We start from the raw sequence: 53,278 nt of genomic DNA on the forward strand, positions 1-53,278 counted from the left end.
CATGTAACATCTTTTGGAACTTCTTTAATTCCTCCCCCTAACGCTGGAAATTCATCTTCATTAAAATGGCAATCGGCAAAACGTGCCGTAAACATATCACCAGTTTGCGGTTCAAGATACCTAATTATACTCGGTGACGTATAACCGATATATATTCCCAATCTTCTTTGCGGCCCCATTTTTAATCTTTGTGGCGGGGCTATCGGAACATAAACCGCACACCCGAACACACGCAGGTGGGATACATTTGGCTCCTGGCTAGATGCTAATTGTATTGGGGAATATTTATTATAAGAACTCGGTCTTATTTGAAGCAATGCCGCTGCATGCAAGATAGCATGACCCCATACTGAAATTGGGAGCTTTGTTCTCAATATTAACGGTCTAGCAATGAGTTGTAACCGTTTAATCAATGACTCAGCCATGCCGTTTTGTGTGTGAACATGTGCAACAGGATGTTCAACATCAATTCCCAATGACAGGCATTAATCATTAAAAGCTTGGGAAGTGAATTCACCAGCGTTATCAAGCCTCACTTTCTTTATCATATAATCAGGGAACTGTGCTCTCAACCTGATTATTTGGGCAATGAATTTTGCGAAAGCCGTATTACGTGTTGTCAATAAACACACATGTGACCATCTACTGGATGCGTCAATTAATACCATAAAATATCGAAATGGCCCGCATTGTGGGTGAATAGGCCCACATATATCACCATGTATTCTCTCTAGGAATACTGGAGATTCATTCCCGATTTTAGCTGGTGATGGCCGAGTTATTAGTTTTCCTTGAGAACAAGCATTACACATAAATTCTCCCGGTTGAAAAATCTTCTGGTTTTTCAACGGATGGCCATTAGAATTTTCCACAATTCTCCGCATCATGACTGAACCAGGATGCCCTAATCGTTCATGCCAGATTTTAAATGTACTTGTAAACTTTGGGTTTACAGTAACATATGATTCAGTCATATTTATCTTTGTGGAATATATTCCGGAGGATAATGCTGGTAATATTTCCAGTACAACTTTTCTCTCCGAAATAACTGAAGTAATGCAAAGATATTCAATGCCGTTCTTATTCATAGTTTCTATGTGATATCCATTTCTGCGGATATCTTTGAAACTTAACAAATTTCTGTAAGATCCAGGGGAATATAACGCATCATTTATTTCAAACTTTGTTCCCCTTGGCATTGAAAAACTGACTCTTCCGGAGCCCATAATAATTTTTGCATTACCAGATATTGTATTCACGCTTCCAGCGGAATCTTTCATATTAAGAGAGGAGAAATACTTTTTATCTTTTAATATTGTGTGCGTTGTCGCACTGTCTGCCAGACATATATCTCCATCCTCGATCTTAATCTTTGACATTTTCTGAATTCAAGATATTCATAAAAGATAAATTAATATAGCAAAACAAAAGAGTTTATATTATAATAAAAACTTTTTTACAACAAAAGATACATTTTTAAACATTATATTTTATATTTTTATTTTTCACACTATGTATACATCATGTCACATCTTTTTCTTCGAGAAGATTTTACTCGTTTTGTTTTTCGTTGATATCTTCGGGATCAACGATGAAATCAGATATATCGAGATTTGTATCATCGTTTATACCATCAAAAGAAAAACTAGATTCACCATGAATGAAGTTGGTTTCACTTTCTTTTCCTTTCGCCTTTTGCGATTTTTGGTACAGATCGGCTAAATGTTTTGGCGTACGACAGGTACGAACCCAATGTCCTTTAATGCCGCATCTGTAGCAAGCACTCTCATGTTGCTTGCGACCAACTTCATTACCCTTGAACTTTTTGTTATTTCTTCCATCGTTTAAATCAGCAGGACGGAATCTTCTTCCTCGTCCACGACCTCGACCACGTCCAAAACCTCATCCACGACCACGATCATTTCCGCGACCGCGTCCACGTCCACTTTGCCAATTTTCATGGCTTGACGATGCAACATTCACTTCTGGGAATGAAGCTGATCCAGTTGGACGAGATTGATGGTTTAAAATCACGAGTTCATTATTTTGTTCTGCCACCAAGAGAACTTGCATTAACTCCGAATACTTCTTGTATCCGTTTGCCCGGTATTGTTGTTGCAGGACTACGTTTCCAGGATGAAATGTTGAGAGAGTTTTCTCAATCATATCATGATCACTTATATTTTCTCCACATAACATTATCCTGGAAGTGATTCCAAATAGAGCGGAGTTATACTCACTAACGCTCTTATAGTCCTGGAACCGGAGGTTCAACCACTCATGTCTAGCCTTTGGTAAGATCACATATATCTGGTGATCAAACCTATCTTGGAGTGATTGCCAAAGATCTGCAGGATCTTCTTTCGTGATATATTCATCTTTTAAACCATCATGGATATGGTGGAATAAAAAGATCATGGCTTTCGCCTTTTTCTCTTCAGGAGTTGTTTTTGTTTTATCGATGGTATCAAGGAGCTCATTTCCTTTTAAATGCATCCTTGCAGCTACTGCCCATCTCATATAATTTCTTCCAGAAATATCAAGGGCAGTAATCTCGAGTTTTGTCAAATTCGACATGATAACTGTTATCAATACAACAATTTATAAATTTGGTCATAATTCAGTTTCAAAAATTCTGATTTTAATAAAACATGATAAAATTTTAGAATTCATAAACGTAATAAAAACTGAATTTAAAATACTGAATTTAAAGTAATAATAAATAGAAATTAAATAACAGTAATTAACAAAATTTAAAGAACAATAATTAAAATAAATATTCGTCTTCTGGACGAAATTAATTATGCAGTTCTTCAGGAACGCTTTTATATATCTTCTGGATATATATATTTTTTATATAGTTCTTCTGGAACTATTCTTTTTCATATGTCTTCTGGACATATTTTTCTTTCAAGTATGTCTTCTGGACATATAGTATGTTATTCTTAGTTCTTTAGGAACTTTTCTTAAATGTCTTTTGGACATTTATTATATGGAGGTAATGATCTGAGGAGTCAACTACCATATGATCATAAACCAACCATATATTTGATCTGAGGAGACATAGTCTACCATATGATCATGATCGTAAAGGCATAGCCTCCATAACGATCGGTTCGGAGAAGGCAGCGCCTATCATCCCGACCATAGAATATAAACATAAAAGTAGACGGATTAAACATAAATTAAACCTCACCTTTTCGGTATAGGAACGGTATAAGAACGGCTCGTGCTGATAACGTTTTATGTATTATATGATATTATATAGGTGAGTATATATATGTGTATTGTTTTGTGTGGTGGGGGTAAGAAGAAGATGATGAGCGAAGGAGTAGAGAGAGAAGAGAAGAGATGTTCTTCTTATTTCACTCGTGTAACTTCTAGTTTACAAGGGGAGGTAACAACATATTTATAGCAAACATTATGAATATAATAAGAGAAGTTACCGACATGGTAAGTCGGTCAATGGCGGTGATATTTGATGAGGATAATTATCCTCTCTTCTTTAACATATATATACTTATATAGTGTTAGTTCTGACTTTAACGCCTTGTTTCTATGGTTTGATATATTTGCATTAGTAGCTTTGCATTGATTAATTTGATACATGTGATTGCACTCTATTGCTTTTTTATTGTTATAACATTTACTCATATTTTTTCTAATTGCAGATTAATTACCGTGGTGGATAAGCCCCAAGCTCGCAAGCAAGTGGAATGTCGAATCTGTTTTGGTATCTTAAGAAATTTTGTTCTCAGCTATGTGTTGCATATAAGATTTAATTCATTTCAAAAAAAAAGATTTAATTCATTCATGTGGTATCTTATTTGAAGGCATACATATCTAAATAAGTTTTTTTTTAATGTTAAAACGGTTTATTTTTTTTTGTTAAAAGGACCTATTTTTGTAATATAAAATTATGTTCAACAAAAAACTTTTTTAAAATACTTGTAACTTTTTAGAGAATTAGAAAACAGAGAGGTTTAAAATCACCTAATTACTTAGTATTCTAAAAAAATATTCATTTAGCTGATATCAAGCGACAAATATTTTGTTACCAGTCATTAAATATTTGTGGAAATTGTTTAATTTTTTTCTAAACGTCGTGGAAATTGTTTAATTTATCTCTGTATAAGGAGTCAAGCAACACAAAACCTAGTTCATGTAATCCTGTACATATGTTACTTGTGGAGCATTTGTGTCAGCCAAAATTAGTTGTATCACCTCTTGTTCCTCTTAATTATAGCTTTCAATATAATCATTCATATATGTTTGGTGATTTATAGTCTTGTAAGTGATGACCTTTTGAGGCCATTCTATCAATAAAGGAACTTTTTACAATGAATTGTGTTTATGCCAAACTTTGTGCTTTTCCAGATATCATTCGCAAGACTACTGTTACACAATGCGGGCACGGTTTCTGCAAAGAGTGCATTGAAAATAACTTGCGTCTTGGGTATATATCTCTTAAAAACTTCCATGCTAATTTTTCTTAGTTTGCGTTATAAGTTTCAGAACCTTTTGTTGCTCAAAATATTGACTCTCTCTTCTAATTTTGAAGAAACCATAAATGTCCTTCTTGTCCTGTCCATTTTCTTCGTCGTCCCTCATTCAAAGCTAATGAATATTTTGATGAAATCATTTCAAAGTTGTATGCGGACAATAACCAGTACGAAAATGAGATAAACTTCATATATATATATATATATATTATGTAATTGATGATAATGCTATTTTAGTGTTTTTTTCCATCATTCATCAAATCTCTTTTTTTTTAATGTTGTGGCAGGAGTTAGAGCTTAATGAAACAGAACAGATTCCTAACGAACAAGTTAGTTATGGCCCATTTCAAATTATTAACTTTGTTTCTAGTTTCTAAACTTTCTTGTTGAAGATGGTTTTGTATGGTACTTCCTATATTGGTTAAGACATGAATTTATAAACAGGTTAAAGCCGCCTCAATATCCCAAAAACGAAAGCGACGAACTAATCAAAGTAGACGCAAACGGTCAACCCCTGTTGAAACGCCAAGAGTGGATAAAACCGTCGTTCGACGCATTTCTATGTCTAAGGATGATGAAAGAAAAAATATTGTTTTTTCTAGTCATCATAAGCAACTCAGAGGACCTCAATCTTGTGACTCTAACAAGATTAAAGGAAAAGATTGTGTGGAAAACATCCCTAAAAAGAGAGCCAAGAAACCCATAAGAAGAAGAAAGAATATTAGAAAAGTTAAGTTACCTGAGCTTCCCGATACTCAGATTAGCTTCCAAGCTAAATTTTTGAGTCTACAAAACGGGGTTTGTGGGTGCAAACCTAACTTAATAATGTCTATGTGTCATGTGTTTTTATTTTTACCTAATCAATTTCCAAAAACCAATGCAACCTTATCAATGACTATAGATTCACTTTAAATAAACAAGGAATATATAACTTCAACAATTGCTATGGTGAGATCATTTTCATTGAAAATTATTGTTTTTGCTTCAGCTTCTATAGAAAGACTGAGGAAATCAAGCTTAGTGATGGAGGTGGAGATGTCAAAAAATTTAAAAAGAAGAAAACATCAAGACTTTAATAGAAGTAATATTTTTATCTGACTGGGGAATGAAATTATTTGTGTTTTATCAAGACCATGTTTTATTAGTAGAAATTTTTCTTTTATGATAATTGCCAGGACAATATGTATATTTTTTTTCAACAAACTCTTCGAACAAGTGTTTTTGGATAATTAACTATTTATATTTATAAAATTTGATAATTATTTTAGCTGCTGATAAAATTTCTAGGGAATTTTTAATGAAAAATCTTATATATATATATATATATATATATATATATTGTCCAAGAGATTGGCAATTATCATAAAAAGAGAAAATTATACTAGTAAAATATGGTCCAAATGATTTCATTCCCTACTCAGATAAAAATATTACCTTTATTAGGAACATGAATAAAGTTTTCTATATTTGGTTTTGTTGTTGTCACTGTAGGAACATGAATTTTGAGGTTTTGTTCATTCCAAAGACAACCTTAAAACCTCAAATTTTGAGGTTTTGAAGGTTTCACTGTTCAAAACCTCAAATTTGAGATTGCAGCTTTTTATTTGCATTTTAGTCCTTACAATTATATACTACATAAATAATTACTTTATTTTTTATGTTTATAATTTTAATCCAAACAATTTTATATCTCATGAATAATTCACATTTATCTTTATAAATTTTATATTTTTATATAAAATAAAATTAAAAATTGTAACCAAAAACTAAAAATTGATCATATTTGAGAGCATTATGAAAATAGTTTTGTTGAATAATTTGGTGAAATATAATCATTTATAATTTAATTGTGTGTTTTAATTATTATGTTTCTGTAATTTTATCTTATAATGTAATGTTTCTGTAATTTGTGATATTTTTTATATATGTTTTTGGTAATTTATAAGTTATATGATTTTTATTAATAATGATTAAAAATAAAGACTATAGTGTAATATTTTAAAATTTATAACATTAGATTTGAGGTTTTGCCCTTGGAGACAAACACCATCAAACTTCAAATTTGAGGTTTGGCCAACCTCAAATTTGAAGTTGCCTTTGGAGTTGCCTTTATAGCCTCAACGTTTTCTTCTTTGTAAATTGTTTGACATCTCCACCTCCATCACTAAGCTTAACAACATTCTTGTTAATATGCACTCTCTCTCTCTGCTCGATCGGATCAATCACTTCCAACTGTCACCAATTCTTTTGCCAGATACACCTTGATTTCTTCTGTTTAATTTATTTTGAAGATTAAGACTTTGTTTTGTTTTTGATTTAATTAAATAACATATCCTTAATTCCTTACTTTTAGGTAAGTACTGACGTATCCATTGGTGCATGCACTCGGTGATTTACTTAATTATATTGTGTGAATTAATTACAGAGTAAATTAAGTAATATTCAATGGTAAAGAAAATTTTTAGAAAAAAGAAAAAATTTTCAACTCTTTCCATTATTATCATTATTACGTTCAATATGAAAAAAGCATTGCCCCCACTTTTTTAATATCTTTTTCTTACTTCTTTGCTTTATTTTTTTCAACATTCTCCAAAATTATAAGATTGCATTTTGTTGTCTTTTTCCACTTCCACTACTTGAAACATGCATACAGATCTCTTATGTAATTTTCATATTATTTTACTTTATTAATTACTATTTTATTGCTTCTTCTATAATGTATCTCTAATCTCTTAAAAAATAGAATATGAGTTGTATTTTATAAAAAATATATATGAAATTTTCCATTATTTAATATTCATGAAAAAGCTAAACACTATAGATTTGATAGTAAGATTAATATATATATATATAAGAATATTTTATATTAATCTCTAATATATTATTTATGCCTCAATTGAAAAATATTTCTGAATCCGCCTCTAGTTTTGTATATTTCGAGAGAAATTATCTAAAAAAGATTTTATTTTTGTTCAAAAAAATAAAAAGAATTTTATTTTCTTTACTCTTGAATTCAAAGATTTTTTGCCTTTTTAATATATTTGTATTGTATCAGCTCCAATTCAGTTAGAAACGGACAATACAAAAATTAGAACAATATGTAGGTTAATACATGAATCAAAAAAATCAAAGTGAATAAATTATTATTTTAATCTAAAAAGGATTTTTTTTCCTTTTATATATATTTGTGTTGTGCCAATTTAGTTAGAAACAGACAATACAGAAAATAGAACAATACATTGTCAATGCATCAATAAAAACAAAAAATTCAAAGTGAATAAATTATTATCTTCTTTGAATTTCATTTGAATTGTGGAATTAAAATAAAAGACAGCGCAGTAAAAAAAATTGGAGTTAGAAAGAATTTAATTTTTTAATTCATTCGGTCAAAATTATATAAGTAAAATATTAAATAATATATGAATATATTATTATAATTTCTAGTATTAGTATTAATATTTTGAACAAAATAATTCTATTAAATATCATTTTATAGTATTGATTAAAATCATCATATTAAAAACATAAAATTATTGATTCTGAATGCTAAGAGGGAAGCTAGTGGTGTGAATATGTGTAATCTTAGTCTTAATCTTATAATATTAGAAATTAAAAATTTTAAAATTAGACAACAAGAAAAAACAATGGTATGTATAATATTATAATTTAATATTACATAGTATTTGATATTTTAATTATATATTTTTACTATACAAAACAACGAAAACTATTATCAAACATAATTTGTAAAATTTAGGAGTAGGAGATTTTCAAATAAGTATGATATTTTTACCTGTTAAAAAAATTTGAATGTGTAACCATCAAATTTTATAATTTAGTAAATAATTAAAGTTTAGGTATTCATTTGGAATTCATGTGTTAACATATTTCAAATATTTTTCCAAAGTTTGGAGGCCTTGGGAAGAGTTAGATTCAATTATAATTAAAAATTCCCTGACGTTTAGATATTCAGAGTATGATATTTTCTATTTCTTAGATATTCATCAATTGACCATAGTTTGACTATATATTTCCTCTATTTTTTAGATATAAACTTATATGGCTTGACTACATATTATGTTTAATACATTTTTAATTTAAAACTAATAAACAGTAAATAGAATGACCTATATCTCTTATATTTTCTATTATAATTTACATCAAATTTTTTAAGTGGATAACATATGTTGCTTTCTACCATTAGCATTTTTGATAAAGTTCATTCTTTCACTGAGAGAAAAAATCCACATGTTTGAGATTTTTTATCTCAAGATTTTGTTCCATGACCAAATGATTTCACTTGCATTGCATAAATATGATTCACTTGAAACCACTAATAAATCAAAAGGTTGTTAAATGTTTGTGTAGGTAGAGACCTAAGGCCAAACCCAAATCGGATTATGAAAATTATCGACATGAGTTGATGGATTTCATGGTGAATTTCCTAAGAATATTACTATCCCAGCAACAACACACTTCATTTGGCAACTGATGGATGATCGTGGCGTTTGTACGTACTGAGTTTGCTTTGGTTTGGTTTGAATAAAGCATGGTTTTTTGATTTTCTGTTTGCCTTGCTAATTCTTAATTCTTAATCCTTGTAGCTATTACTTTCTTTCTTTCTTCCCAACTTAACTGTTGTATTTCCTAGTACCCATCTTTGTCAGAAATTCCTCTGTTGTTTATTATTATACTAGTAGATTTTCATGATGCTGAAAACCAAACTAATTAATAATAACCAAGAGAAATCCATGAAAATTGCAAGGGAAATACTAATACTACTCTACAATCTACATAACACAGTCACAATCGGTCTTATTTTATAGTCCACAATTTACAATGATTCTTCCATTTCTCAAGTACAACAATGTCAACACAAAATGATTAGTTTGTTAAGTGCTTATTTGACACCAATGTCAACATAAATAATCATTTTATGTTGACTAGTTTTTTTTGGATCGATTTTGTTTATTCTTAGATTTTAAAAGTGTAATGTATTTATATTAAAAAATGATAAAAGATTTTCTAAGAAAAGCACAAAAAGAAATCAGAACCCACTGTTTAAGTCCAAAGGTTTGACATTATCTCTTAAACCCTAAGGCTATCACTGTGAGTGGAAACAACACTTCGAATGCGCCTATTTGTCTTACCTCTCAGACAAATCTTCTCTTTTCGTCAATTCCAAACCAATTCGATCCGTCGTCAATCCATCGCTCCGATCCAGATTCCGATGGACGCCACCGAACAATCTCTCCGTCACTCCCTTTCGGAGAAATCCTCCTCCGTCGAAGCCCAGGGTAACGCCGTTCGCGCCCTCAAAGCCGCCCGTGCAGCGAAGCCGGAGATCGACGCCGCAATCGAGCTTCTCAACAAACTAAAGCTCGAGAAATCCGCCGTCGAGAAACAGCTCCAATCCACTATCACCAGCTCCGGGAACGGTTCGCTTAACCGTGAGGCATTCCGGCAAGCCGTCGTCAACACTCTCGAGCGGCGTTTGTTCTACATGCCTTCTTTCAAGATCTATCGTGGCGTAGCTGGGCTCTTCGATTACGGTCCTCCTGGCTGCGCTGTCAAATCCAATGTTCTTAGCTTCTGGCGTCAAGTAAGGATCATCAATTTCACATTTATAGAAAGTAGAAATTGTTGTTCGTTCTGATAATGGTGATTGATTCCTCTCTGTTTTCCAGCATTTCATTCGTGAGGAGAGCATGCTAGAAGTTGATTGTCCATGTGTGACACCAGAGGTTGTGCTCAAGGCATCTGGTCATGTTGATAAGTTCACTGATCTTATGGTCAAGGATGAGAAAACTGGAACATGCTTCCGTGCGGATCACTTGCTCAAGGATTATTGCACCGAGAAGCTTGAGAAAGATCTTACCATTTCTGCTGAGAAAGCTGCTGAATTGAAAGATGTTCTTGCTGTGATGGAAGATTATTCTCCTGAAGAGCTTGGTGGCAAGATAAATGAGTATGGGATCACTGCTCCAGACACGAAGAATCCACTCTCTGATCCTTACCCGTTTAACTTGATGTTTCAAACATCCATTGGCCCATCTGGTCTGACTCCAGGGTGAGTATTCTTCATGTTGTAATTGTGTTCCAGAGCTAGTTTTTTTCCTGAGTTCAATTTTCTTTTTGTGTGCCAGTTACATGCGTCCTGAAACTGCGCAAGGCATATTTGTGAATTTTAAGGACCTGTATTATTACAATGGGAGAAAACTTCCTTTTGCTGCAGCGCAAATTGGTCAAGCCTTTAGAAATGAGGTTATTATTCTTCAACTCTTCAAGTTGCTACTACTTTGTTTAGTAGATTGGATGTTTTTTTTTTTCTCTCAATCTTCCTGCAAGGGATTCTTTTTTCTATCATGTCGGGGTCTCAATAAGTAGCTTATTACTCGCAGATATCTCCTCGTCAAGGGCTTCTTAGAGTTCGTGAATTCACGCTGGCAGAGATTGAGCACTTTGTTGATCCTGAAAATAAGTCACATCCTAAATTCTCTGAGGTAGCAAATTTGGAATTCCTAATGTTTCCAAGAGAGGAACAAATGTCTGGCCAATCTGCAAAAAAACTTTGCCTTGGCGAAGCTGTTTCTAAGGTCAGTATTTGTAATCAAACTCGCAATTAATTTTATTATGCACTCGCACATTGTGTTTAGTTTTGTATTGATGCATGCAACTGAAAATGTATTCGATAGGGGACCGTGAACAATGAAACTCTTGGATATTTCATTGGGAGAGTGTATCTTTTCCTTACCCGCCTTGGCATTGACAAGGAACGGCTGCGTTTCCGCCAGCATCTAGCAAACGAAATGGCCCACTATGCAGCAGATTGCTGGGATGCTGAAATCGAGAGCTCATATGGGTGGATCGAATGTGTTGGGATTGCAGATAGGTCTGCATACGACTTACGCGCTCACTCAGTAATAAACTTACCTTTTACTTTCTCTTTTTTTCATTTTTCTTTTGGCAGCTTTCAAACTTACTAGAGTTGATTGTGGATACATTGTTGTATCGCAGGAAAAAAGTGGTGTTGCACTTGTGGCCGAAGAGAAATATGCAGAACCTAAAGAAGTAGAGGTATAATCCGAGTCAACATTTTCATCTCAGTCTTTATAACTTTTTGTTGTTGATATGTTTCTTTTCTCTTTCAGAAACTTGTTATTACTCCTGTGAAGAAAGAACTGGGTCTTGCATTCAAAGGAAGTCAAAAGAATGTGGTTGAAGCTTTGGAGGTAGACTGACTGAAGTCTATTGTTTAATTGAAAAGCTTCTTTTTCGTTTCATAGTGATGGTTTATAATAAAGAAGATGCTTTGTGTAATGTTTTGGTAGGCGATGAATGAGCAAGAAGCTATGGAGATGAAAGCAACCCTGGAATCCAAAGGGGAGGTGGAATTTGAAGTTTGCACGCTTGGGAAAAACGTGATTATCAAGAAGAATATGGTTTCAATATCAAAGGAGAAGAAGAAAGAGCACCAGCGGGTTTTCACTCCGTCAGTGATTGAGCCATCGTTTGGGATTGGTCGGATCATATACTGTCTGTACGAGCATTGTTTCAGCACAAGGCCTAGCAAAGCAGGGGACGAACAGCTAAACGTGTTCCGATTCCCTCCTCTTGTAGCTCCCATCAAATGCACGGTTTTCCCGCTTGTTCAGAACCAGCAATTCGAGGAAGCAACCAAAGTCATATCTAAGGAACTCACTTCTGCTGGCATCTCTCATAAGATTGACATCACTGGTACGTGAAAACGATTTGGAAACTTTAAGCTCTTTTAGAATTTTGTGAAATGGTGCAAGCAGAGTGAAGATTTGTGTTTGTGTGTGAATAGGTACATCGATAGGGAAAAGATATGCGAGAACCGATGAGCTAGGAGTGCCATTTGCAATAACAGTGGACTCGGACACATCTGTGACAATCAGAGAAAGGGACAGTAAAGATCAGGTCCGAGTCACCTTGAAGGAGGCAGCCTCTGTGGTGAGCTCAGTCGCCGAGGGGAAGAAGACGTGGCAAGACGTGTGGGCAAACTTCCCTCATCACTCTTCTTCTGCTGCAGACGAAGATGAGTAGATATTGCTCCCTCAATATTCATGCAAAAATTAAGAAAAACCTGAACCACTGTGTCTTAGTACTTTTCTTTTTTTTTTTGTTTAGTGAAAATCGTTTGTTGGATCTTCCTATTTTGATGTTTTATACTGTCTAAGAAAATCTCGATACCAGATTTGTAAAACAGAACTGGTTATACTTCGGGTATAAATGTTTCTTTCCACTATTGCGTTCCAAACAATCAATAACACAAGTATAATAATATAGGGGTGGTATAACATAGACGTGTATATGTATTTTCTTATATACGGGGTTCTAAAGTCATTAAGCCGAAAGGGTCTTTTTGTTGTTAAACCAACTTTTGTAATCAAGTTTCAGGAAATTGCAATCTCCATATTAATAAACTGAATGCAGGTTCAATCGTGGGAATATTCAAGAGTTGAAAAGGGTTATTACTCACTCAGTGATTGGACCATCGTTTAAGATTGGTAGGATCATATATTGTCTGTACGATCATATTATTTCAGCATAGCTGGAGACGAACAGTTGAACGTGTTTCGTTTAGTAAACGTTAGAAAAAAAAAGTCAACAATGTCCGCTTTTCTATGCGACCAACAAAAAAAAGGCTGAGACTTTCTGTAAAGACACAAATTAAGACATAAGTTAGAGACTTTGTTGACCAATAAAAACCAAAATATTTGATGCAAGTCATTCCGTAGACTCAGCTTTCCATTTGTTTGTTTATTTGCTTACAAACATCATTATCGCATAATAAACCTAATCATATATACAATTTATCCTGATTCAAAGAGGAAAAACAAAAAAACCATAGTGATCTTCACAAAGCATAACTCTTTTAATAGCAGTAGGTTGTCTTTGAATACATGTATAATAAAAATATATACTTCTATATAAAGGTATTCATAAATGTAATATATATAAACGAAAGATTCGGATCTCTTGTACTCTCTCTCTCAAGGTTCGTGCTTCAAGAACATTGAAGGAACAATGTCCTGAAGAAGACCATAGTCAACAACTTGTTGATCATGAGTACTACTATTATAACTAGAGTTACAATGACTGTACTGTTCGTACGATATAGATCCCACCGACGACTGATAATTGACCGGAGGATGATGATTCATCATGAGAAACTCTTGATGGTGACTTGGGAAGCTATGGAGGAGACCGCTTCCACCGTGACCTAATAGGTGTTCGGCCGCGACATGACCTCTCAACGTCGATGGGATCGGATGGTTGTGTTTTCCTTCGTAAGTTGTAATTACAAACGACGGATCTTGAAACGATCTCTCTACACGTTTCTTTACGTTACATTTCTGCGTTGTGCACTTATAGTAGCCCCTGAAAACGCATACATAACTCTTACATACATATAATTATGAGAAATATACTTGAACATAATGGACATGTAAAATATAAAAATATCGGAGTATAGTGAGGAAGTGAACCTTGGATAAGGGCTGTTCTTGACGGCTTTTTGTCCATATTTTCTCCATCTATAACCATCTTCAAGATGATCAACCTCGCTTTTGGTCATAAATGCAACCTTAGCTTCTCTTTCTTTCTTCTCTCCTTTACTTTTACCTTTTTTTGTCCTAACCATATATTCATCAACAATGCACGTTATTCTCTAGGGTTTCAAGTTTAAACATCTAAGATTTTTAGACATTTAGTGATTCTTGATTTCCTGTCGTTTGAGCTTTGGTTCGGGATATCTAGTTACCCAAATAGAAAATTAATAATTTTTAAAAAGTGCTTTATAAACACTTACCAAAAAAATCAAGTAAATCTGAAAGAAAATTTGGGAGCCATAATCCAACCGTCACATTTTGATAAAGTAAACTGAAAAAAGAAAAGACTCACAATTGCTTGGAGCATTCACCAACACCATGTTGGTCACCTTCGTTATTCTCCATTTGGCCACTCTTATCGTCGAGTTTCTCTTTAGGGTCGGCTTCATTGGAGGAAGAAGAGACTAGTGGAGAATTCGGATTGATATTTAAGTAAGGGTAATTCACTATTTGGCCCATATTGGATGGTGAAGTCGGTTGGAAAGGGGAGCTATAAGGTGAGAATTTGAAGGCATTCTCGAGTGAGCTATAATCCATTACTAAAGAGCTTTCTAAGCAATCGGTTAAGCTCGTGAAGGATACTTTCTCTAAAGAAGTGTTCGCGAGGTCAACATGATCATCCATTGTTGAAAAAGAGGACAAAGAGAAGAAGAGGAAGAAAGTTTTATGTTATATGTGGACTTTGGGTGATCTAGTCTTATAAATACAAGTCCATTCACCTTTACTTCCTTCCTTGCTTCGGTGGTCTTTAATTTTGAATATTCAATTAAGATCTTAGTATTTAAATTTTTTTGGAGCAATAGCTTTTTGGAGAATAAATTTATTCTTCAATAATGTTGGCCCGTAAGACTTAATGAATTTTCATAGATATAAAAAAACCAATCGCTTAAGATATACTAAAATAAACCTATGTAAAACATACTAATTTAATTTAATATAGTATTACAAATGTTAATATTAATTAAGTAAGCGAATCTGACTCACTACATCATTTAGAAACAGGACATATAATTTTTCACATACGATTTCTACCCACAGTACAAGAATCTATGATAGACAATTTAGTTAAACTTAACTAACTAATTTATTTCCATTTTTAAATTTAACTTTTGAAATAATTTTTTTGACTGACCATAGTATATTATGGAAAAGTTTTGAAAAACAAATATTTTAAGAAACCTACATATATTTAGTACTATATTGTAGATCCAAAATATATTTTGGTATTAAATGGTAGAATGAATTGAAAATCCAAATTTTATGCATGGCATGAGAAAGTTTACTTAAAGACGGTATCAACAACCTAGGTATGATCGATTTACTATCCGCAACAATCATTTTTAAAGAAGAAAAAGATTTCTCAATTACCAAAATATCAAATATGGTATGTAATTTGAAATAGTTTATGAAATGTGAATTATAAATTAATTTGAAAAAAATATCCAAAGGGAGAAAATAGAACTTTGAAAGGGTCATGATCTTTGAAGACTTTTAATGGTTAAGTTATATTATATTGTTACCAATTTCTTCATATATGTGAAAAAAGAAAGGTTTGACAACTTCAACTTCAAATTAATTGGCTAGAGCTATTGAACAAAAAGCAGTTTCTATGGAGGAAACATTAAACTATTTTTTTTCTCCATTCTCTCCTATCTACCACAATATGGTATACCCGAAAAAAGCCAATTAATTTCTAACTTGATGATTCAATAAAATGAATTGATTTACGATATATTTTTTAATAAAATGGATAGAGCAATTCAATATTTTAAAAATGAAATTAAGATATAAGATCAACCACACACATCGTCCACGCAAGGGTAAAATAATAATAATAATAATAATAATAATAATAATAATAATAATAATAATAATAATAATAATAATAATAATAATAATGCTTAGCTAAATTTGCTTGTAACTTCAAAATATACATTTTGACGATCATTGCATTTTTCTTAAATATATTACACAATTCACATGATGATTGGTGCTATGAATATGGTCTTGACTTTAAACATATAAATAAAATAAAAATCTCGGTTGAAAAGCAAACGCATACGTACATCTTATTTATCATTTATGCCATATATAGTAAACATGATCATCAGTACCATATTATGTTATCAAATAAATGGTTTAAGACCATATACAATTTCTGATAGATGTTAATCTTCATTAAGATGACGATCGATTAGAAAAAATCAGAAATTGAGGTCTTTGTAAATTCAATATGATTAGGTATTTCAAAAGTTTATTTTTGTAAATCCTGCTAAGTAATATTATAAATAACACGATTAAATAGAGGTCAAACGTATATATAAAGCAATGTAGACATTGTACTTACGTCCAACATTTTTGCACTCGTGAAAATAGGTCTTTCTGGGCGAATTATAGATTAATACAAATGAAGTAAAATTAACTACATGCAGTCTCTGTCTTGCCTTTCTCTAGAACCCTTTTCCTTATTACCTTTTGGTTTATTAATACAATAAAGTAATTAATTTTATTTTTTTATTTTTTTGTTTAAATAATGGTTTAGGATATATACTCCTTACTTTCGAGCTACATTATTGGGTGTTGATTCAAAGTCAACGATCGAAGACCACTTGTTTTGTGAACAGTCAATAGCTTCACTTTAAGACTAATATTTACTTGAGTATAAGATAAGTGTTTAGGCTTATCCTGAGACGTAGAATAAGAATCTTACCATCATATCATATTTGAATGAACAAATATACCAAAAACGTTAGAGAAAAAAATATACAGAAAAGATAACAATAAAATGATATTAGAGAAAACTTATTGCAATCAGTGTTCTAGTATACAGTAGAACAAATGGCTAGATGTAATAATTTTTACTATTCTGACTGAAATAAGTACTAAATTTTTTTTCTTTTTTTGATCAAAAAATGAAATTCATTTTATCTCTTTGATAAAATCAAATTCATTTTATTTATTTATTATTATTATTATGTTGAAAATTCATTTTCATCTTTTAATGATATGTAAAAGAAGATAATTAGAATAGAGAAAACATATTACTAACTATTATTTGAAACTTCGGAAACATAACTATTAGGGACGAAAAAAGTTTGGAGGAATAATTTGTGATGCATCTAAATTAACCGTATGGTTGCATTTTTGTTTTTTGAAGCTTGTTTCCCATTTTTAATGTTTGCTAATAGCAAACATAAAAAAGTGATAAAAAAGAGACGTGTAGGACAATGGCACTGTCTTTGACTGTTTGGGTCAGCAAAGTCGTGCATCTTACGTGCTCTTCCTTTGTCTTTGATGACCCCAGCCCTATGTCAATCTCAAAAATATCGGGTTTTTTTTTTTCACTAAATATCAGAAGTTTACAAAAAAAAATTAAAGAACTAACTAATGAGAATTTGAAATCAATAATTACATTTTACGTATATATATCTAAAGTTCTTCATATAATTTGGTCTTTTGTCTTCATAATAATTAATCTCCACTAAACTAATTTTTATTAAGATCTAAAAATATTTGTTAATGCTTCGAATTCGAATTGACTATAACTGATATTCTCTTTTTATTACTTCATTAGGAGCAACTAAGATAATACGACTTTCTATAATATTCTATTGATAATAACAAAATCATTGAAATCACCAAGCAGTTGATTGATTAACAATCTGCATTTTATTACACTTTTCAGAGTAATTATAGGTTGCGATGGAAAACTTAGAAATATCAAATGAATAACCATTAATGATTGAGGTCGAAAATAATCTTTGTCACCATCCACATCTAAATTTGACAATCAACTCTTCGCAACAGCTCAACTGAACCAGAGTTTTTATCTTCCTAAATCTATTAAAAAATAATCACAAATGGGATAAACAAATTATGTGTCAAATTTGAAATGAATAACCTACCAAGTAGCAAAAAAAACCAACCATGCCAATATCAAGATTATAAAAGCTTTCAGTCATCGGCCTAAATCCACATAAAATCTCTTCTTTTTTTTCTTTGGCAATTGATGGTTAGGGTTTTTTTTGGTTAAATAATTATTTTAATAATATTCATTTTGGGTGTTTTGGCCCATGGTGTCTTCAAATCTATAACTACCACTTGATGACACAATTGTAGCCTTTTTAAAAAAAAAAAAAACATGCCAACGTTTTACATCTTAATATTTTCTTAAATAAAATATCTATATGTAAAATCAGACATAATTAGTTTGACAATTTCTTAAATTTTTATTTTTATAAATATTGATATTAGCTACTTGTAGAAACAACTATCCGCCTGGATTTAAATTTATGATAGAATTCGGTTTTTATTACAGTAGTTTTTTTACAAAACTGAAACCTAAATTACCTAATGCAGTCTAATCCATTTGTTTTAATACGTACATTAAAAGGTTCATATTTTAATATATAAGATTAGAAATTAATTAAATTAACTTTTAATAGGGTTTATCTTTGGTAATTAATCTGGTAATTTTATTGACTTTTTCTGTTTGGTTTTAGTCTTCAGCTAAAAAAATTCAACCAAAATAAATAAATCATCTTGATTTGAGTATTTTAGTTTGGTTTAGTTCAATTTAATCATGTATTTAAATACATTTGAGATTAGGTTAAGAATACAAATATTTGTTTTTTTATCAACATTATAAAGACACAACTTTTTTAGAAATTCAAAGTTTCAAACCAAAAGTTTACATAGATTTAGTTTAGTTTGTTGCACAAAAAAAAATTAGTTTAGTTTATCTGAATCTTTGCTCATTGGCCACTGCATAGTTTTTCTTTCTTTTTTTCTGAACAACTAACCTTAAACCAAAAAGTAAAAAAAAAAACTTTTTACCAAAACTGTCCGAAGAATGGGTCAACAAGACAACAACATTATCTCTTGGAATTCGCTTTTCGTTTTGTCACGAGGAACCTCAAAGTTATATACACCATGATTCCACACACTATTTGTTGTCCATTTGCATATATATTAAAAAAGTTTTCAGCATAACTCAATGGTTTAAAATGCTAAGCACTAATCGTACTTTTGTGTAGCATTGCTAAAATGCTAATTAATTTTTTTGATTAATTGATTCTGATAAAACCGAAAAGTTTTACCATCACCAAAACGTGGCAGCGTCTAGATGTGTTATTTAGTTTAAATTTGTACAATAAATATAAATATATTTTTTAACGACACATATCTAGATTTATAGTTATTGTTTTCGATCATGATAGATAAAATAATGTGAAATTAATTGATAGGTTAAGTATGGAGACACTTGTACAAATAAAGATGCACGCAGCACAGTTGTTACTTTTTCTTTGACATTTACCTACCAAATTTTTAGTTTGCTAATGTGTTTTTTCCTGATTTGCTAGTTCGATCGTAGCTTATATTTACAATTAGTTATTTATTTTCTGATATTTCATTGTGATGTACTGATGTGAATACCAAAATAACAAAAGTTTTCCTGTAATTAGTTATTTCTAGAAAAAAAATTGCTTACTGTAAATCATATTTTTGAACCTATAAATTACGATGTTTTTTTTGGATCTATTACGAATTTTGCTATTCTCAAAAAGAACTTAATCGAATTATTAAAAATAAAATCTATATTAATTAATCCTTTTCGAAATTCTGCAGCTAGCAAACATGTGTATTACTATTTAATACTCCCTCTGTTCAGAATTATTTGATGTTTAAGGTTTTTGCACACAGTTTAAGGATTCATTTAATTTTTATTTTTCCTATACTAAAAATATTATTTATAATTCATTTAAATATCATTCAACCAATAAGAAGACTATCTGCAGAATATAAAAAGTCAAAAACTATAAAAATTCATTAAATTTTGCATTGAAAAGTGAGAATATCAAATAATTCTGAACAAAAAAACCTTCTAAAACATCAAATAATTCTGAACAGAGGGAGTAATAATGAAAAACCAATATATCAAACCAATCACTTGGAATCTGATAAGTTTATTCATCACTTTCTTATCATAACTATATTTTCTTGTTATCTCTGTATGGAGCCGTGCTTATAGGTTACAAAATTTGGGAGGAAAATTTAGGTGAATAATACCTTTATTTCACGATTAGATAGAAAGCTCTATAGTCAAAACTATACAGTTCTAGTTTACATAAAATAACAAAAAACATGAGAGTATCACTTTGAACTACTCCTGTCAAATCTAGTTTTAAGTTGAGTGTGACACTAAGTTATGAATGTTTTCTTTCATTTGATATTAGTTTATTTAAATGGAGGGAGGGGGGGGGGGGGGGAAAAATTAAAAATCCCCCACGGCCTAAAGGCCTATTCCAGACAGTTATGGGGGTTTTGGGGGGTAATTGGGAAATGGGAATATGAGAAAAAATTATTTAGTTATTAAAACATTTCCAATTAAAATTTTCGTTAGCATAATTTGGGCATTCTTAATTTTATTTTATAATGGAAAAGTAACCTAAAATCCAACCTAAAATGGAACCTCTATTATTATTATTTTTAGAAATAAATATAGTTTACACCGGTTTGCACACTAAAAACAATTATTACAACGTTTCTTGACCTCTGTAACCATCGGCGTATTAGCTATTCTCAAAAGCTAGAATTTTTTTTTGTCAAAAGCTTTTAAAAAATTGTTGATTTTGATCTTTCATATCTCAAGATTGAATTTTAAATAACCTTCATCTTTAAATGTATGTAGATTAAAAACAGAATATAAAGATTTTTTCCCCAATTTTCTTAAAAATCATTTTTCGTTGTTTTGCCTAAAAACCAAAATGCTCTATGATAAAATAGACAACCAAATCAATTTTGTACACGCATCATAAAAAAAAGGGTAGTGTTACGTTCATTTTTACTTTTTTTTTTGTTCCTCTGTTCATTTTTACTATATGAGATAAATATTCAAAAGACTATAACAACCCGACAAGACAACAAAAAATATATTAGGAAATCGAAAAGCATATCAATGAATGAAATATTCAAAAGTCAAAGTCAACGTTTAGCCTCAACCGTATTCGAGATTGCAAGTTCAACATCCACTCCACTAATGACATTTTCTATTGAAGAACAATTCTTGGCGTATATTATTTTAATAAACGGAATTTTGTACGGATCGTAGCACACACTTTGCTTAAACTGTTACGTAACTGGTCTTATTTTATTTTATTATAAGCGTCATAATTATATAATTCACTCAAATGATATGGTTTATCTAATGATAATGAGTTAGTGACTGATCTTTAATAATGTAACTACACACCACTATTCTATATGAGCTCGACTTTGATTTGGTAATCGGTTCAAATTAATTTCGGAATGTTATAGCCTAATCAAGGGAAATTAGTTCTGGTACAAGTCGATTGGGACAAAATAGAAATGGCTAAATGATTATTAATTTTTGTTTAAGACAAAATTGGTAAATTAGTCATCTGACTCGATCGGGTTCTTGTTGACAGAACAAATGAAGCACAAGAACATACAACCAGAGTTAGAATGTATGTAATCATTCTTAGAAAATCTCAAAAAGATTTGAGATGTTTTGTATCTTCTGAACTTCGACAAGCAACGTATTTCTAAATTCGATATAATTTTGTTACAAAAAATAAATTAAAAAGATTTACTCACAATTTTCTTTTAAATAATTCATGATCTCGAAGCATATAATATTTCAGAAAGATTTTTTTTTTCAGAGGATACATCAAAATGTCTCCTTTCTTGTTGATTCATTGAATTAACAACTGACAACTCTTGAGTGTCAAAGTGAACTACTAAGAACATTGTATATTTGGTAAATAGTAAGGTAGATATAGCTTCATAATTGTTTCTTCATTTGTTTTGAGAACTACGACTAACATTTTTGTTTTATATATGTTCGTTATAATATCCTTATTCTCTTTCATTATTTGACGTTACAGCTAACAACTTTGAGTGTCAAAGCTAACTAAGAGCATTGATATTTGGTGATCATTAAGGTGATGTAATGTAATACTCCAACATACCACATTTGTGATGTATTATTTCTTCATTTCGAGGACCAAAATTTCAATTTTTGTTCTCATTCAACTTTGTTTGTTAGTGAAGGTTTTGAGCGATTTTTTTTTTTCCTTTTTTTAACAAACTACTAATACTAGAGAAAGAAAACTAGACAATAATATGTAAGTATTTTAATTGAAATGGAGCCTAGACTTTCTATCTTTGTAAAGTGGACCTGGATAGAAAATCAAAAACAAAGTTATTTCTTTATCCTAAAAAGAAAATATATAATAATGTCCATTCTAAATTTCTTATGTTAGTTACTTTACTATTACTATTTAAACAAAAGTCGTCACTTATTTGACAAAATGATCGCTAGTATTTCGTTTGATCTTTGATTCTTGTGTCATAAACATGGAGTAGCTTCAATCCTTCTTCACCACCACGAAAAGTTGAAATATTGATTCGAACCAATTTTAAAAGCAGAGCATGGATTAATAATCAAACACAATTCAAATCAAACTAGTCAGCGAAGAAACAAATGACCAGAGCCATGACCATATGAGAAGTAGTAGATATTAGAACAGAACCATATTTTCTTTCTTACAATATTCAAACCACAAAAGCCAATGCGAGGTGATGAAGCTAGAGTAAGAGATGGTTCACAGAGGAAATAACAAAAAAATATAAAATGCAGAATTTCAGTTTCAGATTTCTTACTTTTATCGCATTCCAAGCATTTGGAAGATCATCAAGATTCACTAACAATAAACATATTTCACAGTGACAATTTAAGTAGATCTTAGCGAACGCACCAACTCAACAGTGTGACATCCATAGATATACAGAGCACAGGATAACCTTCTTCTTCCTAATCGTCGTCCACCCCACGGCGCCTCTGGATCTGTATACGCATCCGAGATAAACTTACGCTCAATCATATTGTTAAACTAAGACCAAGAGCAAGGCTTTTTGCCTTAATAACTTGAGTTTTTGAGGATCGTGTGACCGTACCGTGACTTTTGTCTGTTTGGTAGTTTGGCTATTTATTTGTTCCAACAGCGTTATAAGCCGCTCCTCAGAAACCTGTAAACAACGAAGAGAGTATTTTGATGAAACTTAGATACGTAATAATCCACGTAGTGTTAGCGAAACTGAGTAGAAACCTGGCAATATGTAAACAATTATGAACCATGAAATGGAAATGTGACTGTATTCTAACCTTCTCAACTATCTGTCCCATTTGAGCAGCCCTCAAAATAACATCCTCTACACCTCTAGCTTTCTCAGGTTTCACCAGGGCAATTCGAGCAACTATAGAAAAAAGAAGAAAGAAAAGAGAAGCATAAGAGATATATTAATGGTGTCGCTCTGGAGCTTTGGAAGATCATCATGAACAAACAAGGAAGAGATACTAGATGAACTTCAAAGCATTTAGATGATACGTACTTCTCTCTCGGGCTTGGGAAGACAGTATTTGACTAAGCATCATTTGTCTACGTTCATCAGCTTCCCTAAACGAATGTTCCAATCAGAGAATAGGTTAGCTCAAAATAGAATTCCAAATTGAAAAGAAAAGAAAAATCCAATGATACACACCTTTTGGCATCTTCTTGTGCTCTCTCTTGATCTGGATTCTGCTGAGTGCCTTGCTTCCCCTGCACATTAGGTTGGTGTACAATGAGCCACAAAGTGCAATTTTTGTTGTTGTTGTTGAAGAAACAAAACAGACATAAGTGATGGTATCAACAATTACCGTTCCATGTCGAGCCATCAGCTCTTGCATCCTCCTCTGTCTAATAGCTTCTAGTTCAGGATCAGCCTATAGACATAAAATTGCAGTATTTCAAAACTTATAAAGAATTATCTTTGGCTAACATGTTACAGTGAAATGATTCCTGATAAATAATCCATCAACTGAAAAAAAAAACAATCGACTGAGTCACTTCTGGGGTACAATTTTTCATTCAATACCAAACAACACCCATTTGTCCTACTATATAGAAGCATATATAATTCATAATATGCAAAAGTGAAACAAAAGTAGCAAAGATAGAGATGAGCCAACATTTCAGATCAAAAGAAATTCAATGACTACAGCTCAAAAATTCCGAAAAAGGAAAAAGAATCATTTGAAGAAAAAAAAAATCAAAGTAGATCATTAAAAAGGAAAGATCAGTGCAAATACAACAGAATCCAATGAAATTCTACAAGGAGAAGCTCGGCGATGAGTGAAAATGTCCTGACACAATGTACAAATATGGATGAAGAAATCAAACAGATCAACCCAGATAGCGGTACGAATTTAAATCACAAAACAATCGAAAGTCTAAGCTATCTAACTAACCATTGATACTTTTAATATATACTTTCTGTTTTCTCAAGATAAAGATTGAATCTCATTTTAAAGAACCCAGATTCAATCAAGAGCAGAACCAAATCATACACAATCGGTTCAAATTGACGTTCCGGTCCAGAAATTGACGAAATTACAACTGAGACTTCTAAGTTAGGCATAATCTCGAAGAAAAAAGTGCCCAAAACCCTAACAAAATTCGAGTTCCTCAAAGATAGAGTAAAAGCTGGAGGAAAACATAAGAAAATTTTCGAGAAGCGTAACAATATCGAGAAACAAACCATTGGAGCAGCCTTCGTCTCTTTCCTCTGGATGCCAAATTCGATTTTGCGCCTCACACCTAAAAAAAACCAACTCAGAGTAGCTCCAAAGGGAAAATGCTTTAAAACCAAACGAGTAGCTTTTTTAAGACGCGCTTCTTCATTTTTATATATTCGCCCCATATGTTTTAGCATATTTTCAAATTTAACCGTAAAATTATCATTTCTAACATTTACCCCTCGCTTCCACCCAAAATCTCTTCCGAGACCCAAAGTCAAAACCTTGCACTAGATACGAAACAAAGATCTAAGTTACTTATGCATATAACTTCGACAGGAAAAGGCAAATATGGGTAAAAGTTGTTAGCACATATAAATTTAACAAGATGACACTTGTTGATATCAATCTAAAACTACTTGTATCAAAACATGAAATATCTGATTAGAGTTTGTTTCACCCCTGGATTAGTATATAGTCAGCATCAAACACATCTCCAGCAGTAGGAGAGAGGTTGTTTCTCCGGACTTGAGCATGAGTCTCTGCTTCGTGTTGAAACACATTGACCACATCTTGTAGCTCCAGCTTCCTAATTTTCACTTGTTCCTCTGTGATGGGCTTTTTGAGGCCCAAGTATATCAGACCCACAGCAATCAGAGCCGCTCCTATCACAACCATGAGTAGAGTGAACAGACCAAACGCATAAGGCGTGTTCTGCGCACCGGGGATACCATCAACGTTGATACCAAACAGTCCCACTATTATGGTAAGCACAAGACCACATCCTCCAAACACGGCTAAGTTATGGCTTACTCTCAGGCTTTTGTCCTGAAATTACAGATTTAGCGTCTCAGCCAAATTCACTTCATCCATATGGAAAGATTGTACGAAGTTTGTAAGTTTGTTTGGTGGAAGAAGAAACCTGTAACCATGCACGGACACTGCTTTGCATGACATCCTGAATTGTGAAGAGACGTCCACGGACTGCTTCTTGTTCCTCCAGCATTTCCCTCGTGTTCTTCCTCAAACCTTCCAACAAACGTCGAGCTATGTATCCCCTCAGATGCTGGAGAAGCTCAAAGATAATCTCCTCTCTTGCGTGTAGTGACCACTTCACTCGAATGACCTGCCATGACAAAGCGAAGACTTCAGGTTCATGGCAATAGTTCGGTTTGTCCCACACGCAAATACCAAGTCTCAGTTATAAGTTATAACATCAACAAAGGTCTTTCAAACACAAGACCAGTCATTATCCATTTAATTCAAATGGAGGCGTAGCTGCAATGAAGAGAAAATGACCTGTCTTGATAATTTCTTGATCTCTTGGTTGAGAATGATACTGAAGAGATTTACATCCTCATGGTTTCTCCTAATAACAAGATAAGATAGTCCCTGTTAGTTAAACATGAATACTGTGTATTATCCCAAACAAACGGATATGTATCTGTAAGAACCTGTTCATAAACTTCAGTTCGATTTCATCAGCTGCACCAAATATAGTTTTACGGAATAGCCTATCATCAATAAAGGACAACAAAAGGATCCGGTTAGATACTATCCAGACAAGACAAGATAGTTAACCAGAACTCAAGTCATTTTGGTCCAGTAAAACTAGACAAGCGTTTATTAGAGAAAAGCTAAACCAGAAAACTGTTGTTACCTATCATCCCATCGAGAAAGACGGCAAGCCAAGTGTGCTATGACTTCATGAACCGTTCTTGGTACATTATAACCTCCTGCATAAAGCAGCTCCTATAAGGAAAAGCAAAAGGAAAAATAACGCAGATCAGTTTCCATATTACAGGCCTATGTTATATTAAGCTACAAGAATCTCATAAAGTAGACTATTTGTGAACGAACCTCTACTTCAGTGATGCCAAGGACATTGGTGTTTGATACATTTCCTTTTACGTGCATCACAGTTACCAGGAAGTTTTTAGCTTGCCAAGCCCGAAAAACAACAGGAACATCATCCTCACTGATTGATGGATCACCAACTGATTGTCCTAAAAGCTCAAACAATAAACCACCAGCAACCCTCACTGGAACCTAAGTAAATGCACCAGGATTAAAAGTTAGACAACAACATCCAAGAAAGTACCCCAGAGATGATTCAACTGTAACGAGCCATCTCAAATAACACTATATGAAAAATTCCCTAAGCTAAGAGACTACAACACATCTATAATCCTATACAAAACAACTATGATCTACGTGGAAGTGTTTTAATAGCAGTGTCTTCAAAGCTACTTAATATCTAAAGTGTGTCTGAATTCTGACTCTCAAATTGCATATATGAATTGGGAACAAGGAGTATACCTCGTATAGAAGGTGTCTCATCCGTTCACTTATTAGCTTACTTTCATCCCTCAATGCGAGACCAATCGCAGGATGCAACCATGTAGCATTTCTGAGCCATTCCTCAACAGAGGAGTGTCCAGCAGCCATATGGCACCACCATGTAGGGCCGCCTGGTCGTTCCCAATACGGAGCCGCTAAATCTGTAACGGGGACATCCTCTTCTTCTTCCATTAACTCCAAATTAGGCCACTCCGCGTTTACTTGCACCTTTTGAAGTAGTTCAGAAATCCTAGCCCAACCAATAGGTACCCAACGACTTCCCTCATATCTCTCAACTTGTGCTGTTGGAAGCACATGGTCTTCATTAAGATCCAAAGAAGATACCGACCTTGACCTTAAGATATCGACTGCAGAGGAATCAACAAACGGGTTTCCAGGGGAAGTAACTCTGGTTTGTCCAACTTCTTGCTTCAAGTGAACAGCCTTTGAATCAGTATGCTTCTTTGCACCTCGAATAAATTCAAAGGCGCAAATAAGCCCATCAGTCCAAAGATCACTCTTGGGGACTCCTGAATGATTTTTACTCTCAAGCTTCTTGGATTTACTCTCTTGAGATACTGAATGATTCTCCCCATTTTCGCCCATGGTCAAGCAATAGAATATCCACCAGCTTGCTCTACTACCTGTATCAAGAATAAGACGGTGGAAACCATTCACATCAGCATCAATGTTCTTTCCGGACAGATATTTCAACTCTGTGAAAGCAAACGGAAAGAGATGGGACTATAAGAAAAACATAAAAACTAACTCACAGAGGGATTAAACCTTAGACTCTAACGCATAACACAAAATCTAAGAGAACTAGAGCTCATCGTATGAAACCAATATCTTCAGATGGATCAATTTGGGCAAAATTATTGTGCCAATGACAACGAGACACCCAATGCAGCGAGCACACTCCTATTCACCCAAAATAACTGTTTACAACAAGACCAAAAGTGCAAAACTTTACGCATCCAATACTAGAAATTACATGCAAGAAACAAAATTACCGAACAAAATAGCGTAAAATTCCAAAAACTTAGGGTCAAGAACGAGCATCTATAACACACAAAAACGCGTAAGAATGCGTCTTCAATCACATTACATTGGGTAGGGTATTTGCAGAAACCCAGGATTTTGTGATCAGAAAATAGCAAGTCCAGCAGAAAGAATCTAAAATCCAAAGATGACGATGATTGAAAGAAGTTTAATGAGACATGGAGAGACAAAAATCCGACTGATAAATCATAGATTTCGATAACTTTCGCACTGGTTTGTAGAAATACTCATTAAAGTTAAGTTGGGAAAGATAAAGTAAAACTGCTTCACAAACCGTTCAATTCACATCCCAGAAAGGAAGACGTGAAAATAAATGATACGAAGGAACAAAATCATCTGAAATGTGAACTCCAACTTACTCAAAAACCGAAACTTTAGCACAAAAATAAAAACTTGCTCAAAAATCTCAATTAAAAAAAAAGTGCCCACAACCCTAAAAAGCTCGAGTTCCCAAAAGATAGAGTAGAAAGTTTGGGAAGAAGGAACAAGTTCGAGAAGTAGAAAGAAAATCTAACCATAGAAGCAGTTTTTGTAGATGCAAAATCCAACACAGAGAGGTAGCAAGCAATGAAGAAGAATCAAGAATGCTTTTCAAAACCATATACAGTAGTTGCTTTTGACTTTGGAGATACGCGCTTCATCGCTTTTACATATTTGCCGTAAGCTTATTTTCGTAACATTTACCCCCTCACCTCTCTTCCGCAAATCTGCCTTTACACTTTTTTAATCTCAAGAACAAAGGTATATCGAACCATATTTTAATATGATTTAAATAAATTCATTGATTTGTATATGCAAAAAAAAACGAATTTATTATGAAAAAGACATTTAACTGATTTAAAACTTAAATTAATTTGAGGATTTGATGGAAAAATGGAGATTTTACATATTAGCCCCATAAGCGTATATTATTACAAGTTCAACCGTAAATTTATGATATGTTCATTTACCCCCTCACCTCCACCATAGACAAAATTCTCACCCAAAATCTCTGTTTTGCTGCGCCACCGATGAGTCGGCTCTTGCTGCCTACACTTTTCTCAATCTCTAGAAAGCAGGTTTACCAAATGATCTCTCCGTTTTCGTGCATGTATATCTCTCTCTATATATCTTCCATGTTACCTATCAATTTTTCTATTTGCGACACTTTCAGGTTCCAGCTGCATCATTGTTCCACAATCTGTACGGACGTCACAAAAGGTAATGATTTGAAATACGTTTTGAGTTTTTAACTTCCAGTGTTTTTTTTTTTTGGGTGAAGAATTGTTGTAAAGGACGGATTTTGATACTTGGGTTGTGATTATAATCTGAGTTTGTATTGTGTTGGTGGTTCAGATTGTTCTTGTTGTTTGTGGTTGAATGAATATCAAGAAGTGAAATCGAATTCCTTGATTTTGCCAATACGTAGAGCTTCTTGTGTACCCTTATTTCTAATCAGATGCAAATCAACCAGTTCCTAATTTTGGTGTATTTGATGTTATTCTCTATTTGATAGAGTTCAATAGAGGATAAATTTCTCTTGGATGTAAAGATGATTTAATTTTCTTGCAATTTCCTTGCAGCTTTGTTCATTGGACGAGTGAGATGTCACAAGATAGTGTAAGATCATCCACAAATGTTGGCTCTGTTTCTGGAGCTAGAACATTTTGCTCCCTAGAAGGTATGAATAATTTAGTCAGTTCCGCTGCTCTATATTCGATATTTGAATCAAGATTTTCATGTTTTCACTGAGTCGATGAATGGCTTAGCCTTCTAGAAGTATGTTTCATTTGTTGGTACCATTTTTTTGTAGAGGCCTGATGTGTATGAACATCCAATTGATTGACTTCTGTATCGTATGAACATACCTCCAATAGAGACGCAATACTAGACATCCTAAGCTTTTTCTATTATATAAAACCAGAAAATGTTGTCACACTCCTCTGTAATGCTAGAACAACTTCTATTGGAGACCCCTTTATCCTCTTCCCATCTTCATTTTAGATAAGTCTGTGGTTACAGAGGGGCAAGATGAGAACGAGTCAGGAATATAATATATTTCAAACAAGTTTCATTCTTCCAATGTGTAACACGATGGGAAGACAAAAGTTACACCATATCAATTCCCTAATAGCTAAAGTAGTTTTCTGCTCTCTTGCAGTAAAATTTCATCTTTTTTTGTTATGTTGTTTCTCTTAATGGTTTGAAGTTTTGGAGATACTGCTATGATTCCATGTTGCTGCCCTTATAAACCACTCCTTTACCCAATTGGTTAAAAGATGGATTTGATGCTTATATTCTTCAGGATTCGTAACAAAAACTCCAAAACCTGCTTATTAATGGGGTATTTCTTTTTGCTCTTTTTTTCTTATATCTTTTGCTTAGATTTATCAGCGAAGAAGTGTGTGCCATGCAACGCTAAGGATCTGCGCCCCATGACCGAACAAAGTGCCCAAGAACTACTTCAAAAGGTATAATATTTGAACTTCTTACTATGGCAGATTGGCAGGGGGAGTCTCTAGAATGTTCCCTCCTGAATTATTCCTTTAACACAGGTTGTTGGATGGGAGATGGCTAATGACAATGGTACACTAAAGCTGCATCGGTCGTGGATAGTGAAAAGTTTTACAAAAGGACTAGACTTCTTCAAACGTGTAGCTGATATCGCTGAATCAGAAGGTATATTATGTATAGCATCAGCAATTCAGCACACATGCTTTGTGACCCTTCTTAAAAAGAGGAAAGATCTGTTAGTATTATTTTCTCTGAAGCAAGGATTGGTGTAATGCAGGTCATCACCCAGATTTGCATCTTGTAGGCTGGAATAATGTGAAAATCGAGATCTGGACACACGCAATAGGTGATAATCACAGTCTATGTTGTTGATATGAATCGTATCAAATGCCTGAAACATCTTTCATTATCCTTCTGATTTCTGATCATATCTAATCCCTCATCATGTACGTTTTCTTTGTGGAATTTGTCATTCGTAAGTGGCGAATAAGTGATATCTGATTCTTTTGCAACAGATGGTTTGACGGAAAATGACTTCATTCTTGCTGCTAAGATCAACGAGCTCCAAGTGGAAGATCTTTTGAGGAAGAAGAAAGCTGCCCAGTGAAATGGTATAAACATGAATTCTGCAAGCTAATTGTGGCTCAGAGTCCGCCAATAATAAGCTTCTTGGGCTCATCATAACTGGGATGTGACGATGTGTTGGTATACAAACACCATGTCAAATCAAGCTTTAGATCTACGCAAGATAAGAACAAAATGAGCTAGAGAGTTTTTGATGTTTCTTCTATGTCTAGGGTTCTTGTAAAGCTGTTTCAGGTCTTACCAATCTCAAGAACCACAAATAATGCAGTGGCTTTTAGTTCGAAAAAAGTACCTTTTATTTCAGAACAAATTAATAATTTCGGATACACCATAATATATGTTTATTTACAACCACAAGCTATCCAAACCTCCATAAACTATTTACATTCAAGAATTTGCATGAATTTATATACAAAGATTGTCATTCTTCCAAATAGATAAAGCCAGTTTCAACGAATTCAGTCTTCAGACAACGGAGAAATTGTTGGGGACCGAACAGTTTCACTGCACACCAACAATAAATTTTCCAGGTCAACTTCTTTTCCATCCATCAAAGCAGAATTACTACAAACCCTTCAACTGTGCTTAAATTCACCTCCCAATCTTCTGAAACAGATCACCAAGCGCACGGTATAGTGGAGCAGCAGCGGGTGGTCTAGGCAAAGAGCCAAGGAGAATGTCAGACGCAGCTAGAGACTGGCTCCCGTAGAACCGTGAGTTCTCACTAGTACGTGTTGTGAAGATGCTTCCTTCAAGCGAGCATCCAACAAATGCACCTTTTCATACAGTGGCGGTCAAGTGAGATTTTAGACTTTTAGGTTTTTTGCAGCAACAAGAACACAAGAGAATATACAGACTAGTTATGAGGCTTAGTTTCGACAATAACTTTATAATCAGCATATTAGAATGAAACTCCTTTTAGACATGGAAACAAAAAAAGCCTAAGAACCATCTACTAAGAAAGTTATCTGCTAAAAACTATTTTGGCTCGAGACACATGTACCTTTGCTGCAACTGTAAGTATAGCAAGCGGCATAACCACCGCTACCTGCTCGGATATCTGCTTCAACGGCTCGTCCAGTCACACCAACTGCAGCGCTTAAACCAGCTCCAACAACAAGATGAGTGTTACTCCCAAATGTTCGGATGGCATCACGAGTTCTTAGAATGATGATAAAGTCTATGAACTCTCCTCCTGCCTGCAGGTGATTGATGAGAAAATAGACCAACCTACCACTGTCTTAATAGCTAAGAAGCATAGACGAAAATATATTTTACCTGAGCACCCCATCCCATACCAAATGAAGAGATGGCGGACGGTGGAGACCAGGAGCCATCATCTCTACGAGCAACCACTAGTCCAGTCCCGATTTTATATGTAACCATAACTCCAACTCTGGCGACAGTGATTACTGCAAGACCTTTTGCTTGTCTTAAAATGGCATCTGGGATGGACCTCTCAGTTCTCGAAGAACCAACCTGATGACAGAAACGAATCGGCCATCAAGACAGTGATACAGTTAAACATTTAAGAAGCTAACTACTTCACTCACAAATTAAAGAGGTTGGGGATGAACTAAGGAACCACAAATCTGACCTTAGTTATATAACCCCGAATAGTGTTTGTTGCCTTATAAATCTCATACTCCATAGATTGTCCCCAAGGAAAATTCACCCAAGACCTCAAAGTACTAAGATCTGTCAAGTCATGGGTTGGCAGCTGAGCAGCAGGACTCACTTGGTCCATCAAATAAGGCTGTACAGACTCCAACCTCACACAACACACATCACAAACCCTTTGGGGATCTGAAACACGAAACTTTACAGGCAGCAAGCTTCTTCCTTTAGAACAGTCCCTACAGAACAATCCTCCACAGTATCGACAGTGATGACGCGAACACATTATAGGGTGAAACCTCACGCTACAAAGCATACAAGCAGAAGCAGCGCTATCTGGTAGCCACTTGGGCGGTTCTGTTTCAAGAATCTCTCTCGCGTTACCAAAGTTTGCCTCGGTGAGAGTCTGAGCCATCTCTTGCCAAGCTTGCTCAAGAAGATGGCCAGACAAAAACGAAATGCCACAACTCTCAAGGTTGCCCGAAGAAAGAGCACTCGCTTTGCCACGTGCTGCGAGTAACATATCAACTATCACATCCCACATGGTTAACTCCTTGTCTTCATCAACGAATTGGTTCCATCCCATATCTCCCTCCGGGAAGTAGCCACCATTGAAGCTAAGGCCTCTTGACCATTCCTCATGATCAGGTTCTAACATTGGTGGGACTGAAACAGGTATCCAAACCCCGGTTTCCTCAGAGAGCGGCGTGTCGTAGAAAAAGTATTTACCGCGCTTTTGTTGATCTGGTTCAAGTCTTTTGCTCTCGTCGACAAAGCCTTCACGTAAGCTAGAATCTTCATCTCTAGTCTCCCTGATTCTATCAGCTTTAGCATCACCATGAGAGCCACGAATTTCTCGAACTCTTTCATCCTAAGATCACCATTCAAAAACATGTAAAATTAACAAACCATTTCGAGCTTCAAATTTCTAGCTTTTAGCTTAAAAACATAATACTAGAAAGTGAAAAATCAAAATTAAGACACCGAACACAGGTGAGTTGCTGTCTATTAGCTGACGATCATAAGAGAAAAAACTCGAAGAACAAAAAGAGAATTCGGAACTAATTGGTAAATACTCTTCACTAAAAGATGCGAGTAGCGAAAATTCAACGCAACCACGAAAGAACATCGAATAAAAGTGATAACCCTAGAATTTGTATGATCGCGTAGAAATCAGACAAAAAAAAGAGCAAATTGTGAGTGAAATCAAAATCGGTGAGCGTCAATCTGTGAGTGGAAGCAAAATCGGAGAGCGTAAATCTCACCATTTCGTAGATTTGTTAATTCTCTCGATTACGAAGCCAATTTTCGATTCTTATAATCTCTGTTTTTTTTTGGGGGAAACTCAGAAACACGACTTTGTCCACAAAAGTTAAACACCGTCGCTAACCTTTCTGAGACGCGACCACATAATCCATCTCTATACTAAACCTTCCCCAGTTTTACTATTTGGTCCTCATAATTTTAAATTATTTAATACTCGACACCAAAACTTTATGACGAAAAGAAATAGGTAAGAATTGTGGTCATGGGTACGCATTTTTCTCAGCCAACAAAGATGCAAAGTCGATTCATACTGCCTTGTAGTTGCTTGGATAATTATATACAGTAAAGTATTAGGCAAATGGAGAGTGCGAGCTCATCTTGATTGAGCATTTGCTAGCTCAAAAGACCTCACAGATGAAACAAAACAAAGTAAAACGATCAGATTCAGGTTTAGGTTCGGATTATGGCAAAGAAGAAGTATCTATGTTCTTAGCATTATAAACGACATAAACAATGAATAACTTTTAGAAGCTACATAATCATGAAACTTCTTTAAACCATTCTTATACCTGCAACTGTTATCTGCCTTGGAACAAAAGAATACAGTGTTACAAATCATATGAATGCATATATAAGCTATGAAATAAACAAGAAGAAGAAGCCATAAATATATGTCTCTCTAACAACAATAAATCTCAACAAATCTTGGCTTAAATCCCTACTTCTTGTTTTGCAGAAATAACACATCGTTGCTCGGGTGTGCTTACAGCTGGAAAAAGGCTTTTTCATATCTGATATCGTCGAAGAATCTCGTCTTCCAAATTTTCAACAACAGTAAGCTCTTTGCTACAAACTCAAGGTAAATCTCCTGCAAAAACAACCCACAACTTTGAATCAGACATGAAACCAAGATACAAAGACACTACATGTCCGAGTTTCCTGGTCCTGAGCTAGAACAAGATATATTTCTTAAAACAGAGGAAATGGCTACAGTTACGCTTTTCACGTCACTAATACAAAATCAGTCGCTGAGAACTTCCTCTTGTCATTGAGAAACATGCTTAAGAACTTATAAGGCTAAAGAACTAGAGCGATATCTAGAATTGGACTAGCTAGAATTTTTCGCATCTCTTGTCTAGAAGAAACTTAAAAAAACAAAAGTTCTACAAAGTCCAACAGAAGTTACACTGTTCCAAGCAACAAAACACACATAGCAACTCCAACAAAACCCAGACCATATTAATGGACTGTGAATCTGTGACTACGTGATTCTCCAAAGTCATCAAGCAAAGCATACTTCAGAACTGAAACCAAATTTCGAATGTAACAATTTTACCTCAAAAAAGATTTGTATCATCTTGCAACTGGTTTTTGAAGCAGAGCAGTCAAGAAAACTTCACCATGTTTCACTCCACTAGAGTCCATTTTATTCGCCACCGCCCATTTCACCTTCTTGTAACCCAATTTCCCGATCATCGGCGCATAAACATTCTCAAGATCGACTTTCTTGCTAAAGAACCGATCCAACCAGAGATAACCACCGCCACGTAGTATCCGATCCAAATCGAAGAAGAAAAACTCCATAACCGTAACCGGAATCCACCGGTTCACCGCACGTCCACACCGGACCAAATCCACCACACCGTCAAAAACCGGAAGCCGCTGCTGGAGAGGCACGTGAAGCGGCACGAGCCCTCTCAACGCCACCGCCTCACTGTACGGCGCGTTAAAATTCATCGTGGTGGTCAAAACGGTGACGTTTCGAGCCTTCATAGCTGCGGCGAAAGATCCGGTCCCACCACCGACGTCGACGGCGAGCCTGAGTACCGAATTCGCGGATTTGGCGATCTGGAGAAGCTGCGAGATCGGGAGATCGAGCTCCGATTTGTAGGAAGAGAACTGAGATTTGGATTTCTCGAGGGAGAGATCGAAGCCTAGATCGGGGAATTTAGCGGCCAAGCAATCGAAATTCTTGCAGGAGTAGTAAGACCAGATTACATTGGACTCAGGCTTGGAGTCCGTCGGGTTTCGCGGCGTACGGGAGAAGCAACGACGGCGAGGGAGTGGGTGGCAGCCACGGAGGATGAGTTTCTCGACGAGATCGGTGTCGGAAGGGCAGAGAGAGAAAGGAGTGTAGTTCATGTACTCGTGGAGAAGGTCGGGGTGGTTGTGGCAAGCGGAAGCTATGGGGGAGAGCTTGGAGTAGAGGAGGAGATCTTTTGGAGCGGAGGAGGAGACGGCGGCGCGTGAGGTAAGAGTGGAAGCGATTGAAGTGGATTTGTCTGGCTGGTGGTTTGTGAGGTGGTTGATGGCGGCGCGGATAGTGTGGAGTTGACGGAGGAGGTGGTCGGGGACGGTGGGAACAGAGGACGGTGAGGATTTGACGGTGGATTGGAAGAAACTTGTGGTGGAGGAGAGATGGTAGAGAGAGAGGATGTTTGTAGCTACCATCGCTACTAGTAGCAGTAGATTCAAGCTCATAGTGAATCCCGCCATTTCTGTAGCTTCAATGCCTCGGATCCAAGTTCTTGAATCTCGCAGCTTCTCTGTTTCGTCACAGAGTGAGATTCTTTGTTTCTTTTTTAAGAACCTGATTCTTGGGCTTTATTTAACGGGTGTGTGTAAAAGCCAAGATTTCTGGGTTTAATTTCAGGTTAGATTTCTTGGAGGTAGTGACACTTAGAGAACTGTAAGATAAGCTTTTCATCTAACCCACAAGTCAAAATCTTGTAGTAGATACAAACAGAGATCTGAGCGAGTTTGCAATGGAAAAGTCATTTATTCGAATCCAATGTCATTAATTAGTTTTCCCAATTTTTGCATGAAACAGTAACAATCCTGGTGAAAAGTTGTTGGCAACAGTGATTAAAATCCTGTCTTTCTTGGTTCCAAGGCACGTAAAATTTAACACATCTGTTTGTTTTGTTCACATGCCTTGTCTTTTTTCTTTTATTTGTTCCCTTCTCAGACTAGTTATGTCTTTTATTGCAATGAAACGGCATATATGTATTTGTGTAAACTAATACATTGATTAGGCAAATTTTAACTCAATCGTACCTCAACAATTTTACGGAATAATTAGATGAAAATCAGTATAATTCGGTATGTTTCTGTATACAGTATGTCGATTAGGAAAAGTTTGAAGAAAAAAAAAAAACTGAAAAATTGATCGGTTTGGTGACTGCCACCAAACCAAACCAAAAACCGAGAAATATTTATATTGTTGCCGATCGGTTCACACTTCACAGCCCAGTGAGCCCATAATCGAATCTGAACCAAAAACCGAAATCCTCGGTTTGGTTCGGTATAGTTTAGTAGGCCGAGTCGATGAGGTCGTTGAGAGAGATCTTGCTTGACAGTCTCCCCCTTTTCTCGTGTTATATTAGTGAGAGGACAAAAAAAAAAAAGACAACTTTCCAAAAATACCGAAGAAAAAAGCTCTCTGTTTCTGTTTTGGTGTGTCAATGTCGGAATCTAGCTCAAGCTTCTCGTCTCTCACTCTCCTACTCATAATCTTCCTCCTCCTTCTACTATCTCCATCGCTTTCGTCTTCCGAGTCTAAGGTTCATGTTCTGGATCGCGAGCTATTAGAGATCCGGCAAAATTCGAAGCCGGACAAGACTAATAGAAAACCCAAGTGCTGCGAGATGCGGACCAGATCTCAGTGTTCCGCTTACCCTAGATGCAGGTGGTGTCGTAGTGACGCTCTCGACGACTTGTGCTTCAGTAAAACCGAAGCATTGCGACTTCCAAGTCAAGTCTTCCTCTGTGAGTTATAAATCAACACATTTGATCTAAGTAGATCGTAGTTCTTGCGGAGTTTTGTTGGATATATATATAGAGAGAGAGAGCTGTTTTCTTTCCAAATTTGGACTTTTGTTTGTATCGCTTGTTCTTGTAACGCTATTAATATTGTTTTAATTGTTATCACAAGTTTTGAATTGTACTGGATCTTGTTTCAAATATATATTTTGGAAGGTGCTTCTTTTACTGTTCTGTCTTAATTTTGAGCTAATCACTTTTGCTATCAAACTCGGATATATTTTACGATCGCACTGTATGCTTTTTTACTTGGAATTGTTAGGGAAATGAACAAAAGCGTTGTTCTTTCCTTTCAATTGTGGAAAGAGCTGAATATATCAAGTAATGTACTTCTCTCATCTCTCTGAGAGTAGAAGACTCAGGGCTTGATCGTTTCCAAAACTAAAATAATACTCAAAAGTTTAAACGACAGGAAGAACAGCAAAGAAACAGTTAAGCTCTCAGTGGATTAAATAGGATTTGTGTCTGATATGCAGCCTTTTAGTATTAAAGTGGTTCACTAATTGGATACTTGGTATATATATATATGTCTCTTCTTTCCCTGTGACATGTTTGTGTTAGCAAGATTATGGCTTGTTTGTTCTAAGGGCATTTAAATTGTGTGTTTGGAATTGTTCTTTGCGTCAATGTCGGTTTTGGAAGTTAGGAGCAGCTAAGTACATAGTGAGCAAAGATCTAGTTAATGGCTGGAGAATGCTTGAACTCAGGAACAGAAACTGTGTTATTTACAATAGTAGCTCTTTCTCTCTAACTGTTTCAAATCGGGACAATATCATAAGGCAGTTGGGAAGTTTCTTACTAAAACTAGACCCTTTTTTATTCCACAAACATCTGCTTGTACAAGAGTTTTTTTTTTTTTTGTCTTCTTTTTGTTTTTGGTTTTCAGGAAAAGCTCCTCACATATGTAGGTGCAAGTGCAACACTGAAGAAGGAAGCATCCCTTTCAACGCAAAAAAAAACCTATTACCTATAACAAATAAACCCAAAGCCACGCTCAAGAAAAGTAAAAACATAGCCGGAAATAAAGATATATGCACATTATATCAGCTGGTTTCCCAACAAATCCTGGACTGCATCCCTCATATCCTCATAAACGTCACAGATTTCGAGGAATTCCACGAGTTTCAGGAGTTCTTGATCTTTCAGGTCATCCACAAAAGCCTTTATAGGCACTCCATTCTCTGGCTGTAATGAGTAAGAAGATGGATTGTCATCAACAATCAAAGCATTTCCGAGGTCTTTCCCCACTACCAAAGATAAGTCCTTTACATATTTCCCATTCACTTCCGTGCATGAGTCTCGATATAGCCTCTGTGAGATCACACCGTTCTTGTCTAGCTTGTCCAAAACCTGTGAAGCATAATCTTCCAGACCAGCTGTGAAGACTGCCACTTTGTAGCTTTCACCAAGTCTTTCCAAGAATTCAGTCACACCGGGACGTTTCACCACAAAGATTGGCATAATCTCCGTTTCCATTTTCACCATCACCATGAAATCATATCTAACTCCTGGCACTTGCGTCGTCGAGTGAACCAACGTTTCATCAAGATCGAGGATGATTGTCCTTTTCGTGTTCGTATTTTCTGTCTGAGGGTCGTCATGTCTCTCAAGTTTTGTATAGTCATTTCTTGTGGCTGGATAGCTGATGGTCGTGGCCTTGAAGCACCTGGAAACACAACGCAGAAGGCGACAATGGAATGTCAAGATGGACATGAATGGGTAATTTCTCTTTTGGTGTTTGTGGAACTTGGGATTTTCTTGAGTTTTTTCGATGATTCTCTCAGATGCCATTGATTTCTCACGGATGCTTGATCCCTCAATGAAGACAACAAGTTTTGTCGAACAAAACAAGCTTGCAAGGCTTGGTAGTGGTAAGATGTTTCTGAATTTATCTTTCTGCTAACTTTTATACAATCATGATCTAGAATCGAAGTGAGGACATTTGGTTTAGTTTTGTTTGTTTATGAGAATTTTAGAGGTGAAGTAGAGCAGATGCCTAGTTTTAGAAATTTTCAGTTTGGACAACTAGAGCATAGTTTTGCTGTTTCACATACTCATGGATAACAATGTACATACATTATGAACCAACAAGAGATACATTATTAGTTTAGTTAAGATTTAGTGGTTTGGAAATTATAATGGGATTATAGTTGAAGTACTTCACAGCTATGGCTCTGGTCTGCCTGGTGAACTAGTTAAACTATAAAACCTGTTGGAATTTGTTTCTAACTTAAATTGTTTAATATATTTTTTTACAATAACAGAACAAAATTGTTTAGAAGGTTTTTTTTTTCAATATGAATCACATTGATATTTTATAAAGTATATAATGGTTTAGATTTCATTTACTGAAACCATTCTTCTTAGTGTCAAGTCCAAACGGACTAAAGCCAAGATTTACATAATTCATATGAAAATATCTTAAAGAGTTTTATAGGTTAGGCATGGACAAACCATAGCTTTTAAGGGTGATTGGCTGTGAAATGTCTCAAACACAGAAAGTGAATAGCCTCTGCGTTGAAGTTTACCGGAGTCATTTTAATGGATCATTGTTCTAGTTTTCTTTTAACTTTACCAGTTAAGGCACTCGTAAGACTACTTTCTTATAGTATTTCGTTTTCTTGTACTTAATATACTGAAGGTAGAGTCTGTAGGGACTTATTCCTTGATATCATATACTGAATCAGATAAATATCTTTAGACTAAGATGTTAATAATATCATTTCTTGTTATTAATAATCTCTTCTATTCCAAAACTTCTTTGTTTTCCCCAATTTTTCTTGGTTATTAATACACTTTCCGGTCACACTTTTGGTAGGTAAAAACGCTGAAAAAGGAAGGAAGCATCCTTTTCCAACACAAAAATACCGTTAGGCTGTCTCATCACTCCCCAAAAGAAAATCAACAAAAAAAAGAAAGAAAGAAAGAATCCCAAAACAAAATTGAAAACAGGTTCTGAAAATAAAAACCATATATAGTTATGTGCATATCAAATCAGTTGTTGGATAGAAACTCTGATGCTGCATCCCTTAAATCTTCGTAATGATAACATTCATCGAAGAATTCTGCAAGCTTCATCAGTTCTTGATCTTCCATGTCATCCACAAAAGGCTTAATGGGAACTCCATTTTCAGGCTGCAACGAGTAGGAGAAAGGGTTATCGTCAACTAGCAAAACACTCCCGAGGTCTGTCCTCGCAACCAAAGATAAGTCTTTGGCATATCTTCCACTCATCTCTGTGCATGAATCTCTATATAGCCTCTGTGAGATCACACGGTTCTTGTCAAGTTTATCCAAAACCTGCGAAGCGTATTCAGCCAAACCGGCTGTGAAAACCGCCACTCGATAGTTCTTACCGATCCTGTCAAGAAACTCGGTAACTCCTGGTCGTTTCACCACAAACATCGGTATAACCATACCTTCGATCTTTATCCTAACCATGAAATCGACATCAACCCTGACTGGTGGTTCCATCGATGAGTGCACCAATGTTTCATCGAGATCAAGAAAGATGGTCCTTTTCTTGTCATTACGTTTTCTCCAGGTAGGCTGATGCTGCTGCTCGTGTTTCTTGAGCTTTTTGTAGCCTTGTTTCATGGTGGCTCGATGGCTAGGAGTAGCGCTAGCTTTGGTGGTGGCTACACGGAAAAACTTGGAGACGCAACGCAAGAGGCGGCTGTGGAATGTGAAGATTGACATGTTGAGGGATGTGAAGATGGAGCCAGCTGCTGCCACGGCTGCAGCCGAACATCTGGATTGATGATGATGATGATGTTCATGGCGGTTTCTCCTTTCATGATTATGACGTCCATGTGATCTCGGGGTTGGTTTCCCGAGAAATCCATGGCACGCCATTATCAAGAAATCAGAGAGTTTTAAAACAGTGAGGAGAATTCTGGGTTTTTTTTTCTTCCTGCAGCTGGCTCAGATGGAAACCTGGAGAAATGGTGAAATGTATATAGAGCTTGAAAGATTCTAACTTCCCCTGCCATTGTGTTTGGAACTGAAAGGCACTTGATTTGGTATAGTTTAGTTTATTCAGGTTGTGATTAATGACTCTGAGTTATTTTTAGCAAAATAACAGTTTTTAGAAATTGACACATATTTGAGTTTGATTGTTTCTCAATGTGTTCTCTCAATGGACAGCAATATATATATGCCAAGACTGAAAGTTAAACGAATATGTAGAGGTACAGAGATTTTCATGGGATTACAGTTGCAGTCAAGTGCTTATTAACTTTGTGTAATATTTAGACTTGGACTAAATTAACCACTATAGTAACAAATTCTGAAACCAACTATTTTAAATAATATAATTTTCACATCTGTTTAAATGAATTTGTGTTCCCTGCTCCTCACTGATACATAATCATAATCAACACAGTAAATGGTTGTGAAGAGAGACTGAAAGTAGCCGTGATAATACTAAGTGGTACTCATTATAGAAAAACAATCTTTATTCTAAACAACATATATATAAGATTTTAGTTATGTAGGCATAAAATTTACAATTAAATCAAAGAACTTTTAGGAGCTAAAATTAACAGGAAGTGAAAAATACCGTTTGAGAGTGTTAAGAAAACATGATGTACAGCAACTATTGATTCATCATCTACTTCCGGTCGGATTTGAAGGCGATCTGTCTCTGCGTCGTGTTCTTGGGATGATCAGAGGTCTGCAACAAACCAAAGCGAAAACCAATTCCGTAATGAACAGACTCATGCTGATCCAGACGAACAAAGTTTTCCTCCATTTCCAAATAACTTTTTTGAAGAAAGGAAGATCCGATTCAAGCGATAAGGACGCGTCGTACAGCTCTGGAATACCTGCTCCTGGTCGAAACTCCGCTCGTTGCTCGATCATTATCTTTAAACAAGCAGTGGGAATGTCCTTTTCAGCAAAGCCTTTCAGCTTCAAACTCAAGGTTTGGATCTCAGAGACATATCCGGTCACTAACGGAACCACTTTGAAGAATGTCTGAACAAGACGGATAGGCTCGCTCCTGAATCTTAACATGCAAGGACGCCTTATACTAGCTTGCGTTTGACCATCCGCAGATAAGAAATCCACCCGAACCTTCAACAAACACATAATTCAATATCAAAATGGATGAGGAAGCATAACTCTATGTAGTGGATTTCCTAATTATTCAAAATGAATACGCACTATAATTTGTGTTCTTCATCTTCTGCATAGCTTTGTGATAACATCGGAGACAATTCTCAAACATGATCATAAAAGCCAGAGTAAATGCAACTTAAAGCCAATACCTGAAACATGCCGAGATTTTTATTGTAGGCAGACTCAGGTAACGTCATCGAAAGAGTGATCTCTAACTTGTGGTCTCGAGGAATAGCTCGCAATGCCCTGATCTTCAACATCTCATTACTTTCTATGCAGCTTCCATCACAAGCAACACCAGCACACGAGGTTATGGGCACATATGCTTCTGGACTATTCTTGGTGTAATCGAAATTCAAAATCTCCTTGACTACGTATGGTTTATCGGCTACACGGTTTATCATAAAACCACCAAGCATAAGCGCCAATATCAGCAAGCCAAACAACACAATGCCTACATAAACAGCCCAGAACAAACCAGATCCAAACTTGCACGCAATATTCAACATTCGTTTGGTGTCTTTTAACCAACTCAGCTTAAACGTTCCCAGAATCATATCACTAATCTCTGCAACTCCTGTCGTTAAAAAGCGTTTGCCAAGCCTAAATGTGCTAAAAGGATCAAAAAAGAAGAGAAAGCACCAATTGAGTAGCCATGGAGGAAACTTGAGAAAGCTAATCATCAAACTGACTTGAAATTCGATTGCTTTGAACACTAGCCCAGCCAAAAACCCAAGGAGAGACCAATCTGTCGAATTTGGTTCTAGGAGCTGCGTTGCTGGTCCCGCGTAGTCGTCTTCTCGATCATCAATCACGGTGGACACCGTTGATTCTTCGGTTTTCTCTCCGCTCGAGCTATTCCCTTCCTGAAACGGGTCAACCCGGTCCCGACCCGAATCAGTTACATCCATGTCTACAATCACAACCATGTCGTTTTCTTTTTCTGCGGATACTTCAATTAGGCCATCGCTTGATTCAATTACGTCGCTTTCTTTCTCGATTACTTCGAAATCCTCCTTAAGCCCGTCGCTTTTTTCCACATAGCTCGATTTCTCACCGATTTCAAATCCATTGGAGGAGGAAGAAGACGGCTCCGTTCCTACATCGGAAGATATCGGATTCCGGCGAGTTGCTGACCTTCTGCGCCGGAGACTCGCGGCGGAGGTATTACCCGAGAGAGACGAATGCTGACGGATCTGCGGCAAGCAATCGTAATAAAATTCGTCTGGTGCGTCGAGGAATGGACGGACTTCCTCGTCCTCGTCGGGGATGCTAGGGTTTGATGAGGAGTCCATTTGATCATAACCCAGAAGAAGAAGAAGAAGAAGAGATTGCGGAAGTCGTGCCGTCGTGGGTTTCAAAGCATCGGTGACGAGAAGCGTGATAGCTGATAAATGGCGTGACCGACCAATATCTCTATTTAGTTATTTATTTATCGGCGGGATCGTATTACGTCATATATATGTATACTCTTGCAGTCGATAACCGGATCGGGCCATTAAACCGGACTATTTGATAACCGGAGTTAAATTGTTAATCAAACCTTTGGACAACCCGCTATGTAACTACAGTTTCGGTGCAGATTCGGACACGAACTACTATATGATTTGGTCAGATCCTACCCGATTTTTTGTTGTCAAAGCAAATGTTGGGAATTTTTCTACAAAATATTGGAAATAGAGAACCAAACCCTCTGAGTAGAGAAGGTGAAGACGCCATGTTCAGATCGATCTGAAGAGTCCGATTATTGTGTCATGTCATGTTATCAATTTAAAATAGAGTTTAAAATACTTTAAAAGCCATTTAGCAAACAACAAAAAATAACATCAATTCTAGTTTTCTTTTAGTTCAATTAGTTGAAAATCAAATATAAACAGAATATGTCGTATATTGTTTTGTATTGTTTATATTGACAATGTGTTATCTGGATTTCATCTCTGCACATTATTAAAAAAAAAAATGAAAACAACATGTAAGTAACTGTTTAAAAGTGAGCATCGGGTAATGTTCTCAGAACCATCGGGACCAGCCGGTTCAACCGGTGAACCTGAGACTTCACCACTAATTCGATAATTGTAGTAACGAAAAAGCGTGCCGTTAACCCACAACAACAAGGAATAGTTGAACCTCCCGGGTGACTTTCAAGTTTCAACACATTGACAAAATATGATTTGAACATTTATTTTAGAAACCTTTTTACAGTATCGAGAAAATTTGATTTTAGCACTTTCGTAGTAAGATATACTCTTATTTTACTTTTACTTATATCTTTCTCATAGTTTTGTTACTACTTTGTGTGTACTTGCAATGATTGAATTTCTTTTACTTATTGACTGACTACTGAACAATTTTTTTTTGTTTATCTAGTAGATTTTATTAAATTTAAAGTCACATATTATACAATTTTTTTACATAAATCAAAAATAGTATTTTATCTGGCTAAAAAGAGGAAGGGTTGATTTCTCTAAACAGATAAAATACTATTTTTGATTCATGTGCAAGTGGATGAATTTTTTCACCTGTTGTGGGGTCAGTGCTTTTTTCTCTGTGGGTCTTTTTCTCTCTGTAATTTCAAAATTTGACCAATAATCGACGGTTGTAAGAAAAAAATTGACTTGTAGTTAATAAAAGAAAAAGAAAAACCGGAAAAACGAAGGGAGGAAAAACACTGTTCGTATTCTATGTAGATTAGTCATAATTCGACCAAAAAGCACTAATCAATCATCATCAATCATCACTCTTTGCCAAACCAACCCAGAAACTTCAGATCTTTCCATACGATTTATCATTCTCGACGAGACCTCGATATACGTCTCTCATCTGCCTTTTCACCAGAGATTTTATTGTTGTTGTTACATCTCTGAATCAAATGTTTGCCGAGAAGAAGAAGAAGAAGAAGGATGTTCATGTCTTTGCATTTTCTGTTTTTGCGATTATTTGCTTCAAATTTCACAGTATAAATGCTATCAATTTACCGCAAGATGAAGGTGGGTTCCAAGTTAGTTCCTTTCTTTTTTTTTTTTTTTTATTGAACTTTCTATTCATTGTCACCCTTTCCTTTTTGGATTCTGGCTTTGCAGATTTTTAATTTTTTTTTTTGGCAGAATTTGTGCCCTTTTGTTATTCATTAAGTTTCCTTATATGAGAAAGTTTTTGGATTTTCATTATTGTGCAACAATCCGTAGGAAATGGAACTTTTTTTATTGGATACCGGAATTCCCTTTTTGTGGGGACGTTGGGTTTTTTTTTTTGGTTCCAAAATCTGCAGGCGTTGATTTGGTGATTAGGTCAATTTGCGTTTATTTAAATCATCTTTTTGATTGATTTTTGTTTGCATTCTCTTGACCGTTGAGTTTCCTTGAGAAAGGACTTGTCATATCTCAGTCTTAATGAAGTCTTCCATACGATGATGACAATCTTGAGTCAAGTAAAAAAGACAGTTTCTTTAAAGATCCTTATAAATTGTTGAAGCAATCATATAGCTTTGGTGTGATATACATTGTTCATCTTGCTTTCAATTCATGTCACGTTCATGATGAATGGTCTCTACTGGTTGTATATAGGCCAAGCGTATATAATCTTTGTCTTTACTCAAGTAATGTCACTGATGTAGTATGCTGTTTGCTTTCTGTGCCTGCTCCATAGTCGATGCTCTGCAGCAAATCGCTACCACATTGGGCTCGAGGTACTGGATATTTGATCCTAAAGCTTGTAAGGTCGAAAAGGTGGGGCTTACAGAAACTCCTTCTCCGACAGCTAAGCAAGAAGTTGAGTGTGAATGCAGTCCCAAGGACGAAAATGATTGTCATGTTGTGAAAATGTAAAGAATCCTCTAGCACTCTTCATAACTTTCTCAATTATCCTTGATTGTCTTTTCCACTTGTAGGCATTATGGTTCTATTCGTGTTTGGTCGTTGCACTGTTGATCAGTGAATAGATGCTAGAGTCAATCGTCGAGTTTATTTTTGGTGCATCTTCTTCGTCTTAGTGTCCCATATGCACAATGCCTAAAATTTGTGGTGATCTAAATAGCAAAGAAGAAGATTGGTTTATCTAATCACTTTGAAACTATGAAGTTTGAATACATGAAATCCTTATGAGATATATATCTGTTGTCTTTGACTTGTTCTTTAGTGCATTTAAGGATCATAATCTTCCAGGAACTCTTCCTCCTCAAATAATTAAGCTTCGCTACCTCCGTGAGATGTAAGTTCTCTAATAAAGTATCTCAAACTTGCTTTAGACTAAAAGAAGGCAATTTTTTACCAATTCTGAGCAGGTAAAAACTGCTAATTTTGACCACCGTTTCTTGCTATATTTTAGTGACTTGGCCTACAACTACCTCAATGGAAGCATACCTCTTGAATGGGCTTCAACAAATTTAACTTTTATGTAAGAATATTCCCTGTTATGTTTTCGTTTTAGTGTCTAAATGCTCTTGTAACAGTAACGGAATGTCTCCACAGCTCTCTTCTTGTGAATCGGTTGTCAGGGGAAATTCCAAAAGAGTTGGCAAACATTACTTCACTAACATACTTGTAAGTTTCGAACATCGGTCAACTCCTCTTTGTTCTGTAAATTGGTTTGTTGTTTATGTAAGATGAAAAGCTCAGGTATGAATTATCCTTTTAAGTTTAGTTAAAATATTACACCTTTGACCTCTTGAAACTTGCACACTATTAGCCTTTCCTGAACAGGAACCAGTTAAAGTTGTAGCATTCTCTATGGCAGTTCTGTTATATTATTGCTGTTCTTGTATAGGGATCTCGAGTCAAATGCGTTTTCTGGAACCATTCCTCAGGAGCTTGGGAACTTAGTAAACTTGCAAACACTGTGAGAGTTTCTAATTCCTTTTCCGTTTCTTTGTTTCTTTTATTGTGACCATGTTTTGAGCACACGGTGTGTTTCTGAAGAATGAGATTTTTCTGTGGGGGATCATTTCTTACAGGTTGCTTTCCTCCAACAAGTTGACGGGAAACTTGCCAGCTTCATTATCTAAACTACAGGATATGACAGACTTGTAAAACTTTTGTTCTGTTTTCTCGTAACTTAACTACTTAGTATGTTGGTCTCGTTTGCTCATCTGCTGCTTGGTTTTACACAAATGCAGCAGAATCAACGATCTACAGCTCAGTGGAACGATACCTAGTTACATACAAAATTGGACGGATCTCAAGAGACTGTAAAATCCTTCTCTTTAAACTCTTTCTTTGTTTATCTATTTAGTACTCAGTGATGGAGTTCTGTCTATTGCTTGTAGCGAAATGATTGCATCTGGTCTCACTGGTCCAATCCCATCGGCCATTTCGGTTCTGAACAATCTTTCTAATCTGTGAGAAGACATAACTCTTTTGACGTCATTTTTTTTTTATCTCCATAAACTTAGTTTTTTTTCTTCTATAGTACGCTTACATTACAATGACCAATCGTTTTCAGGAGGATCAGTGACATAGGCGGACCAGTCCAACCATTTCCTTCGTTGAAGAACTCTACAGGTTTTTCTAAGATGTAAGTTATATCTGTTATCTGCCTTCTTGAAGCTGTTCCCATCCATCTCCTATTCTATTTAATATTTTTGTTGATTTTACGTTGTAGAATACTGAAGAATTGTAACCTTTCTGGAAAAATTCCTACCTATCTTTCAGATTTGCAGAATCTGGAGACACTGTAAGCATGTCTTTTCCGACAATTTTTTTATCAATTCTCATTCTCATTGGTTCCCAACGAGCTCTGTTTCACATTAATCAATGACGGAGATTGATTCATTCTTATAACGTTTGTGGATAGGGATTTGAGTTTTAACAAGTTGGTTGGTGGAATTCCGACGTTTGCACAGGCAGAAAAGTTACGGTTTATGTAAGTGAGAAGATTCTACTGTCACAGAGATCTTAAATGTTCTGTCTTACTTTGACTTAGAATTGTTAGCTGGCTTTTTTTTTTTTGCAGAATTTTGGCCGGAAATATGCTCGAGGAAGAACCTCCAGATGAATTACTAAGGGATGGAATCACTTTGTATGTATATATCTGGATTTTTCAAATTGCATTTAACATTGCTTTCTCAGAAGAATATGAATACAGGTTTTGTGTCTCATTACATATCCATTTTTTATGTCAATTCACTTGTTGCTGCAGAGATCTTTCTTATAATAACCTCAAGTGGCAGAGTCCTGAAAGTCGTTCTTGTCGGCCAAACATGTGAGGATATTGTCATGTTTTCTTCTTTGACGTTTTTTGTTGACATAATTGGCATTTTAACGTATGTTATGATTTATTCGTATTTTCTTGTTATAGGAATCTGAATCTAAACTTGTTTCAGAGCACTTCGACAAAAAAATCGTAAGGTCCTTTCTTTTGGTCATCTTTAGCATCTAGATTCCGTGCTTGTAGCTTAAAATGTTTGTACTTTTCAAAAACAAATTCCACAGTTTGATACAGATATACAATTCCCAATTGATGTTTTTGTAGGAGCAAGTTTCTTCCGTGCATCAATGATTTCAAATGTCCTCGATGTAAGTACACTTACCTACTCAACTGTGTCGCCAAATCACATAGGACTAGTGATGGTAGATCGTTTCACAATATTCTCACGTCAATATTGCTATTTCCTGTCTTGTTATCATTGTTGATGCATAAAGTTCACTCGTTTATTCACTCTCATTTATACAATATGGTTTATCTGGCAGATTCTAGCTGCCTCCATGTGAACTGTGGTGGAAGTGATCTAACAGTAAAGGAAAAGAAAAGCAAAATCTTATATGAAGGAGATGGAGAGGCTGAAGGTGGTGCTGCTAAGTATTTTTTGAAGCCTAATAATGCTTATTGGGGATTCAGCAGCACAGGGGACTACATGGACGACAACAATTTCCAAAACACAAGATTCTCCGTGTTTGTCCCCTCATCTAACCTGTCTGAACTATACAAAACAGCAAGAATGGCTCCAGTATCTCTCACTTACTTCCATGCCTGCTTGGAAAACGGAAAATACACTGTAAATCTAGACTTTGCTGAGTTGCGGTTCACAAATGATGAAACCTATAGCCGGCTTGGGAGGCGTGTCTTCGACATTTACATTCAGGTTAGCTTTTGCTTAAAAGCTGCTTTGGATGCAATTAGCTTATTTTTTGGTCTTCTCTTTTTTTAAGCCCTCTTTTCTGCAGGAGAAATTAGTGGCCAAGGACTTCAATATCATGGATGAAGCAAAGGGTGCTCAAAAACCTATAACCAAATCATTTATGGTCAATGTGACAAACCACTTTTTAGCCATCCGGTTGGGTTGGGCCGGTAAAGGAACTACCAGGATTCCCAATAGAGGGGTTTACGGTCCTCTCATATCGGCTATTTCCATACTTTCAGGTAGCTTTCTTATTATAAAAGAAAGGATGTGTGCATCTGATTTTGTATGCATTTTGAACTCTTTTCTCACCACAGTAGTTTCTCTTAATACTAATACTTTCAATGTACAGATTCTAAGCCGTGCACACCCCCTGCAAGTGGATTGAGCTTGGGAGCATATATTGCAATTGGAGTTGGAGCCCCATTTCTTATTATCTCTATACTGGGACTTCTGTGGTTTTGTGGCTGCCTTCCAAGATGTTGGCAGCGGCGAAAAGGTGATCTTTACTTTAATTTTTCATTCTCTTTTTGCATTTGATTATATATACCACACTGCTTCTCTTGAAGTCTGAGTCCAAGATGCTAGTAGCTAACTTGCAGGTTATGTTCATCCGAAAGATGGACACATTGTACATTTAAGCAAGTAAGAACATGAAGAAAGTGTTTCTTGGTTTACTGATTCTGAGTTTTTTTTCCCACAGATCCATATGAGGAAGAGTTGCCATCTGGAACTTTTACGTTAAGGCAAATCAAGTTTGCCACGGATGACTTCAATCCGAACAACAAGATCGGAGAAGGTGGTTTTGGTCCTGTATTTAAGGTAAAGGTCACGGGTGAGATGAATCTTGGGTTATATGAAGATGACTCTTGTTCTTGCTGATATAAATTCTCATTTGCAGGGTGTGTTATCAGATGGAAGAGTTGTAGCAGTTAAGCAGCTCTCATCTAAATCGAGACAAGGGAACCGAGAATTTCTAAACGAGATTGGTGCAATTTCTTGTCTTCAACATCAAAACCTCGTCAAGCTTCATGGCTTCTGCGTTGAGCGGGCTCAGCTGTTGCTGGTGTATGAATACATGGAAAATAACAGCTTAGCACAAGCGCTATTCAGTGAGTTTTATTTATTTATTTGTGTTTGAACATATGGCTAATGAAAGCTTTTTGATGAATGTGATGGCTTTTGCAATTTATAGGTCCAAAGCATAAACAGATTCCAATGGACTGGCCTACTAGGTTCAAGATTTGCTGTGGAATTGCAAAGGGTCTTGCGTTTCTCCATGAGGAATCACCGTTGAAGTTTGTACACAGAGACATCAAGGCCACAAATATTTTGTTGGACAAGGATTTAAATCCTAAGATATCTGATTTCGGCTTGGCTAGGCTAGATGAAGCGGAGAATACACACATCAGCACTAAAGTCGCTGGGACAATGTGAGCCCCGAGCCCGTCTTATCTTTTCTTTACCATTAATCGTTTTCTTTACAAGTTACTGTTTGTTTGTTAAACGGAAAGAAACATGTGAACCTCTGCAGAGGATATATGGCACCTGAATACGCACTGTGGGGTTACCTAACTTTCAAAGCAGATGTCTACAGCTTTGGTGTTTTGGTTCTAGAGATCGTCGCTGGCATCACCAACAGTAATTTCATGGCGGCAGGAGATTCTGTCTGCCTCTTGGAATTTGTAATATGATCTGATCCCAAGTTTCAGTTGCTTATGAACTTACAAAACCGAAAAGCGATTTTCTTGATAAACCCTTTGTTGCTGTATATATATCTGCAGGCTTCTCAGTGTGAAGAATCAGGGCACTTGTTGCAAGTTGTTGATGAGAGATTGAGGCCAGAAGTGAACAAAGAAGAAGCAGAAGCGGTTATAAAAGTGGCTCTTGTGTGCACAAGCGCTTCTCCAACAGATCGACCTATAATGTCAGAGGTCGTTGCTATGCTTGAAGGTCTGTATCCAGTGCCGGAACCAACCCCAGGATCAAGCAGGAAGTCAGGGGATATAAGGTTTAAGGCGTTTAAAGATTTAAGGATGGGCATGGAGAACAACAGTAAGACACAGTATTCTGTTAACAGTTATCCTCCTCCTTCTTCTTCTACTCATGAAGTTGGACAAGAAAGAAAGAAAGAATAGTCAAGGACTTGAAGAGATTTCTAATTCTTTTCCTCTCTAGTCTTGTAAACTTATCTGACTATTAATCTTGTAAATTTTTTTTTGATTTTATTACACGATTAGTCATTTACAGTAGTATGTAATCTTTTTTGTATCTATGTTAAAGCTTTGGTTAGTTGGGGACTGAGTGTTGCAGAAAATCAAACTCAAAAGATATGAAGCCTTTTCTACATCAAGAGAAATGAGTAACGTTATTTGTTTTTTTAACATAAAAGGAAAGATAGGCAGTGAGATATTTAATTTTAAAACCATTCAGTTTGCTATTATTAAAACCATAATATTATTTGATAGGCTGGATATGTGAAATGACCTGTACGTATAAGCAATGAAATTTCGTCTTCATACATTTTTAAGGATTAGCTTCCTCTATGGAACTATTGTCTATAATACTCTACTTAGAAGGATTAGTTGACTTACCAAGAAAAGGACCAAATTGACTTGAGTCCGTATAGTACTTTAGTACCTGTTGCATGAAAACCATAAAATACTTGTAAGAGAGAATCAACTCTAAACTAATATGGAGTGAAGTAATTTTTATTCCAACTAGTTCTTGGATCCAAGCAAAAGTACAAGTCAACCACCAAGAAGGCTGATTAACAATTGAACATATTAAACAAGTAGTTCAAGTGTTAACATAAGAAATTACATGTAAAATTCAATTCAAGAGTATTCATCACACAACTGATCAACTCCTCCAGTTTTCATGTGTTGACAATTAGGACTCAAGAACTAAAAATTAGAGTTTTTTTTAATCCAAGGTTTTGCTGAAGTGGTGAAAATGATGCTTTTAAGAATCATGAAATCTCACTAGTGCTAGACATGTTCTCCTAGTAGTTCTAAAAGTAAAATACTAAAATGAAAACGAAAAGGGTGAATAAACCTCATTCTAATAGTTCTGCGCATATTGTACATAAATCAAAACAGAGAGACTGGGATTGTAATTTAACAAAAGTGAGACATCTCCCGGC

At 35.3% G+C, this 53,278-nt stretch overlaps 13 protein-coding genes across 14 annotated transcripts; 4 read left to right on the forward strand and 9 right to left on the reverse strand.

Moving 5' to 3' along the window:
* Positions 1 to 1,902: 1,902 nt before the first annotated feature.
* LOC112083987 lies at positions 1,903 to 2,577 on the reverse strand. The gene has a single exon (XM_024152217.1). The coding sequence runs from the start codon at positions 2,575 to 2,577 to the stop codon at positions 1,903 to 1,905; it is 675 nt and encodes a 224-aa protein (XP_024007985.1).
* Positions 2,578 to 9,633: 7,056 nt separating this feature from the next.
* Positions 9,634 to 12,771, forward strand: LOC18992117 (glycine--tRNA ligase, mitochondrial 1). The gene is made up of 9 exons (XM_006415476.2): positions 9,634 to 10,104; positions 10,190 to 10,572; positions 10,649 to 10,766; positions 10,904 to 11,098; positions 11,198 to 11,422; positions 11,520 to 11,579; positions 11,654 to 11,734; positions 11,834 to 12,239; positions 12,331 to 12,771. Exons 1-9 carry the CDS (start codon positions 9,634 to 9,636, stop codon positions 12,567 to 12,569), a joined length of 2,178 nt encoding a protein of 725 aa, XP_006415539.1. The 3' UTR covers positions 12,570 to 12,771.
* Positions 12,772 to 13,519: 748 nt separating this feature from the next.
* Positions 13,520 to 14,761, reverse strand: LOC18992118 (probable WRKY transcription factor 71). The gene is made up of 3 exons (XM_006415477.1): positions 14,430 to 14,761; positions 14,015 to 14,161; positions 13,520 to 13,907 (listed from the first exon to the last, which is right to left on the reverse strand). Exons 1-3 carry the CDS (start codon positions 14,759 to 14,761, stop codon positions 13,520 to 13,522), a joined length of 867 nt encoding a protein of 288 aa, XP_006415540.1.
* A 7,901-nt stretch (positions 14,762 to 22,662) lies between these two features.
* On the reverse strand, positions 22,663 to 24,852 carry LOC18992119 (DNA-binding protein DDB_G0278111). The gene is made up of 7 exons (XM_006415478.2): positions 24,740 to 24,852; positions 23,859 to 23,924; positions 23,702 to 23,760; positions 23,552 to 23,616; positions 23,325 to 23,416; positions 23,117 to 23,188; positions 22,663 to 23,006 (listed from the first exon to the last, which is right to left on the reverse strand). The coding sequence occupies exons 1-7, from the start codon at positions 24,740 to 24,742 to the stop codon at positions 22,974 to 22,976; spliced, it is 390 nt and encodes a 129-aa protein (XP_006415541.1). The 5' UTR covers positions 24,743 to 24,852; the 3' UTR covers positions 22,663 to 22,973.
* A 163-nt stretch (positions 24,853 to 25,015) lies between these two features.
* On the reverse strand, positions 25,016 to 28,803 carry LOC18992120. The gene is made up of 8 exons (XM_006415479.2): positions 28,634 to 28,803; positions 27,036 to 27,700; positions 26,577 to 26,765; positions 26,377 to 26,468; positions 26,171 to 26,230; positions 26,016 to 26,085; positions 25,639 to 25,842; positions 25,016 to 25,544 (listed from the first exon to the last, which is right to left on the reverse strand). Exons 2-8 carry the CDS (start codon positions 27,660 to 27,662, stop codon positions 25,173 to 25,175), a joined length of 1,614 nt encoding a protein of 537 aa, XP_006415542.1. The 5' UTR covers positions 27,663 to 27,700; positions 28,634 to 28,803; the 3' UTR covers positions 25,016 to 25,172.
* A 233-nt stretch (positions 28,804 to 29,036) lies between these two features.
* On the forward strand, positions 29,037 to 31,545 carry LOC18992121 (putative pterin-4-alpha-carbinolamine dehydratase). Its single transcript, XM_006415480.2, has 7 exons — positions 29,037 to 29,176; positions 29,272 to 29,318; positions 29,681 to 29,778; positions 30,483 to 30,568; positions 30,653 to 30,776; positions 30,889 to 30,957; positions 31,127 to 31,545. The coding sequence occupies exons 1-7, from the start codon at positions 29,057 to 29,059 to the stop codon at positions 31,216 to 31,218; spliced, it is 636 nt and encodes a 211-aa protein (XP_006415543.2). The 5' UTR covers positions 29,037 to 29,056; the 3' UTR covers positions 31,219 to 31,545.
* A 16-nt stretch (positions 31,546 to 31,561) lies between these two features.
* LOC18992122 lies at positions 31,562 to 34,200 on the reverse strand. The gene is made up of 6 exons (XM_006415481.2): positions 34,079 to 34,200; positions 32,794 to 33,684; positions 32,475 to 32,675; positions 32,200 to 32,395; positions 31,792 to 31,972; positions 31,562 to 31,700 (listed from the first exon to the last, which is right to left on the reverse strand). The coding sequence occupies exons 1-6, from the start codon at positions 34,079 to 34,081 to the stop codon at positions 31,655 to 31,657; spliced, it is 1,518 nt and encodes a 505-aa protein (XP_006415544.1). The 5' UTR covers positions 34,082 to 34,200; the 3' UTR covers positions 31,562 to 31,654.
* A 430-nt stretch (positions 34,201 to 34,630) lies between these two features.
* On the reverse strand, positions 34,631 to 36,804 carry LOC18992123. Its single transcript, XM_006415482.2, has 2 exons — positions 35,416 to 36,804; positions 34,631 to 34,947 (listed from the first exon to the last, which is right to left on the reverse strand). The coding sequence occupies exon 1, from the start codon at positions 36,573 to 36,575 to the stop codon at positions 35,433 to 35,435; it is 1,143 nt and encodes a 380-aa protein (XP_006415545.1). The 5' UTR covers positions 36,576 to 36,804; the 3' UTR covers positions 34,631 to 34,947; positions 35,416 to 35,432.
* A 2,135-nt stretch (positions 36,805 to 38,939) lies between these two features.
* On the reverse strand, positions 38,940 to 39,614 carry LOC18992125 (probable C-terminal domain small phosphatase). The gene has a single exon (XM_006415484.1). The coding sequence runs from the start codon at positions 39,612 to 39,614 to the stop codon at positions 38,940 to 38,942; it is 675 nt and encodes a 224-aa protein (XP_006415547.1).
* A 2-nt stretch (positions 39,615 to 39,616) lies between these two features.
* On the forward strand, positions 39,617 to 39,837 carry LOC112083988. The gene is made up of 3 exons (XM_024152218.1): positions 39,617 to 39,620; positions 39,686 to 39,772; positions 39,827 to 39,837. The coding sequence occupies exons 1-3, from the start codon at positions 39,617 to 39,619 to the stop codon at positions 39,835 to 39,837; spliced, it is 102 nt and encodes a 33-aa protein (XP_024007986.1).
* A 1,058-nt stretch (positions 39,838 to 40,895) lies between these two features.
* Positions 40,896 to 41,756, reverse strand: LOC18992126 (probable C-terminal domain small phosphatase). The gene has a single exon (XM_006415485.1). The coding sequence runs from the start codon at positions 41,754 to 41,756 to the stop codon at positions 40,896 to 40,898; it is 861 nt and encodes a 286-aa protein (XP_006415548.1).
* Positions 41,757 to 42,348: 592 nt separating this feature from the next.
* Positions 42,349 to 44,422, reverse strand: LOC18992127 (seipin-2). Its single transcript, XM_006415486.2, has 2 exons — positions 43,172 to 44,422; positions 42,349 to 42,977 (listed from the first exon to the last, which is right to left on the reverse strand). Exons 1-2 carry the CDS (start codon positions 44,315 to 44,317, stop codon positions 42,510 to 42,512), a joined length of 1,614 nt encoding a protein of 537 aa, XP_006415549.1. The 5' UTR covers positions 44,318 to 44,422; the 3' UTR covers positions 42,349 to 42,509.
* Positions 44,423 to 45,749: 1,327 nt separating this feature from the next.
* Positions 45,750 to 52,425, forward strand: LOC18992128 (probable LRR receptor-like serine/threonine-protein kinase RFK1). Of its 2 annotated transcripts, none has more exons than XM_006415487.2 (24): positions 45,750 to 46,009; positions 46,668 to 46,842; positions 47,157 to 47,228; positions 47,346 to 47,414; positions 47,489 to 47,560; positions 47,784 to 47,855; positions 47,971 to 48,042; positions 48,133 to 48,204; positions 48,283 to 48,354; positions 48,459 to 48,530; positions 48,618 to 48,689; positions 48,810 to 48,878; positions 48,969 to 49,034; positions 49,155 to 49,217; positions 49,314 to 49,358; positions 49,488 to 49,531; positions 49,706 to 50,097; positions 50,180 to 50,375; positions 50,486 to 50,632; positions 50,837 to 50,955; positions 51,035 to 51,245; positions 51,329 to 51,566; positions 51,668 to 51,818; positions 51,918 to 52,425. In XM_006415487.2, exons 1-24 carry the CDS (start codon positions 45,892 to 45,894, stop codon positions 52,269 to 52,271), a joined length of 3,033 nt encoding a protein of 1,010 aa, XP_006415550.1. In that variant the 5' UTR covers positions 45,750 to 45,891; the 3' UTR covers positions 52,272 to 52,425. The 2 variants fall into 2 exon arrangements, with proteins under 2 accessions (XP_006415550.1, XP_024008635.1); XM_024152867.1 differs by having other exon boundaries at positions 48,136 to 48,204.
* Positions 52,426 to 53,278: the final 853 nt, after the last annotated feature.

This window comes from Eutrema salsugineum, unplaced genomic scaffold (genome assembly GCF_000478725.1).
Source record: "Eutrema salsugineum unplaced genomic scaffold, Eutsalg1_0 scaffold_5, whole genome shotgun sequence".
NCBI classification, from domain to species: domain Eukaryota; kingdom Viridiplantae; phylum Streptophyta; class Magnoliopsida; order Brassicales; family Brassicaceae; genus Eutrema; species Eutrema salsugineum.

Bases quoted from the DNA above. Each gene is read 5' to 3' on its own strand.
- LOC18992123 (XM_006415482.2), bottom strand. From the start codon at position 36,575: ATGGCGGGATTCACTATGAGCTTGAATCTACTGCTACTAGTAGCGATG.
- LOC18992128 (XM_006415487.2), top strand. From the start codon at position 45,892: ATGTTTGCCGAGAAGAAGAAGAAGAAGAAGGATGTTCATGTCTTTGCA. The intron at 46,843-47,156 runs GTAAAGAATCCT...CTTGTTCTTTAG, and splicing joins GATTGTCATGTTGTGAAAAT to TGCATTTAAGGATCATAATC. The intron at 50,633-50,836 runs GTGATCTTTACT...TTTTTCCCACAG, and splicing joins ATGTTGGCAGCGGCGAAAAG to ATCCATATGAGGAAGAGTTG.
- LOC18992117 (XM_006415476.2), top strand. From the start codon at position 9,634: ATGCGCCTATTTGTCTTACCTCTCAGACAAATCTTCTCTTTTCGTCAA. The intron at 11,099-11,197 runs GTCAGTATTTGT...TGTATTCGATAG, and splicing joins TTGGCGAAGCTGTTTCTAAG to GGGACCGTGAACAATGAAAC. The intron at 11,423-11,519 runs GTAATAAACTTA...GTTGTATCGCAG, and splicing joins ACGACTTACGCGCTCACTCA to GAAAAAAGTGGTGTTGCACT.
- LOC18992119 (XM_006415478.2), bottom strand. The intron at 23,617-23,701 runs GTGTGTATCATT...ACATTCGTTTAG, and splicing joins GCACAAGAAGATGCCAAAAG to GGAAGCTGATGAACGTAGAC. The intron at 23,189-23,324 runs GTTAGAATACAG...CGTTGTTTACAG, and splicing joins TGGGACAGATAGTTGAGAAG to GTTTCTGAGGAGCGGCTTAT.
- LOC18992118 (XM_006415477.1), bottom strand. From the start codon at position 14,761: ATGGATGATCATGTTGACCTCGCGAACACTTCTTTAGAGAAAGTATCC. The intron at 14,162-14,429 runs GTGAGTCTTTTC...ATATATGGTTAG, and splicing joins GGTGAATGCTCCAAGCAATT to GACAAAAAAAGGTAAAAGTA. The intron at 13,908-14,014 runs GTTCACTTCCTC...ATGCGTTTTCAG, and splicing joins AAGAACAGCCCTTATCCAAG to GGGCTACTATAAGTGCACAA.
- LOC18992122 (XM_006415481.2), bottom strand. The intron at 32,676-32,793 runs GTCAGATTTGTG...TTCTGTCATCAG, and splicing joins TTCGGGGTTATATAACTAAG to GTTGGTTCTTCGAGAACTGA. The intron at 32,396-32,474 runs GTAAAATATATT...AATCACCTGCAG, and splicing joins GTATGGGATGGGGTGCTCAG to GCAGGAGGAGAGTTCATAGA.
- LOC18992126 (XM_006415485.1), bottom strand. From the start codon at position 41,756: ATGGCGTGCCATGGATTTCTCGGGAAACCAACCCCGAGATCACATGGA.
- LOC18992120 (XM_006415479.2), bottom strand. From the start codon at position 27,662: ATGGGCGAAAATGGGGAGAATCATTCAGTATCTCAAGAGAGTAAATCC. The intron at 26,231-26,376 runs GTAACAACAGTT...TATTGATGATAG, and splicing joins CTTTCTCGATGGGATGATAG to GCTATTCCGTAAAACTATAT. The intron at 25,843-26,015 runs GTCATTTTCTCT...TTGTCATGGCAG, and splicing joins TCAAGAAATTATCAAGACAG to GTCATTCGAGTGAAGTGGTC.
- LOC18992125 (XM_006415484.1), bottom strand. From the start codon at position 39,614: ATGTCCATCTTGACATTCCATTGTCGCCTTCTGCGTTGTGTTTCCAGG.
- LOC112083987 (XM_024152217.1), bottom strand. From the start codon at position 2,577: ATGTCGAATTTGACAAAACTCGAGATTACTGCCCTTGATATTTCTGGA.
- LOC18992121 (XM_006415480.2), top strand. From the start codon at position 29,057: ATGTTCATTTACCCCCTCACCTCCACCATAGACAAAATTCTCACCCAA. The intron at 29,177-29,271 runs GTTTACCAAATG...CGACACTTTCAG, and splicing joins TCTCAATCTCTAGAAAGCAG to GTTCCAGCTGCATCATTGTT. The intron at 30,958-31,126 runs GTGATAATCACA...CTTTTGCAACAG, and splicing joins GATCTGGACACACGCAATAG to ATGGTTTGACGGAAAATGAC.
- LOC18992127 (XM_006415486.2), bottom strand. From the start codon at position 44,317: ATGGACTCCTCATCAAACCCTAGCATCCCCGACGAGGACGAGGAAGTC. The intron at 42,978-43,171 runs GTATTGGCTTTA...TGTTTGTTGAAG, and splicing joins AAAATCTCGGCATGTTTCAG to GTTCGGGTGGATTTCTTATC.